This window comes from Caretta caretta, chromosome 10 (genome assembly GCF_965140235.1).
Source record: "Caretta caretta isolate rCarCar2 chromosome 10, rCarCar1.hap1, whole genome shotgun sequence".
Taxonomy (NCBI): domain Eukaryota; kingdom Metazoa; phylum Chordata; order Testudines; family Cheloniidae; genus Caretta; species Caretta caretta.
The window spans coordinates 47,761,073-47,832,383 of NC_134215.1; the positions used below are offsets into that span (position 1 = coordinate 47,761,073).

Consider the following 71,311-nt stretch of genomic DNA (forward strand, 5'->3'; position numbering starts at 1 on the left):
TTCTCAAAATTCATTCCTTCATATACTGGTTTAGAACACAGAAAATTCTTTGTCATTCTTTGATTCTATTTTGAATCTATAAGCCAATGACATTTGTAACTAATTTATCACTATGGAGACCACCTGGGACCACATTTAGCTCTTAATGCTTAGACATTAATCAATACATTACTACTTAATGGTTTGCTGTTATATTGATTATAGAGCACATCAATGTTCCCTCTAACTTTTTTCCATCCATGTAAGGAATGAATTTTGTTATGTGCACCAATGTGGAGGTGATGTGGGGCCAAGGAGTTTGGCGTGTGGGAGGGGGTTTAGGGCTGGGGCAGAGGGTTGGGGTGCAGGGCGTGAGGTTTCTGGGGTGGGGCCAGGGATGAGGGGTGCGGGAGGGGGGCTCAGGGGAGGGGAAAGGATTAGGGTGCGGGGGGTGAGGTCTCCGTCTCGGGGTGTGGGCTCTGGGGTGGGGCCAGGGATGAGAGGTTTGGGGTGCAGGCTGCCCCAGGGCTGCGGCAGGGAAAGAGGACTCCCCCATGGCGCCTCTCCCAGTCTGCGTGACCCTTGATAGCTTGCTGCATGGCAATGTGGCCACGCAGCTTTGAGGGAACTTAAGAGCACATGTGTTGTTAACAAATGTTCCCTGTCTGTTTTATTAATTACTGGTATTGTATCAATTACAGTACACATTTATGACAAAACATCTATTTGGGTAGTTCCTGATAAATTAATAGCATCTCTTGAAGGATTATGACTGATCAATTACAAGTAGTCCCTTTCTGAGCATCTAGACTAGGTCAGCTGGGTTACAGGAAGAGGACACATAATCTATTAACACGCTGAGGTCCAGCTAAAAACTTAGGGCATGTCTACACTGGCAAAGTTACAGTCCCGGCAGTTACAGCACCGCTCAGAGAGCTCAGAAGGAAAACCGCTGTTGTGTGTTCACACTGACAGCTGCCTGAGCAATAGCGTGTTCACACTTTGTAACATTTGTAGCTCTATTCGCCTGTGTGCAGCAATGGTCTTCTTCCCCCCGTGATGACACAGTGGCATGGGAAAGTTACCGTTAATGGGGCAAGAAACCTGCAGCAGCAGATTGCCCAGTATCTCCAGGAGAGTCTCCGGGAGATCTCTGAGGGAGATTCCCATGAAGTGAGGGAGTCAATCAACAGCCTGTTCCGCTGCTCAGACTAGGCACGCGGTGGGGGACAAGCCTGTTTTTTGCAGCCCTCCTGCCCCCAACAACTCGCTTCAGCGATTCTCAAACTCAGATCCACTTACCAGGGGCTTCCTCTCCTGTTTGCACTTCGCCAAGCTCCGACAGCTGTGACTGGCCAGGCTCCTTTGGGGTAGAAAAGAGCTCCTGGCTGCATGCATCTCTGGCCTCCAAGTCATCCTCTGCCTCTGGTTCCCCCTCTTCATCCAAGATTTCCCCCTCCTCACTCAGTCCACTCTCGACTGGCACGCAAGCCAACGAAGTATCCACAGAGGCCTTCGCGGTGGAGGTGGGGTTGCCACTGAGTATCGCGTCCAGCTCTTTGTAGAACCAGCAGCTCGTGGGGGCAGCACCGGAGCAGCGGTTTGCCTCCTGTGCCTTGTGATAGGAGTTCCACAGCTTCTTCACTTTGACCCTGCTCTGCAGTGTGTCCCGGTTATGGCCCCTTTTGGTCATGCATCGTGAAATCTGTCCGTAGGTATCATAATTCCTACGGCTGCAGTGCAGCTGGGACTGGACAGCCTCCTTTCCCCAAATGCCGATGAGGTCCAGCAGCTCGACACGGCTCCAAGCCAGGGATCACCTGGTACGTGGAGCAGGCCTGGCCACCTGGAAAGATGCGCTGAGACCACTGCACGCATCACCGAGCAAACAGGAAGGGGACTGTCAAATTTGCAAAGGAATGTATGGGGTGCGGCTGATGGTTGGTCACCTGAGGGCAGGGCAGTAGAGTTCAAACCGATGACCAGAGAGGCAAGAACAGGCATTGTGGGACACCTTCCAGAGGCCAATCCCAGCGCTGGAATCACCACGGTATCTACATTGGCACCGCGGTGCTGTTGCCCCGGCGCAGAAAGCTCTACGCCTCTCGTCGGGGTGGTGTTTTAGAGCACTGCCTCTGCACCGTCTCTGGGCACTAAGTGGCCTGGCAGCGTGTACACCTCGGGAATTATAGTGCAGGAAGCTGCTTTACTGCGCATAAACTTGCCAGTGTAGATAAGGCCTTAGCTTATGATCAGACACAAAGGTCAGCTAAAGTTCGGTTTAGGTTCAGTTTAAGTACAAAGAATTATAAACACGGAGGCAGAGTGACTTTGGCTCACCTACAAAGAATCAGTCTTTGGTTCATTTACTAAAAACGCTTTGTGAACAACGCATAGTCTGCAAAAAATCAAGATCCCATCAGGAATGATTGGTAAAGAGGGGAAAAAGGGCTGGCTGCGAACTCTTTCATTCTGACCCCTTACTACCTGTGTCGGTCCCAGTATGCTGGAGAGGCAAGGTGGGGGAGGTAATATCTTTTACTGGACCAACTTCTGGGGGTGAGAGAGGCAAGCTTTTGAACCACAGGCACACAGAGCTCTTCTTTATAGCTAGTGTTTTAGCTACGTGACAGATCGCTCTTAAGTCCTGTAGCATTGTGCTTGCTTCCTCATTGGGTGAGGTTTTAAACAGGAGAATAACATGAGGAGCATAATTTCCTTGTTCCCATGCAAATAGTTGATTGTTTAAAGAACAGTCGTTCCCTCCAACAAACATTCAGGCAAACAAAAGCCAAAGATCACACATTGCTAACAATAAGGGCATGAAGGTGGCCTACATCAAAGAGCTGTTCTGAATTCAAACTGAATATTTGTCAACCGGGGCTTTGCAGCATTCAAGGAGCTTTCAGTAATAGCTGTTTCAGTGGGATGTAGTGAGGCATAATTCATGGATAGCTGTAAGAAGTTTTGCAATCCTCTGGTGGGAGGGGCTAAAGAAAAATGGCCCACTAAAAAGCTTGAGAAGCAGATCTTCACCTGGTGCAAAAGCCCCATGCTACATTGATTTACACCAGCTGAGGTTCTGGACCCAAGCCCAAGTGCTCTGCCTTTCCTGCTGCGGGCAGGTCTTTGCAATTCTTCTTTACCTTCCTCTGGGTCCTCCCTCTTCTGTTTTGGAGGCGTCTACAGAACAAAGAGATGACTTCCAGTCCCAGCCCATTCATGCTTTTCACTTCCTTCTCCCTTGTCCTCCTCTGCCCTCTCCCTCACACCTTCCTCTGTTACCAATGCCTGTGGCGTTTACATCATTATCAGAGGCACAGGGGCCAATTAGTCTGGCCCCCTTGGGGAATCAGTGTGAGGTAACTCCCTGCCCTCCAGACTCTCTAACACACACCCTCCAGGTGCCTCATCACCGCATGGTTTTAATTACCAGTTACCGATTCTCGTGAAATGCCATCCCAGCCACTGGAGGTCCAGGCTTCATACCTGTTGTGTATCCATGGGTCAAAGTCATCTGTGGTGTAATGCCACTGAAGTTAATGGAGAAGGGGTGAAATTGGAGCCGGGGTGAAATTGGCCCCAAGTGCCTGGAATGTATGTCCCATTTGTCTTGTTTCTAGCATGATGTCTGGGAGGGTGGCAGGATCCTTGCTCAATGTCTGAGCCTGTTCAAGAGTTCGCTGTGTCTTGAGTGGGGACTTGTGGGCATTTGGCAAGGAAGGAGGTGATAAAGGGCTGCTCTCCTGCCCTGATGAATCGTATTCAGCATCAAGCATCAAGCTGTGTAGTACCTGCTGTAATGTAATACGATGCGGCCCTTCCGGGGGGCCTGGTTCCATGCACACCCACCCAGTTCTGAGAGCTACTCCCCTTGGAAGACTTGCCACCAGGAATTCTTACTCAAGCCTTAAACAGTGAGAGGAGGCCTGTGTTTCCCACTGGCAGGTTCAGTTACCAGACCTCACAGCCTCCCTGGTCGCTGAGCCCTCCCTGCCTTGGGCCTCCATGCTCTGGGCGCTTGTGGGTAGTGTTGCTCGGTTACTCAAGGAAAGCAAAAGATGGCTGCCAAGAACCTGCACCATTTACTGATGCAACAGGAAAGTCCTGTCACGACCCTCGGCAGTGAGAATCACTTTTCACTGCCACGTTGCTATGAGCTGTCCACCAACCAGCAGAAGCCATGCTTCCAGCTTGCCCTAAATCCCCTGCCCCTCCCCAAACTCGCCTTCCAGCCTTTCACAAATAGCAACAGGGACACAGAATGAAAAGGGAAGGAAACCAGAGGGAGATACCTCCAGGTTTCTGATGAACTGTCAGGGTGAAACCAGTGATCAGAAGGCTTTCTATAAGGGCTTGGTGTTGAAGGGTGGGAGCCGGTGCAGGGATGAGCTTGTTGTGTTTTAGTGTGTCCACTGTCCTTGAGGAAACTTGAAATAAATGCTGGAAGCAGGAAGAAATATGTTTCATTTCATTAAACCCTTGTGAGTTCAGGGCGATCAAGGTGCAGTGATAACCATCGGTAACCTCTCCTCCCCACTGTAATCTGGGCATATGCTGACATTAGGGTGACCATATTTCCCAAAGGGAAAATGGGACACCATGCAGGGCTAGCTCGAGCCCGCTCAGCTGATCGGCCGAGGTGTCGTTCCCCCCCGCGAGACTGTTGCTGGTTGCTCAAAGCCTGCCAGCCGCTCGCTCAAGTCTGTTGCTGGTCACTAGAGCCCTGCCTGCCTCCGCATGCTGGAACCCTTCCTGCCACCCTTCTTCCCCAGCCCTGCCTCCCTCCTGCATGGAGCTGGCATTGCCGCTCACCCCTTGCACATTCCTAGGTACTGCATCCCACTGTTCTGGCAAACTGGACAAATGCCCACTTTGGGCAAAAAAGTTGGGACATCCAGGACAGGGCTTAAAAAAGGGACTGTCCCAGACAAAACAGGATGTATGTATGGTCACCCGCGCTGACCTGGACCTGGCAGCAATGTGTGCATCAGCATGATCACAGGGAGGTGGGGGGAAGACTCACCTGTACTGTACAGTACACCAGCCTTTTGACAGCTGGCTGCTGCCTTTATTCCTTTCGTGCAACCACAATGAATCCTTTAAGAGGAAAAGGAGTACTTGTGGCACCTTAGAGACTAACAAATTTATTTGAGCATAAGCTTTCGTGAGCTTTTGCTCAAATAAATTTGTTAGTCTCTAAGGTGCCACAAGTCCTCCTTTTCTTTTTGCGGATACAGACTAACACGGCTGCTACTCTGAAACCAATGAATTCTTTGTAGCTCTAAGGAGAACTCCCCTTCTCGCTCTCTCCTTGCTGGTAACGGTGTCTCACTAAAGGTAGTGAACAAGTACAATCCCTCCAGGAGATGTCTAGGGGGGAGGATCTCAGTCTCCCTCTCTGTATTTGGCTTCCTGCACCACTGCAGACTGGGTGTATCCTCGCCCACTCTCTAAACCAACAGATTCCAAGGGCACCAGGAATCTGCCTGGGTGAGATTTCTGGGCATTCTGTGCAGGTTGGGGCAGGTTACAAAAAATCTGTAGTTTTCTGAAGAATTTATGATGTAAATGAAGGAGGGGGGGAAAGCCCTTCTGCATAGAGACCTTCCAGTATAATATGGGGCTATGCTGACTTGTGGTGTGAGGCCAGGGTCTGGTTTGAACTAGTGTAAATGGTGGATTTTCTGTAATCTGAAGTCTATGAATTGAGATTTGAGGACATCAGTAACTCAGCCAGAAGTTAGGGGTCTATTACAGGAGTGGGTTGGTGAAGTTCTGTGGCCTGTAATGTGCAGGAGCTCAGACTAGATGATTATGATGGTCCCCTTCTGGCCTTGAAGTCCATGATTTAGAGGCTGATTCAGAACCCATTAAAATTCATTGGCTTCAATGATCTTTGGATCAGGCCCTTCCTGAATCTGCAAAGACTGAAGCAGGGACTTTCAAAAAGGGGCCTGTGGGTGTTAGCTACTCCAAGCCCATTGAGCAGGGGTCCCAGACTCAATTTACCTTAGGGCCAGTGCCAGTCCTCAAATCCTCCCAGCGGGCCAATAATGTCACATGCCGCCCAGAACCCACCCCCCACCTGCCTAAGGCTCTGAGAGGGAGTTTGGGTGGGGGAGGAGGTCTGGGGTAGGGGATTGGGGTGCAGGCTCTGGGAGGGAGTTTGGGTGCAGAAGGGGTGAGAGCTTGGGCTCTGGGAGGGAGTTTGGGTGGGGGAGGGGGTCTGGAGTGCAGGCTCTGGGATGGAGTTAGGGTCATGGGTGCAGGCTCTGGGCTGGGGCAGGGGGTGAGGGTGCAGGAGGAGGGGGTGGGATTGCAGGCTCTGGGAAGGAGTTTCGGGCTGGGAGGGGGTGTGTGGGAAGGGGGAGGGGGTTCAGGCTCTGTGAGGGAGTTTGGGGGCTGGGGGTGTGTGGGGAGGGGGTGCAAGCTCTGGGAGGGAGTTTGGAGGTGAGAGGGGGTGTGGGGAGGGGTGCAGACTCTGGGAGGGAGTTTGGGGGAGGGAAGGGGCTGGGGGTGCAGGCTTTGGGAGGGGGTCAGAGGGTGCAGCGCTTACCTGGGGCTCCAAGGCGGGGCGAGCTGGGGGGCCTCCGCATGCTGCTGCCCTCAGGCACCGCCCCCGCAGCTTCCCATTGGCCTCAGGGGCGCTCGGGGTGGGGGCAGCACATGGAGGCACAGCCCAGCCCAGCCCAGCCCTGCCCCGGAGCCACAGGGAGGGGCCGGCAGACACGTGGAGTGAGCAGGCAGGCACCGCTCAGCTCCGCTGTGCTGCCGGGGCTCCGGGCCATTTAAAATCACCTGGAGGGGGAGTGCCCGGGGGTGGCAGGTGGGGCCAAGGCAGACACCCAGCCCCAAAACTGCTGTAGCCCTCAGGCCACACTGGGGAGGTTCACGGGTCACAGATGGCCTGTGAGCCGCGAGTTTCAGACCCCTGCCATTGAGTGTCCGTGGGAAATTGGGCGCATAACTCCGATAGGCCCTGTTGAAAATGCCAGCCTGAAACAATAGCCCTGCACAAGGTGGGCTGTCCCCAATTCCCACCCTGGGATGTTAATGCTAAATTTGAGCAGGTCAGAAACATTTGTGGGGATTTTTTTCCCCTTTTCTCCTCCTCAGAAAATTCGGGAGGAGAAATACCTGTTGTTTCAGCAATGAGTAAACAAATCAAGGTAAGTGAGGCAATATCTCTTACTGGACTGACTTCGGGGAAGGGACAAGCTTTCGAGTTTCACAGGGGACCATCAGAACCACTTGTGGTGGGTTTTGTGATGGGGACACATGTCTATTAGGGACACGACTGCAACTGAAATGCACATCTTAAAAACAGAGTTAGATGGGCCCGAGCCATGGTGTTTGGCTCCAGTTCTCTGAGTGTGTTTGGATCAAGGGATTTTTGGATTGTGGCACCTTTTGTGGGGGGAGAGGGAGGGACAGCACAACTTAGTCATCAAAGGTGACACAGGTTAAATTTTTATTAGTTTTACCAGTCATATTGTCATTTTGTTACTATGACAATGGATGACTGACATGAGCTGTCAAACCCATACTGTGCTCGCATCCACTGCTCCTCCACCGTTCCTGGAGCATCATTAGAAAGGAATCTGAATTATAATTTAATTATTATTACAGTACTGGATAAAGGTACCAACCACAATTGCAGCCCCATTGTGCAAGGCACTGTAGACACTCCCAGAAAGAGGCAGTACTTGCCCCAAAGAGCTTACAATCTAAACAGACAAGACAGACACACAGTGAGAGAAAAGAAATATTATCCCCAGATGGGGAACTGAGGCATAGAGAGATGAAGTGACTTGCCCAAGGTCACAAGGCAGTCTGTGGCAGACCAAGAATTGAACCCAGATCTGCTGAGTCCTGCCAGCCTCTGTATGTGTTTGTTTGTGTAAACATTCTAAATATTTACTCCTTGGGCTCCTCAGTGCATCCTGTCTACGGAGTGTCTGTCTTGCTTGCAATATAAACATCTGGGGGTTGGAACTGTTCATGCTTTGTGTGCTGTGAAGTGCTGAATACATTAGTGTTGAATAAATAATTGAGTAATAATAACCTCTGCTGCCTTTTTTGTACTCTTTATTTGTTTATATATATTTAGTCTGAACCTTTATGATGGAGTTTTTCAATAGTCTCCATGCAGTTTGCAGGCATTTCACCATTGTGACTGTTCCTTTTAATTTCTGTTTAACTAGCTTCCTCATTTTTGTATAATTCCCCTTTTTGAAGTTAAATGCTTCAGTGATGGGTTTCTTTGGCATTGTTCCCCCTACAAGGATGTTAAGTTTAATTACATTAAGGTCACTATTATTGAGTGGTTCAGCTATGTTCACCTCTTGGATTTGATGGTGTGTTCCACTTAGGACTAAATCAAGAATTGCCTCTCTACTTGTGGGTCCCATGACAAGCTGCTTCAAGAAATAGTCATTTATGGTGTCAAGAAATTTTATCTCTGCATCCCATCCTGAGGTGACATGTACCCAGTCAGTATGAGGATAGTTGAAATCACCCATTGTTGTTACATTTTCTGCCTTTGAAGCCTCTCTAATCTTCCTGTGCATTTCACAGTTATTGTCACCATCCTGGTCAGGTGGTTGGTAGCATATTCCTACTGCTACACTCTTACTGTACAAATATGGAATGTCTGTCCTCACAGATTCTATGGTATAGTTTAAGTCTTCTAGGATTTATGCTTTCTGTCACATATAATGCCAGTCTCCCAGCAGCACAACCTACTCTATCATTCCTATATGCTTGGTTCTCTGGTACTATCATGTCCCACTGATTGCCATCAAGTTCCATCAAGTTTCTGCAATGCCTATTATATCAATATCCTCATTTAATGCCAGGCATTCTAGTTCACACATCTTTGTATCTAGACTTTAAGCATTTGTACATGTTATCAATATTCAGTTGCTTGCCTTCATGTATTATATTAAATGAGTCTGTTACATTTGACTGTTCCTCACTAGCTCCTACCTGTACTTTTGCTGACTTCTTTCCTATCCTCTTTAATAAATTCACCCCTAGGGGATATGTCTGCCCACACTGTGTGCGCCTCTGCACCAGTCAGCTTTCCCCCAGCCCCTAACTTACAAAAATCATCTGCAGTCTTTTTACTTTTACAGGCTATCAGTCTGGTTCCATTCTGATTTAGCTGAAGCCCATCCTTCCTGGAGAGCTTCCTCCTTTCCCAGAATGTCCCCCGGTTCCTGATGGCCAATATTATAATCTCATCCATACATTAAGACCCTGCAGTTCTGCCTCTCTTCCTGACCACGTACATGGAACCGGAAGTATTTCAGAAATCTGTATATCTTAGATATGTTTGTAGTAAAAACAAGAAGTTTAACAAAGAGGTTTGCAAACAAGCAAGTAGAAATAATAGAAACAAATGGTTACATATAAAATAAATCATAACAAGCTTTCTGGAGCCTAAACTTAACTAACAAGGCACTATCATGTCATATAGCGCAAAAATTCACTGTGACAGTCTGTGCCCCTGTAGTCACCCCTTGCACACTATTGTAATAATCTTTGTACAAAGTATGCTTTGTGAGGTATCATTTGAATACTCATAATTTGCTGATCATTATTGTCCTGGTAAAATGTGTGGCAATATTGTACGTAAAGTTATAAGATTCCACTGTATGGTGATACTGTCACACTTCTCCTGATTTGGGTCACAGCTGAGAATGCCAAATTCAGGACAGACTCTAGGAAACAGGGCAGACACACTCCAAAACTGGTGGTATATTCTATTCTAAGATTTTACCAAGCCAATAACAAAAGTGAGCTCTTGTAGAACTACACTAGTTCACAGAGAGCCACACAGCAGTCCCCTAGGCACTCCATCCCCTGGTTACCACTCAGACAACTGGACTTAGTGATGGGAGGTTATTAAAACCAACCTCTACCATACATTCCAATCCTAAAGAATTATACACTCACCCCCAGGTCAATATGTACTTTCAGGATATTACCAAATACCACGCTGCAGCCAATCTTTAGTAAACTAACTAAAGATTAATTTTTTTAAAAAAGACAGGGCGTTATTAAATGGTTAAAGGAATCATATACATTACAATAGATTTCAGAGTCTGTAGGTCAGTAAAATAGCAGTGATGGTAATTCTGCTAATTTGCAATAAATGTCTCCGGATCACCCACAAAGATCAGTCCTTTGTTTAAATCTTCCTTCTTGTTTGAAAATCACAGTCCAGAGAAATGGAGCAGGATTGAAGACCAAGAACTAAGTCATAGTCTGCAATTTATACCTCTTAGTCCAGGTGCATGGAAAGTTGCTGGCACAAACGTGGAGTCCTGGGTCACCTGTGCCTTGCTGAGTCATGAGGCATTCATTGCCTATGTGCTGCCTGAAGAGACCTCAGGAGGGGTCCCTGGAAAAGCTGATTATCCTTAATGGGCCATCAAGCAGGCTGGCTAGCCTTGATGTAAATCTGTGTTGGGGGTGTTATCCAGATCATCTAGCAACGTTTCATAACATACAATGATGATACATGCATAGAGAAAGGATAATCCTACTTAGCAGATTATAACTTTTCCAATGATACTTACATGGCATACTTTGTACAAGATTTATCACAACTGTGCAACAGTGTGATGCATCAGTGTCACTTTTCTTTTATACAACCACACAGTTACTAAAACACATTCCAAAGCCGGGGAGTGGTCAAACCAGTTCCTCAGAGACAAAGGATAAACTGATGCCTCAACCAGGTGTGAACAAGGTCAAATGGCCCATCACCTGCAAAGTGGCTATTCATTGGCAGAAAAAGGGACATGGGCAAAAAATCTACCTCTAAGCACAGAAATAGCATGGAGTTTCCAGCCACAGTCTGTCTGTCTCCATGTTCCCAGCTGGAGAGGCTTCTCAAAGAAGGGAGAGGACTATAAAAAGGAGGAGCAGACACCCCAAATGATCCCTCTCTTCTCTCTAAAAGAAAAGGAGTACTTGTGGCACCTTAGAGACTAACCAATTTATTTGAGCATGAGCTTTCGTGAGCTACAGCTCACTTCATCGGATGCATACTGTGGAAACTGCAGCAGACTTTATATACACACAGAGATCATGAAACAACACCTCCTCCCACCCCACTGTCCTGCTGGTAATAGCTTATCTAAAGTGATCATCAAGTTGGGCCATTTCCAGCACAAATCCAGGTAGTCACAACACCTGAGGAACAAAAGAAGCAGCATTCGACTGGAAGGGCGGAATCCTGGCTGAACTTCTTTCCACCAGTAGAATTGCTGAAATGGGGTGAGGGAGACTTTGCTTTCAATTTACCCCAGTGTGTTAAGTTAGGCACTAATTGTGTTTTACTTTTATTTTACATGTAAGCAGTTCTGACATTTAGGCCTCATTACTTGTATTCACTTAAAATCTCTTTGTAGTTAATAAGCTTGTTTTATTGTTTTACCTAACCCAGTGTGTTTGAATTGAAGTGTCCCGGGAAACTCCGCTTGGAATAATGGGAATTATATGCACAAATCTTGTTAATAAAATGATGAACATGATATGAGCTTGTATTGCCCAGGATAAGGCTGGGCAGTGCATGACACACATTTCTGCAGGGAAATGAGGGAGTATGCTGATGTCACCCTGTGGTATATTTCAAGCTGGGAAAAGCGTGAGTGTGACTGGCAGTTTGCAAGTGCACTGACATAGCTGGGAGTAACTTACATGCTAGAGGCTGTTTGTGAGCAATCCAGGAGAAGAAGCAACAACAGCAAAGCAGTGTAAAGATCACCCCAGGAGAGAGGGCAGGGGCCACAGCTACTCACTAGTCTAGATTGTATCCTGTATATGTCACATTCACTCAAAATCCTTCCAGTGCATTACAGCCAGGTTTGACTGTTATCTTCCATTCATGAGACATCACATTATCCTCCTGCCTTATCAGTAGAAAGATCCCCTGTGCCTCTTTGCAATCCTACATATATCACAACAGTCCTTTGATCTTTATTCATAAAGAGGACACGCCCTGTTGATTGATCTTCCCTGTGGCCTCCCTCTCTTCTAATTAGCATCTGACTCCACATGCAGATAGGCTTAAACTGTGAGATGCACAATACACATCTGACTAGACACAGAGAGAAAAGTGTCGCCTATCCCCTGCCTGAACAGAATCCATCCAGGACTGGTCACCTCCTCGTGACTTGCCTTTAACTTCAAGACTTTAAGAACATAATTTCCAGTGTAGATAGATACAGACATTTCACAATGACTAGGATGTGCTGTGCAGTACTGGCTGGTGGTAGAGACCTCACACGCCACCCTTTGGCACGCTATTATGTATACAGGCCCAGGGGATTCCTGTAAACCCCTATGTCCTCCGACCCCCATGCCTTGTGCCATTTGGCACCAAGAGGTTCCTGTGTCACACACAGCTTATGAATATCTTACTCCAAGTAGTAGGGAATTATCTCTAGAGGAAAATTGTTGGTCAGGACTGAAAAAAAAAAGCAGAGTCACAAGTACGATGGAGACTAAGACAGGGCAGCGGTTGAGAAGGAACGGAGGCCAAGTGGCAGAAATCTGAAGCCAGTATGGTTCCTGAATGCTCACAGAAAGCCTAAAGACAGCAAACCACGGATAAAGTCACCCAAGCTGAAGATAGGAGTGATTGCTGCAGTGGCTGAGAAGCCTCAGAAAGAAACATGGAAACCATAGCTCCGGAATTTGACAATCCACACCTCTCCTGCTGCTTTTAGCCCAGTCACACATCAGACACGGTAGGTGGCTTGGCCTGCCTACACTCGGGATTTTTGGATGTAGCTCTCCCAGTGCTATCCCAATGTAGATGCATTGCATTGGTTTAAAGTGGGGTTCACACTGGTTGGACCAAACCTGGTGTCATACTGGGGGAAGCCCCGCTATGCACCTATGCAGAACATCTACGTTGGGGGTGTGTACAGCTACAGTCCCATGAAAAAATCACTAATGCAGACAAACTCTTAGGCTTTGTTTTCTCTGCTAAAAAAAGATGTGTTTTCACCAAGAGCTAGATAACAATCACACATTAACTATCCTGCTGTAAAATCATGGTGGAAACAAAGCTCTGAAGTTGTACCAGGAAGTAAACTAGGTTGAGGTCAACCCAGTACCCTTGCCTAGCTACTGCACTATAAACAGTACAGGTGACTAACACGTCTGTTACTCTGAAACTTATCTTCACTAAGACTTTACAGTGAGATAACAACGCAGTGTCAGTGATCTCTCTGTAACTTCCTTCCCCTGCCCCCATACCTTTTTGGCAGTGATGACATAGCTCTAAAGAAAGAGGGGCAGTTTCTCAGGCCATGTCTAAACTACCAGCTAACTTGGCACTGCTGCGGTCGATGCAGCGGTGTCAATTTAGTGGGTCTAAAGTGAAGACACGTTAAGTTGATGGGAGAGTGCTCTCCTGTCAACCTCTGTACTCCATCTCCCCGAAAGACGGAAGCCATGTTGACAGGATACGCTCTCCCATTGACTTAGCGCAGTGTAGACACCGCTGTAAGTCGATTTAAATTACGTTGACTTCAGTTACCGCGTAATGGATGTAACCAAAGTAGCGTAACTCACATCGACTTACAGCATTAGTGTAGACCAGCCATCAGATAGACCATGGAGGATCTTGAGAAGGAACGGACAAAGTGATTACAGATGGGTATGAACGCTGATTTAGTGAAAGCAGTGCAGATGCCTTTGTGGACAGTCCTATTTAAGAATGGCTTATTTTTGGTTTAAGTTTAAACCTGTGCCTCATCAACTTAAAACTAAACTGAAAACCTGGTTTAAACTGACATAAGATCATCCAAACAGCCTTGAATGTTAACTGTTCACTAAACAATGTAGCTGAAAGTCCATATGTGGAACATTCACGGATAAAGGTGCTGAGCATCTCCTGTGAGATGCTCAGTATCCTCAGACTTGCACTGGAGTCAGGACAGAAGCAGGCTCTTAATCAGTTCAAAAAAATTAGATACAATTTCCAGCTCACTTTACTCTCATTCAAGAATACAAGCTTGTTGCTATAATCATAACTAGAATGAATGGGTGTGGCTGATCCAGATGAGCTAATCAGAGGGGAAGTGATAACTAATCATGGTTCTGAATCAAACTCTCAGGTCCAAATACCTCTGAACTCTGGAGAAGTTTGGATCTGTCGCTATATCAGTCTGCCTCACCGGATCACAGTTACAGGATCAGTGTCTAGGAAGCATGCACTTATCTGGATAAACACTGACAGAAAATAAAAGATGCTTCGGATACTAGAGCGGTGGGTGAGGTACAGGAACTCACGTTCAATTATAATAGGCCTTAATAATTTTATGTCTTGGGAGGAAATTTTATGACAACAAATATTTATTTCAGAAAAAGTCAAAATAAACTGCATCTGTTGTTTAGTACTTCTCTGGAAATCTGGGGAGGCTTTAGGGAGGACCTTTGTCATACCCAGTGGTAATCAAAAATTCTTTATAAGGAAAAATATAATTCAAGAGGTGAAAAATAAACCTACCCAAAGTAAAACTACTAAAAATGAGGAAAAAGCTGACCTATTTAAATAAAGTCTTAATACTGTTATGAAACGGGGTACTACATAAATAGCTGGAAATAAATGTAAATTTGTAACTGGAAATATTCATAAAAATGTACTGCTCCGTGGGCAAATTTTCTAGGGAATCACCAAGAGACAAAAGCATGGACTACACCATAATGCTGTTTTCACACAGTCGCTTCTCACTGCAGAAAGGCACGTTAGGATCTCAACTTAAAAACTGGCTGATAGGTTGAAAATAATACTAACAGCAATAGTTACCAATTGCTCACATAGCTCAGTTTCCCCAGGAATCTGACACAGATGCATAAGAACATAAGAATGGCCACACTGGGTCAGACCAAAGGTCAATCTAGCCCAGTATCCTGTCTTCCAACAGTAGCCAATGCCAGGTGCCCCAGAGGGAATGAACAGAACAGGTAACATCAAGTGATCCATTCCCTGTCGCCCATTCCCAGTTTCTGGCAAACAGAGGCTAGGGACACCATCCCTGCCCATCCTGGCTAATAGCCATTGATGGACCTATCCTCCATGAACTTACCTCGTTCTTTTTTGACACATGTTATAGTCTTGGCCTTCACAACATCCTCTGGCAAGGAGTTCCACAGGGTGACTATCTGTTGTGTGAAAAAATACTTCCTTTTGTTTGTTTTAAATCTGCTGCCTATTAATTTCATTGGGTGACCCCTAGTTCTTGTGTTATGAGAAGGAGTAAATAACACTTCCTTACTTACCTTCTCCACACCACTCATTATTTTATAGACCTCTATCATATCCCCCCTTAGTCATCTCTTTTCCAAGCTGAAAAGTCCCAGTCTTATTAATCTCCCCTCATATGACAGCCGTTCCATACCTCTAATCATTTTTGTTGCCCTTTTCTGAACCTTTTCCAATTCCAATATATCTTTTTTAAGATGGGGTGACCACATCTGCACACACTATTCAAAATATGGGTGTACATGGATTTATATAGAGGCAATATGATATTTTCTGTCTTATTATCTATCCCTTTCTTAATGATTCCCAACATTCTGTTCGCTTTTTTGACTGCCGTTGCACATTGAGTAGATGTTTTCAGAGAACTATCCACAATGACTCCAAGATCATAGAATCATAGAACTGGAAGGGGCCTTGAGAGGTCATGTAATCCAGTCCCCTGCACTTGTGGCAGAACTAAGTATTACCTAGACCATTCCTGACAGGTGTTTGTCTAACCTGCTCTTAAAAACCTCTAATGATGGAGATTCCACAACCTCCCTGGGCAATTTATTCCAGTGCTTAACCACCATGACAGGAAGTTTTTCCTAATGTCCAACCTAAACCTCCCGCTGCAATTTAAGCCCATTGCTTCTTGTCCTATCCTCAAAGGTTAAGAAAAACAGTTCTTCCTCCTCCTCCTTGTAATAACCTTTTACATACTTGAAAATTGTTATCATGTCCTCTGTTAGTCTTCTCTTTTCCAGACTAAAGAAACCCAAAAGAAAGATCTCTTGCTTGAGTGGTAACAGCTAATTTAGACCACATCATTTTATATGTATTGTTGGGATTATGTTTTCCAATGTGCATTACTTTGCATTTATCAACATTGAATTTCATCTGCCATTTTGTTGCCCAGTCACCCATTTTGAGAGATCCTTTTGTAGCTTTTCACAATCTGTCAGGGACTTAACTATCTTGAGTAGTTTTGTATCATCTGCAAATTTTGCCACCTCATTGTTTACCCCCTTTTCCAGATCATTTATGAATATGTTGAATAGGACTGGGGCCAGTACAGATCCCTGGGGGACACCACTATTTACCTCTCTCTCAGAAGAGGCTTTTGAGTGTGTGGAGTGGATCTACAATTCATGGTGGATGTTTTAAAGCGATTTGGTTTGTGAGTACATTTTCTAACTGGCTGAAGAATATTTTATGCTTTCATCTTGTCTAGTGGAGTGCTTTCATAGTGCATTCATAGTTGCAAATAAGCTTAAATGATGTATTATTATACATCTCAAATATAGATAGATTCTCATCTGTCATACTAAATAAAAGTGAAATTTTGTGCGATAATTAAATTACAGTAAACACTGATGATATCAGTACATGCAAATAAGAAACCTTATCACCTTCCTACTTTTTGGTTTTAATGGGTGTGAATCCAAATTGCATATCTGTGTATTAAAAGTCAACGAAGACATCAATGTAAAATTATGTAGTTGACCAATTGCAAGAAGACATAACCGGGTGGTAAAAATTACCTCTGGCATATCTAGGAAGAGCTGAGATTCTATGCAGACTCTTCCAAACTATTCCACTTTCATTATCAGAATCAGACCTTACCGTCAAACATATTAACTAAATTTGTTGAAAAAAAACAAAGTTTAGACAAAGCCCCTGAGTCTGCAAATAGAAGGACTCAACAGTTTTTAGGACCCAATTCAAGAAAGTACTTAAGCACATATTTAACTTTAAGCACATTCTTAAGTTATTTGCTGAAAAGGAGTATAAAAGAGGTTTGAACTGCTTCAATCATCTCAATAGGGTGTTAAATATGAAATGTAGTAGTTAGGAGAATTTAAATGTCAATTTTGTTAACTATTCCACTGATGATAACTTTAGCAGAAACACTCAGCTACTCTGGGATTGTCAGAAGACTTTGGGTTTGAGGGTGGCATTTAGGTACAATATATCCACCTCTTAGTCCCTCCCACATCTGACTCCTGACACACAAGAGGATTTTCAGTACACCTAAGTCGCAGAATTAAATACAAAATCACAAAAGTGGTGGGAATACAGATCAAACACATTAAACTGTCTTCATGAGCAAATGTAAACTTACATTTGCATTAAGTAACAACTAGCCCTTTACTTGACACCTTTGTGTACACACTGTTCTCCTCTCCTTCCTCATTACTGATCTATAACAACAGCAATATCCTTAATAAAAATTGATGGGCCACAATTCGACTCATCGAAAAAGGTAAGTATATTCTGTGAAAAAGTTTGAATGAGATAAAAATTCATTTTATCTGAAGTTTTTCATGGAATTTTTGAATAAAACAAAATATGTCATTTAATTTCCAGTCACACTTTTTGTTTCATTGAAGTTTTGAGTTTTTTAGAAAAAATTCTCCCACTGAAAAGTGAGGAAAAATAATTTAAAGAAACACACACAATGAAAACTTTCTAGACTTATCAAAACATTTTGTTTGGTTGAAAAAATTCCAAAATAAATGGAATCGCCTCCCTCCCCCAAAAAAGCTCTTGAATTCCTTCAAAAAGCCAGTTTTCATAATTTTTTATTTTTAAAAAAAAAACACAATAATTTTTAGCCACAATAATGCTATATTGAATCAGGAGCCAAAAAATAATATAAACCTTGAAAACAACATATTTTTCATATAATCCCCATTTAGAGGTTGGTAATTTAGCTAGTGTCAGCCACTTTTCTTCTTTCCCTCACTTCTCTTGGACCCCACGGGAAGTGGAAAGGGAATGGGGGAGCTAGAGAAATGAGACACTACTGAGTTTCTCTGCCTAGAACAGATATAAAAATAGGTCTGAAAGAAGTGTGAACTGATCTCATTCATCACAATGGAGTGTTAACTCAGAAGCCTGGTACTGGACGGGTGAATGCCAACATGGCTAATTTCTTCATTGCTGATTGTTTTATGGTTGGTCTACACATAGAAATTGCAGATTCAACTAAATCAGTTACTAAATCAATGTAATTAAATCTCTTAATTTAAGGCACTTAAATTAAGTAAATTGCATCAATTTTAGCCACACCTAAACTGATTTAACAGTGTTCCCACATGGGGGTGACACCAGTTTAACACTAGTCTGTGTAACCAATCAATTGCAATACACCTGTTTTGTTGTACTCAGCCGATCTCCGGTTGAGCAGGGGTTGGACATGCAACAAACCATGGCTCCTGCCCCCTCCTCCAATTTAAGGAAGAGCTACCACTGCTGCTTAACTGCTAATGGCCTTCTTTTCTTTGTGCTTTGTCACTCTACAGAAGTAGAGCTCAACTCCTGCAATATATAGGAGAGGAGGAGCCAGGAGGCAGCACATAAAAAGAAGGAGCTGACTGATAGGCAGCTCTCCTTCAATGCTGTTCTAGACCTGACTTAGTGGCAGCTGATGGAGCTTAAACAGAAGGTAGGTGAAATGAAGTAAGACCCTGGGGGAGTGTGGCAGTATTACCATCTAGCAATGAAATGTTGTCCCATGATAATTCACCATCAGCTCTTTAGTGTTCTATATAATGAGAAAGACACAGCATGGCTGAGTGGCAGCTGTGAGTTCTAATCCTGCCTTTCCACTAGCTTAAAGTGTGGGACAAGTCACTTAACCTCTTAATGTCTCCTCCTGTAACACTGACAATACTTCCTGGAGTCTAGTGAGGGTTAATTGTTGGTTAGCTAATGTTTGCACAGCCCTTTGCAGAAGTAAGGGCTAAATATCAATGGCAAGAAATGCACTTAGGGCCTGATGCTCCACAGCCTTGCACTTTGTGTAGTCAACTTTTCTTGTGCAAAGTGCATGTAAATAGCTGCCAGATCAGGTTGGGAGTTCTGTGTGTCCTCTGTATGGAGGTGAATGAAGCAAGGCAGTGAAGAATCAGGCCTTTAATGTCTGTTTGAAAAGTGATGTTGCCCTGACTTCCCCTGGTTTAACCGCAGAGTTTAAAGGCCTGATTTGCAGGGGCACTGAGAGCCCCATTAACTTCAATATGAGCTGTGGGCACTCAGCACTTCCGAAAAACAGGCCCTTGTCCTAATATATAATCATCTGCACAACTGTAAAAATGTTTGGGGGTGGGGGGGGAAGAGTTTATTCTGAGCTCCCTCTTAATAAATATTGCAGGCTACTTAGGACTTCAAAAGAAAAGTCCTAGATTTCATGGGTATGCCCACTTAGGTCAGCTACAAGTCCTCAGTTTATTTAGGGCTCCCCCACAGTGCCAGCACATGACCTCTTGGCTCCTACTAGGATGTTGCACCACTAGGCAAAGACCAGACCTTTTCATGGACTGATGCAATGTCAGGAAGTAGCATCACAGTGACGCAACTCTTTCCTCCCACTGACTAAAGACAAAATAAGTAGTCTCATGTCTGGGAGTATTTAAAAATACAAATATTTCCTTGGGGGTGGGGGGAGAGGGGAGAATGATCTTTGGCCTCTACTTGGTTATCTTTCCATTTATAGCTCCACTTGTGGAGCGGGAAGGATTGTTTTCCTGTGTGTGACTACATTGCTGTACTTATCAGAAATAAACCACATTAGTTCCTGCTGTCGTGTAAGCTCGTGCCCAGAAATCAATTTGGCGGGGTTGGACAGAGTGAAAGTGTGTGTTTTGTTCTAATTGAGCTCTTTCCAAAATCAACAAACTCTCTATGCAGTCCCAGAGTAGCTGGATGTTTCTCCTAATATATGACATGAAATAGTTACACAAGAAGTAGGCTCCAGAGTCAACACATGACTGAGATGAACAGAAAATAGATCTAAGCAATATACAACTCAAATGATAATTCAATCTGCCGATTCAGGAAGACACACTGTATAGTTCACATTCAGAAGGGTTTTTTTTGAGTGAAAGTTTAAATTCTCAGAAACTGATGCCCCCTGCTCAGCCCACTTCCTGCTGATGTTCTAGGGTCATTCCTGTATGTGCCCCAAGAGAAAAGTTAGTTAGCTCTACAGTGAGATCACTCTTCAAAAGAAAAACAATCCTAGCCCAACCCCAGCCTCCACCAACTCTTACTAGCATAGAAGGGAGGTTTCCTCATTTCAGGGTGGTTCTACAGCTTGTCTTCACTGCAGTGTTTTGTTCCAGATACAACTCAAGTGTTGTCCTTCATCTGACTCCTGTCCACAACCACAAATCTCCAGCTGAAGTTAAATGGTGCTTTAAACCTGAGCTAGATATCCGGTCATTAGTGGGTTGAAGCTCTAGTACTATTTGTAGTACTTGGGCAGGTGGGTCTAGGCCTACTCCCTTAAGCCACACCACAAATGATTTCTGGGGACAACAAATGGAAAAAAAACACCCCACTCATGGGAGTGAGGTCAAAGGTAAAAAATCAGGGATCCAGAGGAGGACACTAAGCAGAGATCCCTCGACAACACCCACTGCTCCTCAAAAGTGTCTAAGGCATACATGGACGCTGCCTACAGAAACTCTGCTTGGAGACCTGACCAAACAAGGGAATGGAAATAAACCCTACAGTCACCAAGCACTCCCCCATTCAGCTTCCTTCTCCTGGTATGATGGATGCCATCTTGGCCAGCACCAGGAGGAGGTTGATGAGGAGGTCCTGTGACTTTGTGACGGATGTCGTGTGTGTAGATCAGGAGATGTGGGGAGAAATGCAGCAAGGATCTCAGTAATAGGTTTTGGAGGAGCCGGAAGAGGGGCTGTAACCTAAAGCATTCTACAAAGACGTGCACCAGGATCTACCTCTCATCACAAAAAGGACAGGAGTCAGAGGTCTTCGTGGACTGTGCCAGGCTACATGCCTATGCTCATAGCCCTGTGGAGGAGCCACCAACAAATATCCCCAGTAGGCTGTGGAACCAGAGTGGAATACAGGCTGGTCCACTAGGTTCCTCACTCGCCGTAAGTAGCAGAACCTGCTGTCAGGGCAGGACATAAGGGCAAGGAAATGGAATGTGTGAAGCATGTGCATGCACAGATATTCTCTGGGTGTGGTTTGGAGGTAGATGGGCTGGATATTGTGCAGCCAGCTCAGATGGTGTGCTGCGGGCCTCATGGGGCATGGGCCTGATGGAATGTTCTGGAGGGTGAGGGGTGGGCAGTGAGCACCCTCCTGCAGGACCTGTGTGAGGAAAGCAAGAGAAGCATGAGTCAAGTCTGCCTTTGCCTCCTGGATCACATGATGGGATGCGTGGGGTGGAGAACCTCATGCACTGGCCAAATGCTGCGGGGTCCACCCAGCCCCTCTGAGCGTAGTTCAGAATGTCTCAGTCTGGGGGTGCCAGTCAGGACCAACCTCCGGCACACCCAGGGGGACTCCATCACTTGCACACGTAGATGGAGGGTTGTGTAGCAGAGGTTTGGTATGGAGATCTTCCCCCTTGACGGTTGATATGGACCTGGGTGCTGACACTAGCTTCCAGCTCCTGAGGAGGTCCTGGTGAAGAAGATCTCAGGGGAGGTGTCTCAGGTAGAGATAAAAGAGCTGCTGGTCTCTGAGGTGGCTGAGGAAGGCATGTGCCCGCACACTCCACCTGCACTGCTGAGGAGTCTCTGCAGGGCCTGAAGGTGGAAGGTGTAGACCTGGCTGTGGATGCAGACTAGGCCCTGTCTGCTTTCCCCACAGGGAAGACTCAGGACATCCGCAGAGACCCAGTGTAGCCCATTCCAGAAAAATTCCTTCTGGAGGCGGGCCAGGGAGCATGGGGTGGGCTCGGCTGCTGAACCACTGCCAGAGCACGGGCAGGACCAACTTGTTGAGCACCAGCACCCTCCGCTGAAGGGAAAGACACCAAATCAGCCTCATCCACCACTGCAACCAGTCAGACACCCTGGCCTCTAGATTGATTCAATTCTCCAGTGGGGAGGAACTGGTGGCAGAAGGGTACACAGACAGATGGAAACCCACCAAGGGCCCCAGGCACGAGCGGGAGGTAGGACCTTTCAGTGCCACCCCACTGATGCTCCACTGAGTTGGCCAGGCTCATGGGCTGCTAATGCCATGGCTTTGCCCCGCTCATCATCCACTCATGCTCTGTAGCTTTGGCTTGAGCCTGGCCAGCTCCTTCAGCGTAGTGGCCCTCACAGTGAGCGGAGGCAAAGTCTCCATGTGGCCGCTTGTGACTGTGAAACCCTTCGCGAGTCTCTTCAATCCCACGCCCAGGCTGGGTCACAATCTCAGCCCATGCAGCCTGCCCTCACCCTGAGTCCCGGCTCACGCCTGCCAGCACTTCTTTCCCTTTCAACTCCTCCCTCTTCCCCACCCTCTCCCTAGGGCCCCCCTTATCCTCCCACCCCCCTTCCCCTTCCTCCCACTGACTAACTTCCTCTTCACATTCACAATGCAGCGGGTTCTCAGCTCTGGCCGGCAGCTGCTCCAAACCCGTTCCTGCGGTGGGGTGTTTTTCTTCCCCTCTTGATCCGGAGCAGCCCGGGAGGAAAAGCCTGTCAGGCTGAATTTACAGCCCTGGATGCCTGCCTGCCCCGATCGCTCTCACGGGGACGGAGTGGGGCTGGGACCAGCGCTCCCTCGCTCGGAGGTGGATGCGGCGTGGCCGGGAGCGCACGGCGGGCTTTGGGAAGAGAGGTACCCAGACGTGGCTGCTGAGCGCCCGGCTTCACCGCCCTGCCCAGCGCAGAGAGCCCCTTCCTCCGCCGGAGCCCCCCGCTGGCTCTGGACCATGCGCCTGGGGAGGGCCAGTTTACCTGCGGGGAGCAGCCGGTCCCGGCACCAGCAGCCACAGGTTAGCCCAGCCGCCCCCCACTCACAGCAGCCAGCCGGCTACGTCAGGACAACGTGCTGGGGGCGAGGCGAGACGGTTCAGTCTCTTGTTTGGCCATCGCTGGCTGTCCCCGTGCTCAGAGGAGAGGGGCACTGCCAGACCCTGGGCTGGGGGGCAGAACAAGTCACTCTGCCAAATTGCTTCGTCTCTCCATTCCCCAGCACCCCCCTTAAAAAGCACCGCGTAGTCTGTCGTGTGAGGCAGGGAGCGGAGAGGAACTGAAAGATCTGTTATTGCATCAGATTACTGGAGGCTGGGGGAATAGAAACCGGAGAGGTGAATGTGGTTCCTCCCTCTGTGTGGGAGACTCAGCATCGGCTGTGCAGAGGCCTGGGTGGGGATCTGAGATGGAGAATTCTTGACCATCCCCCCCTTTCTTGGGTATTACCAAGGCTTTTAGCTAGTTGTTTAGTCTACTTGGTGGATTTGGGCTAATGCCAAAAATGTGCTTCACAGAATGATTCTATAATGTCTCTTGGCAAGTTCCTTCTTTTTCTTACGGTTTGGAACCATTTGTTTTTAAGAAAACTCTCCATTTTAAAAAATAACCCTCGTCTTTTATTTTAAAAATGCCTTTTCTATCGTTCTGAGGTGCCCCAGCATGTGTGCAAGCACAACTTCTGGAGAGGAAGAGTTCGCAAATTAAATTTTTCTGTGTATAGATTCTTCTATAGTCTGTTAAACCTGGTTCACTAGTGGTATTTATTGTTTCTCATTTCCCTTCAGTTTTATCACTCCTTAACAGTGATAAAATGACTGGACTGGAGCCTGGCCTGTGACCATGAGAATAACTTTCAGCAACTGGCAATATAATCTTTTGTAAAAGGGGCTGGTTATAATCCGCCTCTCTGACACAACAGTTATATGTTTTATATAGAGTTTTCCCCAAGGTCGTCCCCCCCCCCCCCCCCCACTGCACTGAGTTTTTATTAATTCCCACAGATCATCTGTTTCTTGTTGGATGGTTAAGAGCATAATGGGCTTCAGGCTTCAGTTACAGCTTCTTACCCATTTATGGAGAGTTTAGGTTCCTGTGGTTTATGTACAATGTGTATGTTGGGCCAAATGCTGCTTTCAGGGACGTATTCAACTCTCATTTAAATCAACAGGCATTGATGAACAGTAAGTAAGGTTTATTTTTTTTTGGTAACTATAGTACTTGCATCAACAAAGGGGCTCAGTGGGCAGAACTTAGGAAATACCATTTGTGTGAATGTGTGTATTGAATAAAGGACATTTGACAATAGTACATCCACACATACATGAGCTTTTGGTTAAGTTTCGGTTTCAGCTTTTCTTAATTCTTTAATAGATCATTAGAGCAAGTATAGTTAGACTTAAATAGTTAGTGCTTTGTTGTTTTGTGACTGCCTGTAAGTGGCCACCAGCTCTAAAATGCATATGTCTCGGCTTGTTATATTTTAAATTAAACTGGTATGTTTGAACCAGATCTGTGCATACGGTATTCATTTGCAGGTGTTGTCCTATCTTTATAGCTTATTTGCTACAAGCATTCAGATAATGTTATCTGTTTCTGGAATCAAAGGACGCTTAATTGTTCTCCTGCCTTACTGGACCAGCTCCACATCCAGGCATAGAGCATTCTTCCTTACTTATGGTACTCTTCAAGTGCTCTTAGAAATAATTCTCCTATTTCCAATAAAAATGATGCACTCCCCTGCAGGTAGGGGAGTGAGTGAGTGAGTACACAACTTCATAAACATCAACTTAAAACAAATGAATTTGGTTAAAGGGAAAACTTGGCTTTGCCTCACCATTTGAAAGATCCAATAGTGAAGTGCTTCTTCAGGAGAATAAGCTGTGCAATGTGAGTAAGGGCTTGAACCCTGACATCTTCCATACCTCATCCTGCCACTGACCTCAATGCAGGCTCGAACCCTAAGTCAAAGACTGCTGGAGAGGTTACTGGAAGGCGATTTCCTTTGCAGGGGCACAGGGTCTCTGAGATCATGAAACCAGCATTGCAACTGTGCAGAAACTCTCATAATTGTAGAGAGAATTCCAGTAGCTTTTGGGCAACATTTTAAAAATATTTACACTTTAAGACTTTGACCCTGCCTTTACAGGCTGCTTGTTTCATATGGTGTCAGTTTTGTTTTTACGTGATAGCTGCCACCAGTGTTCTCCAAAATGGTGCCCACTGTCTTATAAAATGTGTATTTGCAGGTTATAAATGGATCCAGGAACTGGCAATAGGATCAAGTGTCTCCCACCTCTTTTGGCTGCCAGTTCAAATCTGGCCTGTGGTGCTAGCTAAAGCTGTTACCATCTAGTCACCAATGTGGGCTGTAGAGAGTTGTGTGAGCTGTCAGTCCAGCACCATTTGCATGCATTAAAAGCAGCTTTTAACAGTGTATTTTCAGTGAGAGGGGCTTCTAACAACAAGGTGCTTTTTGTCTTTTTGAACTATCAGTGTTGAGCTGAGCAAAATGCTGGCCCAAAGAAGAGCTCTATGGAGCTCAAAGGCTTGCCTCTTTCACCAGCAAAGTTGGTCCAGTAAAAGATATGGCCTCGCCCACCTTGTCTCTCTCAAAAGGGGTACAGATCTTTTGAGGCTGGAGTTCTCCCCCATTTCCCACCCTTTGGCACCCCTTCCTCTATCTTGCCATCCATGCCTCGTCTCTGCCCCGGAATCTTTTGTGTCCTTTCCCATATGCTTGATGGGACCCAACAGCACAGATGGAGCTTCAAAGGAGGCTCTGCAGTAGTTGGCAAAGCTGCTTATAAGGAGTCTAGAAACTGAGGAGGACCTGGCTGGGAGGGACTGAATAAATCTCTTTGAATGAATGGTGAGAGACAAGGAATGAGAATGTAATTCTGATTCACCTAATTCCCTGGCCAACTACTGATACCTTCATGGGAGCTGTACGCTTTAGTGTGAGGGCAGCTGCTTCACGGGGCTGCTACAGGAGCACAAGTGTGGTAGGACTGTAGGACTCCTGCCCTTAGATCTGGACAACTGGCGCGTGGATGGGAGTTTAAAAAGGTGGCTGGAAATCTCTTGGCTTGTTGCTACCTGTCTCTTTTGGATTGGCTGGTAGTTGATGATTACCTCCTCATACCACATGGGGGTAGGAGGAGAGAGGCTGAAATGAGAGACTTACACTTGTTGTTGTTTTTCCTGAGTTGTTGGGCACCTAATCATGTGGAGGAAGGGCAGGGCGGGCTGTATTGTGTGGTGTGGCGGCCGCGTGATGGCTTGGCCCCTGAGGGTGAAATGATCGACACAGTTGTACTTGTTCTGAGTTGTCAAAACAAAAACAAATGTATGAAACCTCCAGAGCAGGCTCTGTGGCTGGGGGTGGCAGCCCCAGTAGACATGTGCTGGATGGTTTCATTTAATTCCTTTCATTGGGGGGAGGCGGTGGGGTGGGAACCTCACCAGCACCCTTTTAAAAACCTCAGAAATGTGCCGGATAAAGCAGATTGTGACCAATCAGTTCTTATAATGAATATGATTTTCTTCACATTTCCCCACTTTAAAAAAAGAGAGCATTTCTTTTCTTCTCAGCCCCCCCCACCCCCCCACAGCTTCTGGGAAAAACCCATCTGAAAACAGGAATAAATCTATTTAATCCGCCCACCTTTCCCCCCCCCCAGTCATTATCTGTGAATGGTTTCAAAATCGCTCACAAAGGACTCTGCACGTGCTGAAATTCATTCAGGCATTTCCCTTGCCTCCGCTTCCTACACGGATGGTAGGATGAGACAATAGCCTTTGTTTTTGTAGCTTTATCTGTGCCAGGTGCTTATCAGTCTTGTAACTGTTAAGACCACAAGCTTATAAACCTTTCTCATGAAAGTAGTTCCATTGGTTTTGTTGGCACTACTTGTATGTGTAAGGCAGGATCTGGGCCTAAAGGTATAGTCCCAGTGGAGGCAGCTGAACTGTATACACGGAAAAGAAAAAGGGCTTCTCCCCTGTCCCCCCCACCTCAAATAGCTGTGTGTTCATATATTGCTTATTGTGCACGCAAACTGCTTTTAACAACACTTAGCGCTTATTTAGCTTTTTCATCCTGGAGTGCTTTATAAATAATGGAAATGGACAAGTAGCCTGAGCAATAGATTACAAAGTTCAAACACAGATTAAATATCAAATGGGCTGTTTATTTGGGATTTGTTCTTAAATGAAAAATATTTACCCACAATGCTATTCAGGAATCTGGCCTAGTGGCGTGGGATGGCAGGAATGATGTCCTCTTAATGCTCCTCAGGAAGGTGGGGAGGGAGAAACGTCTTGCAGTTCAAGCTTCAAGAATATTGTTTCAAAGTCTCCTCATAATGACAGATTTCAGAGTAGCAGCTGTGTTAGTCTGTATCCGCAAAAAGAACAGGAGGACTTGTGGCACCTTAGAGGCTAACAAATTTATTTGAGCATGAGCTTTCGTGAGCTAGAGGTTCAGCATCCGATGAAGTGAGCTGTAGCTCACGAAAGCTTATGCTCAAATAAATTTGTTAGTCTCTAAGGAGCCACAAGTCCTCCTGTTCTTTTTCCTCATAATGAGTTAGACACTGTTAGTTCAGTGACTGTTAAGAACTGCTAAATTTGCAACAGCCTTAAAGTAAATGTAACCAAATGAAAATACTTTGATAATTCAGTCTACCAAAAAACCCTGTATGCTGGAACACAAATTCATTAGGAATTGGGGAGAGGAAAACATCCTTTGTGCATGTCAATTAATAAATTTACTGTTGCAGTAATGTAGTATTTTGCACTTAATTTATTGTGGGGTTAGGGTTTGGTTTTTTCAGTTAAAGAAATTTGTTGTGCTTAGTCTGATCACTTTAAATATAGTATTTAGCATTAGAATAGTTTAGGTTTTGACATTCATACCTCCATCAAGGAGAAGGGGGGGGGGAGGGGGAGGGGGAGGGGGAGGGGGAAGGGTATGTTTTCCCTTCTGTTAGTTTTCTGCAAGGCTGGGTTAATCCCAGCAGCCAGCCTGTCTTCATTGTGAAGATTACCTATGTGAGTTGGGCCCTGCCTACTAAAATTACCGCCGTGTTGTCAGGATCTTATTGTGCTTCTGGGCTTCTGTGTGGTTTGGAGACGGGGTGATGCTCTTGTGCTCGCTACAAAGTTGAATTGTGTTTGCTGCTTGGTTGTATAATTTTCTTTTTAATTAAAAAAGTTTGGAGTTTCCAAAAAACAGAGTTGTAGGAAAAACCCATAGGAAGGCCCTAAAATCTTAGGATCCACACACTCTCTTCACCTCAATTTTCCAGAAGGTGCATCATGACCATGTGAAAATCAGAAAGGAAAGATAAATGGGAATCTCTCTACAACCTCAGCTACAGAATTCACTCCTGAGTGGTCACTATAGATGGATTTCAACATAAACTCCTCTCGAAACACATGCCGAAACACCCTCTCTGTCCAGAACTTGGACATTCCAACTGAGTACATTCAGATGAGGGTCTGCATTTTGAAATTTGAGTCTCTTAACCACCACTTGGGCAACAAGGTGGCATCCAATACTCGCAAATTCAGAAAAGCTGCTGTGTCCTGTCAGACCTGCTAATCCATGAAGTAGTGGTTAGGGGGCATCACTTGGGTCTAATCTCAGCTCTGCCTAGTAACTCCATTGTGACTTCAGGCCATTCACTTCCTATTTTTCAATGACTTAGTTTCTCCATCAGCACACAAGGTCTGATAACAGGGGTGTTGTGAAGCTGAACTGATGTTTGAAAAGACCTTGCAGACCCTCTGATAAGAGCGGCAACATGTTTATCTAACTGACATCTGACTTTATTAGCGTCTCCTCCCTCAGGGGCAGTAGAAGACTTCCAGGGAATGGGGGTGTGGAAGGTATCATAGGTCATCTGGCAGTCAGGTATTCTTTCGTTGAGGACTTTAGCACTGTAAACAGCCAACATTGTTAAGGTGTATTCTAATTAAAGGAGGTTAAAGGTAAATTGCCAAGGAGCCTCCTGATCACATTATCTCAACCAATCCTCAAGTACTGGCTTCCAGTGAGAGCACCTCTGTAACAGAGGGGAAAGGTGAGGTAAACAAACCTGTCAGAAACAAGAAGGGCGAGGAGACACCCAGGTGACTATGCTGTCAGAGTCACTCCATGTTACTGAACTCGTGAACTACATGAGGGCAGGTGCATGAGTCTTCTTGCCGCATGCCATGTAAATGCCACCTGGCAACCGTAGAGAGTCTCTCCTGCCTGTCCTGCTTCCATGTGCTCAGAGCAGAGACTTGCTCCCAAATACAGTCTCTGTCCCCTTGCCACGTGCTCAGCTGGAAAACTCCAGCTGCCTCTCTCTCCGGTTTCTCACCACCTATGGACCCCTGTAAAGAAAACCCATTTTTCCCTTGGGGGTGGGCCAGCCATATAGCCATTCAAAGTCAGTGGCTCCAAATCGCTCTGTGCTGGCTTCTCAGTGATGGCCCTTCACGAGGTGTCAAGCACCTTTCCTGGCAGTGCCACTGTCTGGAACTCAGTACAGCTGGCTGCCTGGGGCAAGTTTTAGGCATGTGTTTAGCACAGAAAACACAAAAGGAGTTCATAATCTGATACAGATGTGGCCCACTTTCTCGCACTGGGGACTGGCTTTTGAGGATGTTTCAACTTTAAAACCGGATGGAAACTTAGCCCCCGAATCCATAGAGAGTGCGACCCTGGCGTTTCAGAGCATAAACTATGTCCATAGCAGTCACAGTCTTTTGCTTGGCATGTTCGGTGTAAGTGACAGCATCACGGATCACGTTCTCTAAAAACACTTTCAGCACTCCTCAGGTTTCTTCATAGATCAAGCCAGAAATACGCTTTACGCCACCACGGCGCGCCAAATGACGAATAGCCGGCTTCGTGATACCCTGAATGTTATCACGGAGCACCTTGCGATGGCGCTTAGCACCCCCCTTTCCCAAGCCCTTACCACCTTTGCCGCGACCAGACATAATGCTACGACCTTGGAACCACCGCTCTCAGAAAACCAGAACTCGGACTAACAATCACCTATTATTCTCCTGAGGAAGCGGGTGCTGCACACAGCTTCCTAGCAAAAGGAAGAAACCGAACCATAAAGCCCATGCTCATGCTGTGGCAGTTCCTGCTGCCTTTGCTATGAGAGAGAGGTTTTATCACCCTCTTTCTTCCTCTTTTCTCCACCTTCCCCCTCACCCCCCCAACTCTTTTAGCTTTTAAATCCTGTGGACTTGTGTCCTGCTCCAGGGTATGTGTGTGTGGGGGGGAATAGTGATCATGTGCAACAGTGGCGTGCGCGTCCAACTGCTTCAGAGTGAGGCAATGGGCCAAATGAATTCCTGACTTCAGTGGAGTTACCCCATGGATGAATCTGCCCCCCTGAGATCCCACCACATAGAATCATAGAATCATAGAATATGAGGGTTGGAAGGGACCCCTGAAGGTCATCTAGTCCAACCCCCTGCTCGAAGCAGGACCAATTCCCAGTTAAATCATCCCAGCCAGGGCTTTGTCAAGCCTGACCTTAAAAACCTCTAAGGAAGGAGATTCTACCACCTCCCTAGGTAACGCATTCCAGTGTTTCACCACCCTCTTAGTGAAAAAGTTTTTCCTAATATCCAATCTAAACCTCCCCCACTGCAACTTGAGACCATTACTCCTCGTTCTGTCATCTGCTACCATTGAGAACAGTCTAGAGCCATCCTCTTTGGAACCCCCTTTCAGGTAGTTGAAAGCAGCTATCAAATCCCCCCTCATTCTTCTCTTCTGCAGGCTAAACAATCCCAGCTCCCTCAGCCTCTCCTCATAAGTCATGTGTTCCAGACCCCTAATCATTTTTGTTGCCCTTCGCTGGACTCTCTCCAATTTATCCACATCCTTCTTGTAGTGTGGGGCCCAGAACTGGACACAGTACTCCAGATGAGGCCTCACCAATGTCGAATAGAGGGGAACGATCACGTCCCTCGATCTGCTCACTATGCCCCTACTTATACAGCCCAAAATGCCATTGGCCTTCTTGGCAACAAGGGCACACTGCTGACTCATATCCAGCTTCTCGTCCACTGTCACCCCTAGGTCCTTTTCCGCAGAACTGCTGCCTAGCCATTCGGTCCCTAGTCTGTAGCGGTGCATTGGATTCTTCCGTCCTAAGTGCAGGACCCTGCACTTATCCTTATTGAACCTCATCAGATTTCTTTTGGCCCAATCCTCCAATTTGTCTAGGTCCCTCTGTATCCTATCCCTCCCCTCCAGCGTATCTACCACTCCTCCCAGTTTAGTATCATCCGCAAATTTGCTGAGAGTGCAATCCACACCATCCTCCAGATCATTTATGAAGATATTGAACAAAACCGGCCCCAGGACCGACCCTTGGGGCACTCCACTTGACACCGGCTGCCAACTAGACATGGAGCCATTGATCACTACCCGTTGAGCCCGACAATCTAGCCAGCTTTCTACCCACCTTATAGTGCATTCATCCAGCCCATACTTCCTTAACTTGCTGACAAGAATACTGTGGGAGACCGTGTCAAAAGCTTTGCTAAAGTCAAGAAACAATACATCCACTGCTTTCCCTTCATCCACAGAACCAGTAATCTCATCATAAAAGGCGATTAGATTAGTCAGGCATGACCTTCCCTTGGTGAATCCATGCTGGCTGTTCCTGATCACTTTCCTCTCATGCAAGTGCATCAGGATTGATTCTTTGAGGACCTGCTCCATGATTTTTCCGGGGACTGAGGTGAGGCTGACTGGCCTGTAGTTCCCAGGATCCTCCTTCTTCCCTTTTTTAAAGATTGGCACTACATTAGCCTTTTTCCAGTCATCCGGGACTTCCCCGGTTCGCCACGAGTTTTCAAAGATAATGGCCAATGGCTCTGCAATCACAGCCGCCAATTCCTTCAGCACTCTCGGATGCAACTCATCCGGCCCCATGGACTTGTGCACGTCCAGCTTTTCTAAATAGTCCCTAACCACCTCTATCTCCACAGAGGGCTGGCCATCTCTTCCCCATTTTGTGATGCCCAGCGCAGCAGTCTGGGAGCTGACCTTGTTAGTGAAGACAGAGGCAAAAAAAGCATTGAGTACATTAGCTTTTTCCACATCCTCTGTCACTAGGTTGCCTCCCTCATTCAGTAAGGGGCCCACACTTTCCTTGGCTTGCTTCAAGGGGAGATGGAGAATCTGCTCAGTTTAAAGACCCATATGTCTGACAGGGTGGTGGTATTCCAGTTCTACATGGCTCTAAATAAACCAGTTGTTGTACAGGAAGGCGTTTCATAGACTTTAAGACCAGAAGAGATCATTAGATCATGTTGTCTGACCTCTTATATAACACAGGCCTGAGGATTTCGGCTCGTTGCCCTGTAATTGGGCCCAATACATTGTTTGGCGAAAGCGCATCTTCCTGGAAAGGCATCTAGTCTTCATCTGAAGACATCAAGAGGTGGAGAATCCACTGTTTCCCTTGATACGTTCCAGTGGACGTAAAGGGGGGAACCTTGATTCTCAAACGTGAGGGGAAAAGTTAAATAATTGCAGGGAAAAAAGGGGGGGGCTCCCCAATCTCAAGTACAGATGGTGACTTGGGGAAATAGTTTCCCTCCCAAAAAGGAAAAGTTGCTGAAATTAAATAGGGGGAGAAACAAATTGGAGAGGATTTTATATCCATAGTTAACTACCAAACTCTTATTCTCAATATAAATCTTACTTATAATCCATTTGCTCAGGAAAACAAACTACAGAGTTTTGGGGTGAGAACTGATATATCTTAGAGCAGCAGACTACTTGAAGGGCAAGTAAATCAGTTGACCAGCTGAGTAAGGGAGGAGCTGTCATTCCAGTTTCGGCTAACCAATTCGGGTTCAGAATTTATCTTTGCAGGTTCTGTGTAGGGAAACCACCTTTCCACTTCTAAATCTCCACAGTCAATGTGACTCTGGTGGGGATATTGCAAAGAAACAGCCTTTTCTCTCTTTGATGGAAGAATCCTATGTGGTATTGAAAACTGAATGTTACTCTGGGAGAAGAGGGAAATGCAGTGGAGGGGGAAAATCAGACTCAAAGCTTTTAAATGAAGGTTGGATGTCTTATGAGAAGATTGGCTCTAGTTTGACTATGATCTGTTAGGCTAGATGCAGGGATCACAGGGTGAAATTTCTGTGGCCTGGGTTATGCAAGAGTTCAGATCATAATGGCCCCTTAAAGTGTTTTGCTTTTTTTAATCTTGTAAAGTGGGGTTTAAAAAAAAATCGCTTGGGCCTCTTTATTAAATCATTAAAAACTTGACCTTTCATGTGGGTTTTGTTTAATCCTTTGCAGGTCATCCTTTTAAATGCTCCATGGGCGTGCCTCCACAGGAAAATTGACCAGAATAACTATTCTTCAGTAGCTCCCTGTGTGGATGCTCTAGTCTGAAGTAAAAGTGACTTTATTTGGAATAAGTATTCCACTCATAAAGCAGACTGTTTGGAATATCATGTCCAGAGGGGGGAGTTATGCCAGAATAGCTATGCTGGTCAATTTCTTCTGTGTAGACAAGACCTTTATTTCATCCCCACTTTCTATTTCCTCCATGTTTCCCTCCCAGTCACATTCTGTGAGCACTAGATCTTGCCAAGAAAAAAACTCAGTCCCAGATAATAAATGGAAAGAAATTCATCAGTATGGTCTTGACCAGGGGTGGGCAAACTTTTTGGGCCGAGGGCCACATCTGAGTGGGGAAATTGTACGCAGGGCCGGGGCAGGGGGTTGGGGTGCGGGAGGGAGTGCAGGGTGTGGGAGGGAATGCGGTGTGCAGGAACGGGCTCAGAGCAAGGGATTGGGGCAGAGGAGGGGTGCGGAGTGTATGAGGGGGCTCGGGGAAGGGGGTTGGGGTGTAGGAGGGGTGTGGGTGCGGTGGGGGCTCAGGGCAGGGAGTTGGGGTGCACAGGGGTGCAGGCAGGCGGCTTAGGGCAGGAAGTTGGGGTGCACGGTGCAGGCAGGGGGCTCAGGGCAGGGAATTGGGGTGCAGCAGGGGTTCAGGGTGCAGGCAGGGGGCTTAGGGCAGGGAGTTGGGCGGGGTGTAGCAGGAGTGCAGGGTGCAGGCAGGGGGCTTAGGGCAGGGAGTTGGGGAGCAGGAGGGGTTCAGGCTCCGGCCCGGTGCCGCTTACCTAAAGTGGCTCCGGGGTGGCAGCGGCGCACACCAGGGCCAGGGCAGGCTCCCTGCCTGCCTGCCTGCCCGCCCTGGCCCCATGCGGCGCTGCTCCTGGAAGTGGCCGGCACCATGTCCCTGCGTGGCTCCTGGCGGTGGGGGGGGTGGGGCCACAGGGCTCCACGCGCTGCCCTTGCCACGCCTCCAGGTATCTCCCCCGAAGCTCCCACTGGCTGTGGTTCTCTGTTCCTGGCCCATGGGAGCTGCGGGGGGCATTGCACGGAGCCCTCTCCCCCCCCGCCCCACCACAGCCGCAGGGACATGGTGCCGGTCACTTCTGAGAGCGGTGCAGGGCCTGCCGCACAACGAGGGGCAATCCTGCAAGCCGGATCCAAAGCCCTGACAGGCCGGATTCAGCCCGCGGGCCGTAGTTTGCTCACCCCTGGTCTTGATATTGAGTGGCATTTCCAGATGTCCTGCAATCATTACTGTGATGGTCCTATAGCTCCCTCTGCTGGAATGATAACCCATCGTAACAACTGAATACATTGAGCCATATGAAAGGCATTAACTGACATTGCTGAACACTAACACAAGAAGTCCACAGTTGTGGGGGGGAGAGTGAGAGAGAGACAGTGTGTGTTGGGGGAGAGTGTGTGTGTCAGCATGCTGTCTCTTTAAGTTGAGAGCTGCCGGAAGCAACCAATCTGAGGCAGAAGCTGATGCATAGACAGCTGATGTCCTCCTCACCCCATCTCAGCAGAGACCGGTACATGACTGGGTGGAGGGGGACACCCCAACATCAGCCTCTGCCTCACTCCCTGGTTCTGCACAGCAGGAGTCTCTTCCCACCCCTCCCAGCAGCAGCCTGCCCTGCCTGCCTGCCGCTGTGGTCCTAGGGCCAGAGGGAGCAGGATTCTGCGCTAATTTGATTCCCTCAGAGTTCTCCCACAGCCTCCTCTCCCCACAGACCCAGGAGATCTATCTTCTCCCCTGTAGTTCAGGTAGGAGTGTATTTGCTGCTGGCATCTTCAGCTGGGCAGCAGCTATGTAAGCTCTCCATGTGGAGCAGTTTCAAAACTTCCTGGGGCTTTGAAAGGGGAGGAGCACATGCCTGTGTAGCTGGATTCAAGGCAGTGCAGTTCAAAACGGTGAGCTGAGCAGTCACAGTGGGCATTGTAGGATACCTCCTGGAGGCCAGTTAAGGTGACATAAAGAACACAGCGTCTACACTGGCACTTTGTTGATCTAATTTTGCCACAAAAAGCTCTATGCCTCTTGTCGAGGTGGTTTTATTTTGTTGGCAAAACAGGAGCATTTTTGTTCGCAGGAGGAGCATTGTAGTCTGCACACCTCCACTGTTTTGTCGACAAAAGCTGCCTTTTGCTGACAACATTGTCTAGTATAGACAAGGCCTTAGTTGAATGTAGGGTCTTGGTTTGCTCTCAGCCAGTAAACCGTGATAGCACAATAACACTGTCAGCACCTCAGACACTAGCTCAAAATAAGAAATTGAGGCTGGTCATATTAAAGAATATCTGGTTGTTTCTAACATTTGGTTTAAAATGAGTATAGTAAACTTTAAGACTAATTAACCCAATTATCTGTGGTTACACTTAACTGAATTCTAGGAGTAATATATGCAAATGTACAAACACAATACAGTTGCAGAATATAAATTCCCCAAAATGTTTGGAGGATTAAGAAAGATTGGCCTAGAAATACTTTTGAGAAAACATTTGAAATCATTAAAAGAAATGGCTCAACTATCTACACGTTTCCCACACCCCCGAACGTTCAATTGAATCATGACAGAACCATCGCACGCTGCTATTGCGTGTTTGCATTTAAAAGAGGTGATGGCAAATAACTAACTCAGCGAAAGTTTTATTTAAGACAATTGATCGGTACTGAATACAGCACTGTGCAGACTACAGATTGAAAAACATACATTACCAATGTGAGAGCGGAGAAGTTTGTAGCTCACTTTGCTTCCAACTAACATCCCCAAATTCATTCCTTATATATTGGTTTAGGTTAGGAGACAGAAAATCCTTTGAGGAGGGAAAAGCTACTTTCCCATAATGTATCCTAGTGTTTCTTCTCTCTTCAGTATCTCAATTTACCTCAGTACTTGATGGAATTTCTTTTATGGTATCCCAGTTTATATGATTGATAAGCGAAAGGAATTTCTAATCCCAGTTTTTATTATTAACAGCTGTGGTAACAGGCAATTTCTAATGAGTTACAAACATCTTTCAATGGGTCATGTTTTCATAAATCACAGAAAACATCTGCAATAACAAATACATCTTATCAATCACAGAACTTAATTGTATTATAAATAAGGCCCTACTTAATTTGTGATATTGTGGCTTCTGCAATATTAGGCTTCCTCTGCAATTTTGGTTTTAATTAGCTTACTTTGCATAGTCCACAATTTTGCGTACAGTAGAACCCATTTATCCAAGCTGATAGCGGTGGGGGCTCAGGCTGTCAGTTGCAGCAAAATGTCTGGTTATCCAAAAACAACCCTGCTTCCCACCACCCCCACCACCACCTCCCAGGCATAACATAATACTTGAGTGTTTATATTGTTCCAGCAAATTTTTCTTAATCAAATAGGTCTACTCTATTCCAAATCACTGCAATTAATAGAGGTCCATTATTACTTTTCTGCGATTTTCCATGTCTGGTCTGCAACGCAGCTGCAATTATTTGACAATCATCCCGCAATTCAAGTAGGGCCTTAACAGAGTAATTGATGATGGATGCTTAAAATTATGTTCATTCTAGCACACTTCTATAGTATGAGGCATCCTTTGTTATTGCCAGGGGTCCCTTCTTGGACATCTAGATTAGATCAAGGGAGTTAAAAGATCCATACACATTTCCTTATGAGTACATGCCTTTCCTTCATTTTGTCAATGAGGTTCAAGTTAACTACAGAGAACTTTTCAGTTGAATAGGTACAGAGACTAAATCATACAAATGCACAACATAAAAAGGATTGTGGTTAACATACAAAAGAACTATAGTGGATATTAAAACCCCTAACACTGCCAAGCCTCACAAGTTTATCAAAGGTTTTATGATATTTGGTGTTTGCTCATAAAACCCCAGTTTTTGGAATCATGGGATTACATGAAAATCTCAGTTTTCATTTAAACAGTTTATAGTCCTCATGGTTGCAGAGAAAAGCATGAAAAAAGTGACCCTTAAAGGTTTATGAAGTAGAAGGCAAATAAACCTAAAATGTACTCTCTACATTTTACACCCCTGGTTCTCCCCAGTTGTTACCAAAATAACATGGCAAGACAATTTTGCGTGGCAAGTTTCTGTGTGACTTGGTTTTGGCCCCTTTTGCTTAAATCACTGTCTTCCTTTTTCTTCTCTTTCAGGCAAGTCGGAGTGAATCCCCTATTGTGCATTCAGGACACAAGGTGGAGACTGACTTATAATGGCTGGGAAACGACACTCAGAGGACCTGGACCCTGTGACCTACAACAAGTTACCTCGGCTGGAGACAGAGCCAAATTGTGTCCTCCCCACGGGCTTGTGTAAATCGAGCCCCTTGCCTAGTCATGGCTCTGAAAACCATTTCAGCTACAAGGGAACCTACTTTGCTTACCCACTGCAAAGCCCCGATGGGACTGAGTCTCTGACACACTGGAGTCCAGCTGCATCTTACATACAATATCCAGGTAATGCTGTCAGCCAGCACCTGAGGAGAGATGGTGCGCTGATGAACTGCCTGCTGTATGGACGAGAAGCTGAGAGCCTGGGGGTAAGACTACAGAGCTCTGGTGCTGACAAAGGGAAGGACAGCATGGTCCGAGACCACCTGGTTGTTCAGGAGAAGTGGGCAAATCATATGCAGCAGGCTCAGGGCCACGCTTTCCCAGTGCAAAAACCTGCGCTCATAAACAAAACAGTTGCTCAGGCACCTACAGGCTATGCTACCTTGGCAGTGCCCAAGCCAGTTTATAGAAGCCCTGTTTGCTATGTGGACCCCAGGGCTTCTGTGTCCTTACAAACTCAGATGGAGAGCATGCAGAAGAGGCCGCTGGAAGTGGAATGGACTGTACCAACCCCAGTATCCTCAGGGCACCATATCCATGTAAAAGACCAGCCATGTGGGACTGCTTTACCCAAGAGAGCCCATCACCCTGATCCCAGGTTCCTGCAGTTACACCAAGGCACAGGGGTTCCCACTAAAGAGATGGTAGCAGCCTCTGTAGGCTTTCCACCTTACCATACAGCATTTGAGAAATACAGAGCACATCAAAGCACCTCCTTCCTTGAAGCAAACTACCCTGCCGTGTACAACAACCAGAAAAGGGTCAAAGATGTACATGGGAGCAGCTTATCCCAACATACATGGTCCAAGCTACAGCCTTCCGCTGACAGCCCACTGGCCCATTCCCAAACAGCAGCCTATCGGGATAGATCTCCAGCTTGCTACTCGGTGTCTCACTACCCACTGACCTCACACAAGCAGATGTTCCTTTATAAGGAGACCCCTCATGCTGAGGAACAGAATGGCACTCTGTCGACCTTGCCAATTGCAGGTGGCTACAAAGGAACCAACTTTCCAGGAAGTGGGGAACCTCAGCCCTTTTGTAGCACTGACTTGAGGCATCATTCCCCGAGAGGCTATTACACCAGCCCTCTGGAGAGCTATGTGTGTAGCCCAGCTGGTCCAATTCCAGTGGCCTCTCCAGCTTTGAAGCCTGGAGTTTCTTCTAGAGAACCTGAGCTCCAGCAGAATTCCAGCTGCAAAGTGGACTATCTGCAGCAGAACCCCAGTTTTGTTTTTGCCCCTTCTGACATGGCTTTGTACAATGCCTCCGTAGCTAATACGGATGCTGGTCATGATCGACACATTGATAGCAGAGTAGCTACTTCTCATGGGACTCAACCGGTGAGGGAGAACCCCAGAAGCAAAGAGGTTGCTAGCCAGCACAGTGCTTTCCAACCGATTGGTGCTCCAGATAGGCTACCCAACAGCTTCGAAAGGCTCACTGAAGCGCTACCTAAAGGAGAGCCAGGCTATGGGTTGGGCCTGTGTCAGACGGAACAACCCAGCCTCCATAGAAAGGAACAATCCCACTCAGAGAGAAGGTCCACTTTATCCATGAAAGAGCCTATGCACAGAAACACAGGGATTCATGAAGCTCAGTTAGGAGCTCCCATTGTCATTACTGATAGTCCAGTTCCGTACCACCACCACCACAAAAAAGGAGAAGCCCTCAAGGTCAAAGACAGGCTTGTTTCCTCACCCCAGATCATTTCTTCTGAGGAGAGACGGAAAAGCCTGAAAGATGCAGAGAATTCTCCTCCCTCCTCCCCACCTATGCCAGTTATCAACAACGTCTTTAGCCTGGCACCATACCGGGACTACATAGAAGGGTCTAAAGGGTCGGCAGAGATTCCCTTCTCAAAAGATCACCAAGAGGAAGAGTCCCCCTTCCGAAACAGCCTGGCAAGTGGAGACTGTAAGGCTATCTCAGAGTCACCTTCTGCCAAAGATTCATCAGAAAAGCCCATTGGGAAAGAAGCAACCCAGGCCCTAAAAGGAGAGATGGGGATGGGTGAAAACCTCAGTGCAAAACTGCAGGAGGGAAGCTGTGAGAGCTACAAGCCAAAGATTCTGTCATGCAGCCTGCCAGTGAGAAGTGAGCCACGGAACGGCAGCATCAGCGCTCCAGCTGCCACTGGGAACAGGGAACTTACTCAAGATGATGTAGTGCTAGACCTCAGCTTGAAAAAACTGCTAGTGAAGGCCAATGATCCTCTGAGCCCAGCTGGACAGACTGAGGTGACTCCTAAAGGAGAATGTGGAGAGGAAGAGGCGAAAGAGGGACCACTCAAAAAGCAGAGGGTGTTCGAGGGTTCCAAGACCCAGGCCTTGCCTTTGACTGTGGAAAATAGCTCTGGGGACAAGAGCAACTTCCAGAGCTCGGCAGCCTTCATGTTCAAAAAATACAAAATCTCGAAATCTATCCCGGCACGTGCAGTGCCCCCAATACAAGCCAACAGCCCCCCGGCAGCCGCCCAGGCCAACAGCCCCCCGACAGCCACGCAGGGTCCCCCGGCAGCCGCCCAGGCCAACAGCCCTCCGACAGTGACTCAGGGCCCCGCGGAGGCCACTGAAGCCAACAGCCCACTGAAAGTGACGCAGGGTCCCTCGGCAGCCACCCAGGCCAGCAGTTCCCCAGCACCCAACCAGGGCCCCCTAGCAGCAACGCAGGGCCCCCCAGCACCCATCCAGGCCAACAGCCCCCTGGCAGTGACACAGGGCCCCCTAGCAGCCACCCAGGCCAATATCCAACCCTTGCAGATGACGTGCCTTTATCTGAAACTGCCCGACATTTCAAAGTCCCTGCCCCCCAGTGCCCCAGAGGCCTCCCCGGCACTGGGAGAGACCAACGTCTCGCTGCCCAGCAACTGTGAATCCCCTGCCCAGCAGACTTCATCCAGCCAATATTTCACTGCATTGCACATGTCTCTCTGCAACAGGATTTCATATTTTGTGTCCGGAACATCTCCAGAGCTCCTCAAACAGTGGCTGAGGAGGGTGGAGCTGGACGGGGAACAGAAAGAGAGCTCAAAATCTCCCCTCAAACCCAAGAATGGTTCCCGGATCCTGGAAGCCCAGAAACCCTCCAAAGGCAAGGAGATCTGGCTGGGTTTCCAGGATGTCAGTGTGCTCCTCAGCAAGCTGCTGTCTCAGTTGGAGACCTTCATGTTCACTCGCAAGTGCCCTTTTCCACATGTGGTTCGAGCAGGTGCCATCTTCATTCCCATTCATGTGGTGAAGGAGAAACTGTTCCCCAATATTTCTGGAGCATCTGTGGACCACGTGCTGCAGGAGCACAAGGTGGAGCTGCGCCCCACCACCCTGTCTGAGGAGAAGCTTTTGAGGGACTTAGAGCTTAAGTGCTGTACTTCCAGGATGCTGAAACTGCTCGCCCTGAAACAGCTGCCTGACGTCTATCCAGACCTTCTGAATCTCCACTGGCATGACTGTATCAAACACTATCTTGGTAAGTGGTGCTAACTCTCCAGTAAGCCCTTTCCCATCCCTTAGATTGTTCTGCCAATGGGACATTTTCCATATATTAGTAGCTCTCCAAGAAAGGGGTCAGCTGTACGTGTCCAGTAATGGGCATTTTATTGCGTAGCTGAAAATCTGATGTGCTGAAAAGAACATTGATCCTGTCTCTCTTCTGCATTCCCTTTCCCATCACTGCTAACTAGCTGACTAAGGTCAACTGATGCATCCTCCTTGCCAAGCAGCCTGCCTCCCCCTCCATCTGACTCATCCAATGGTGTTGGGTCACTGGCCGGTGTTTGTAACGTAATACATTCCCCCGGAAACTATCAATCTCGCAGTTCCTGAATTGCAAAATTTCCCACTTGGCCAACACATCCGGGTGCAGGTGGATTAGAATGGAGACCAGTTTCTGTTGATACAGGGATAAGTTGGAACTGTGGGAAAAGAAATAAGGAAATGCAGCTTTCTGGGAGAGATACAAGGTTCTTTATAGAAACTGACCTAAATGTTGTAGTGGCTCTGTAACGCCCAGGCTTTCCAAAATGACCAGTGACTTCGTGTGTCACCATTTTGTGTACCTGCCTTGGCATGCCATAAAGGGGATTGACCTTTAGAGGGCACTTCTTCTGAAAATCGGGTCTCAGGGTGGGTACTCAAAAAGAAAAAGACACCCAGAATCATTAGTCACTCTTGAAAGCCTTCACCTCAGTTTACAGTGGACAACTTGCAGGTGTGATTAAGTGTTCCCTGTGTGGGCTTGCAAAGTACAGTAACATATACAGCTAGGTAAAGATCCAGCTACTGGGTCCGAGAGGCCCCCCAGATGCTAATGCAAGGGCGCATTGCATAATGTCTTGGCACCAGGCTCTTGTGGCCTCGCCTGTTGGCAGAAGTGAAACTCATGTCGGGAATTCGTAACTGCCTGGAGTGACGTCAGGAAACGATTGTTCTGTACCGAGCTGCAGTGTTCCATTGTATGCAGTGGCATGTGCAATGCATCTGAGACCGAGCACTGCACTCTGCTACTGGGTGCTCTCTGAAGCACGGAGTGGCTAGTTTAATACCATTTTGTGTTCCTTAAGGAGACCACAGAAGTTGGATAATCACTGGCAGCAACTGGAGGGGCAGGGGGAGACTTTTCCTTCCTCTTCCACTCCCTGTGTCTTGTCCATTTTGGAGACATGAGTTAATAAGCATTAAAATGTTTACAAGCATATTGAAAAGAGCAGTAAGTGGAGAGGAAGAGGAGAAGGATAGATGAGAGGGGAGTGGAAGAAAAGGATAGCAAGGGATGGGGAGGGCAGATAGAAAAGGGAATGATGTGAGGTAGGAAAAAGAGAGAGGGTGAGATTTCCAAAAGCTTTCCACACTGAGTTAGGGCCGTGCAGAGTCCTCATGGAAATGGACACATACAATTTCTTAAAGGTTTTAAGCCACCAAAAAAATTGACAGATGGGAACTTTCAGCAGGTTTTTTGGGTCTATTTTATCTTCTTCTGTAAGGCCCCATCTAAGCCCACCTTCAACCATAGCATGAATGAGGCTGAGAAAACTCTAAATGGGAAGTTTTTTAGAGTTCCCTCTTAAACCTTTAAAAATTTAAATTGTGTGGGAGGCAATGGGGCCGGACGAGTTGCATCCGAGAGTGCTAAAGGAATTGGCGGCTGTGATTGCAGAGCCATTGGCCATTATCTTTGAAAACTCGTGGCGAACGAGGGAAGTCCCAGATGACTGGAAAAAGGCTAATGTAGTGCCAATCTTTAAAAAAGGGAAGAAGGAGGATCCTGGGAACTAGAGTTTCCTCTTAAACCTTTTAAAATTTAAATTGTGTGGGAGGCAATGGGGCCGGACGAGTTGCATCCGAGAGTGCTAAAGGAATTGGCAGCTGTGATTGCAGAGCCATTGGCCGTTATCTTTGAAAACTCGTGGCGAACGAGGGAAGTCCCAGATGACTGGAAAAAGGCTAATGTAGTGCCAATCTTTAAAAAAGGGAAGAAGGAGGATCCTGGGAACTAGAGTTCCCTCTTAAACCTTTTAAAATTTAAATTGTGTGGGAGGCAATGGGGCCGGACGAGTTGCATCCGAGAGTGCTAAAGGAATTGGCGGCTGTGATTGCAGAGCCATTGGCCGTTATCTTTGAAAACTTGTGGCGAATGGGGGAAGTCCCAGATGACTGGAAAAAGGCTAATGTAGTGCCAATCTTTAAAAAAGGGAAGAAGGAGGATCCTGGGAACTAGAGGCCAGTCAGCCTCACCTCAGTCCCCGGAAAAATCATGGAGCAGGTCCTCAAAGAATCAATCCTGAAGCACTTACATGAGAGGAAAGTGATCAGGAACAGTCAGCATGGATTCACCAAGGGACGGTCATGCCTGACTAATCTAATCGCCTTCTATGATGAGATTACTGGTTCTGTGGATGAAGGGAAAGCAGTGGATGTATTGTTTCTTGACTTTAGCAAAGCTTTTGACACGGTCTCCCACAGTATTCTTGTCAGCAAGTTAAAGAAGTATGGGCTGGATGAATGCACTACAAGGTGGGTAGAAAGTTGGCTAGATTGTCGGGCTCAACGGGTAGTGATCAATGGCTCCATGTCTAGCTGGCAGCCGGTGTCAAGTGGAGTGCCCCAGGGGTCGGTCCTGGGGCCGGTTTTGTTCAATATCTTCATAAATGATCTGGAGGATGGTGTGGATTGCACTCTCAGCAAATTTGCGGATGATACTAAACTAGGAGGAGTGGTAGATACACTGGAGGGCAGGAATAGGATACAGAGAGACCTAGACAAATTGGAGGATTGGGCCAAAAGAAATCTGATGAGGTTCAATAAGGATAAGTGCAGGGCTACAGACTAGGGACCGAATGGCTAGGCAGCAGTTCTACGGAAAAGGACCTGGGGTGATAGTGGACGAGAAGCTGGATATGAGTCAGCAGTGTGCCCTTGTTGCCAAGAAGGCCAATGGCATTTTGGAATGTATAAGTAGGGGCATAGTGAGCAGATTGAGGGACGTGATCGTCCCCCTCTATTCGACATTGGTGAGGCCTCATCTGGAGTACTGTGTCCAGTTTTGGGCCCCACACTACAAGAAGGATGTGGATAAATTGGAGAGAGTCCAGCGAAGGGCAACAAAAATGATTAGGGGTCTGGAACACATGACTTATGAGGAGAGACTGAGGGCACTGGGATTGTTTAGTCTGCAGAAGAGAAGAATGAGGGGGGATTTGATAGCTGCTTTCAACTACCTGAGAGATGGTTCCAGAGAGGATGGTTCTAGACAATTCTGAGTGGTAGAAGAGGACAGGACAAGGAGTAATGGTCTCAAGTTGCAGTGGGGGAGGTTTAGGTTGGATATTAGGAAAAAACTTTTCCACTAGGAGGGTGGTGAAACACTGGAATGCATTACCTAGGGAGGTGGTAGAATCTCCTTCCTTAGAAGTTTTTAAGGTCAGGCTTGACAAATCCCTGGCTGGGATGATTTAATTGGGGATTGGTCCTACTTTGAGCAGGGGGTTGGACTAGATGACCTCCTGAGTCCTTTCCAACCCTGATATTCTATGATTCTATGATTCAATCATGGCTTTTCTGTAGTATTCAGCCATGACCAGCTACGCCCCATATTTTAACATTTAAATGGGTGGAGGGTCCAAAACTGCAATTTCAGGAGGCCGAACAATATTAATGAGGTCTGATTCTCCTTGTAGTTGACACATGCTATCATTAGTGACAGTCTTTGGGCATGCCATGCTGCCACTCGACGAGATGGATGGGTCTGGAATGGCTGTGGGTCAGATTCTGATCCCACCCTCTAATGATTTACCTCAGTTGATCAAGTGTTGGGTGTCTCCTGTGATGCTTATGAATGTGGCCATCCCCTCACGTCTGCCCTCAGGCCTGTTTGGAATGTCATGCATCATGCCAGGCAGGATTCCATTGCCGGTTCTGCTCTTGACCCTACCCAGGGGCTGTTGTGCCAGAGGAATTGAAGGCAGCCAGCCAGTTTTCCCGCCTGGTTCCAAACCTGCATGGAAGATGTTGCAGCCAGCTGCTCCAGTGTCCTGCTAGCAAGGGAGGGAAGGGAGCTGAGAATGGAAGGGGATCAGGGTGTATGGCAAAGGCAGAAAGGGGACAGAGCAGGCAGGGGTATATTTGGTGGATAAACTAGTCCATTCTATAACATGTTGAATTGTGCGCACACAGCCTGGCCAGAAGGGCCTATGAGTGCCTGGCCTTACCCTCTGATTTTTCTCTGGACATGGTGACATGCCTCAAGAGAACAGCTCTTTTGCTGTCAGAAATGTCATAGGATTGGCAGGATGGTAGAAATTGAAGGGCGTGGCAGATGCCTCATGGGAAGGTGGAGTGATCTTTGCAGTGGAATCTCTCTAAAAAGAAATATCAAGCCTGCGGCTGTCCGATCCTTGCCACAGAGCTCTATGAACTCTCTCCTGTACTGCAGTATGTGACGGTCTGATCAGGGCTCAGGGGTGCAATCCAGACCAGTGAGGGGTTATCACCCTTGGCCTGTAACCCTGGATTCCTCACAATGTTTTGTAGCTCCCAGCCTGGGCCAGTCACAACCAGCCTGCCACCATGTAGGTCACACCTTGAGTGTCTGTGTGCTTAGATGGCCCTTGTTCAGCAACTCTGACCCCAGCAGCCAGTCTACAGCCACCAGCCTGGGTTACAACCAGCAAGATGATCCCAACACACTCCCAATCCCAAATTTCCCCCAAACCGTGTGCTCTGCAATGTTCAGACCTCTCCTGGATGGTTCAGAAGAATAATATGGTTCGTTTGTTCCTCTAAAGACAAACACATCACAACTTATTAACTTAACTTGGGGGCAAGTACACCCTTCTGTTCAAACACATCAAAGAGCTGGTTTATGGTCAGAATAAAATCTACTTATTAACAATAGGACATAAGTGATGCCAAGTAAAAAGAATAAAGCTAGAAAAGGTTACAAGTAAAACAAAAGTGAAAACACGCATCTAAAAGTCTAAACTTAATCTAGCAAGATACCGGCTTTGTTCAAGATGGTTTTTCACCTGTCATTCTTTTTCCTATTCATGGTTGACTTTCCGTCAGGACCTTCCACAAAAGTACAAGGTTCTGGCTTCCCTTGTCATCTTAGGTGAAAGATCTTTGCATAAGCAAGTTTCTGTCCTACATTCAGTTCTAGAGATTTCAACCTCCCCTTTGGTTGAAGGACCCATCCTTCTCAGCTTGCAAGGGGTCTGTTCCCTTGTCTGTCTAGCAGTGGATGCCAAAGATGGCTTCAAGTCTTTGCTTATATCTTCCAAAGTTCCAATGACTTTTTGTTTCAAGGGACAGGAAGACCTCCTGCTATTTCCCCTTCCTGTGAGCTTCCCACCCCATGGCTGGTTTCTATATAAATGTGGCTTCCATTATTTTTAGTCACACCTTGCTTAATCTCTTTGGAGACAAATAGCTGGCTGTGACATTCCCACCTGTCTGGGCAGACTGTACAGCCTAATATCAATGAGCATCCATGATTCCCTATGTAGTGTTAATACATACCGATGATATGGGTTTTAGCCCATGAAAGCGAATGCTCAAATAAATTTGTTAGCCTCTAAGGTGCCACAAGTACTCCTCGTTCTTTTTACAATTCATAATGATATTGGTCACCATGTGTCCTTAGTTTTCAGAAGAGACCTAGCTTGATATGTTATAACACAGTAATATTGTAAACAATTGCTTGATTCAATTGCTTATCACTTGAGGTTCAGTGCCCCCCAACCTGTCTTTATAGACCAGTAAAGCTTTGCAATGTATTCTTTGAAAAGTAAAACCCAACCAAGTGTCTGTTTCCTGCTGGGTGTAGACGTCTTCTCCCTCACCTGTTAGTGTGAGATTTGCCTCCACCTCTTGTTAGCTTGATGGGTCTGGTTCTGTGATGCATAAATACATTCTCATTGACTTCCAAAGTACTTGAGAAGTAACTCCCAGGTGGGGAAAACACATTCCTTTTGTCTAGGGCAGACCTGTTTACCGACTCTTCCTGGCATAACTGGTTTACATACACTTGAGTCATAATTTCACTCTTAATACACACCACATATTGCAGAAGGATACTAATGATCAGTGTGTTAGTTTTCAAATAATACCTCACAAGGCATATTTTGTACAAAGATTATGACAACAGTGTGCAGGGTGTGAATACAGGGGTGCTTAGTGTCACAGCGGGTAAATGTGTGTAGCTTGGAGTGCCCTTAATCCTACCTCTGGCATTTAACACTCTTCTGTCCCTACCCCATGAAACAAGGTACCCTGCCCCTGAGCTCTATCAGTCTAACCAGTCATTCATGTTCTTGCTCACTGCTACCAGATACCATGGTGATGGGTAGTCTTTCAGACAGCAAATAGATAGATCAGAGCTGCAGAGCAGGTGTGAGAATTCTAGGTCAAGGCACTGCTTGGCATTCAGTTCAGAAGCCCCTTTTCCCCAGTGCAGATCATGCAGGGAATAGTCTGCTGTATTTCAGTCAGCACTCGCTCCAGGCTAAGAAACTAACTGAATTTTAAAACCAAACAGCACCCGAAGCAGAATGTTTGTTTGTTCTAATGCAAACAAAGTAGCTTTACCTTTTGGGTCCAAGCAGTTATTTAGCATGGGGTAGAGTGGGCCAAGTTGGGCAATGTATGCTCACAGCACTTTTTGGTTTTCTTCAGCATCTTCTATCACTGCTTGGATATGCGCCCTGTGTTGTGATGACAGAGACTTGCTGTGATCTGGAGAGGGACAGCTGGTCACAGCTCAGGGCATAGGGAAGTAGCAAACTGCTCCAATTTTACCTTAGCAGACTGTACAAGTGAGATATATTGTCCTGATCTGCCTATGTGCTGTAGATGGCTGTGTTCCCTTACTGTATTTTTTTTATCTTAAGCAGATGGTTACATTCTTGGGATGTCCCTTAATTTTAAAGGGATGTATTCTGTCCCTGTGGGAGGGATACCTGCTCCAGCTGAATTCTCAGTGGCTGCATTTCTTTTGCATACTCTGGCTGTGAATGGCACCCAAAACCAGCCCTTTAAATAGATGCTCCAAGCTACTAACTGTCCACATATGAACCTGTAACAGCAGAGATTTGGAATAAAAAACAGGGCAAAGGAGCCTAAAAAATCTTGACCTCTAACTGCTGTGACTGTATAAACACCTGCTTTTATGGCAGTTAAAATGTCTTTCTAGTCATTAGGGCCCTGTTCAGCAAAGCAATTAAACACATGTTTAACGTGAAGCATGTATAGTCCATCAATGTGCTTTGCTGAATAGGGGCTTTGGTCATCTCTAGGTTCCGTTATGAGAGGGATGGAGGTCTTTGCTGTTATCCCTCTATTCTGTACATTTAGGTGTCTTTGAAGGTGTCTTCACTGGCATTAGCATCTCTTTTCGAGTGTTAAAGATAAATCTCCAACAGAAGGTTTGCGCTTGCCCCTATGATGTCGCAAGGCAGTAACTGGAGGAGCACTGCATCATTAGAGGCCCTAGTGTTGGGATGAGGTGTTGAGGTCTGTCCTTCCCATTCCCCCCATGGAAAAAGTCAATGGAAAAGTTACTGAGTGTGTTATTCAGGTCAACCCTTGCTGACACTTCTTTGGGAACTTTGGTTTGCTTTGTCTTGTGTAGGCAGAGCCAGTTGGCCAACTTTGACCAGAAACAAAGGGTCTGATCCCTATATGGAACATGTAGATGGGATTCTGTGCAGAGCTAACTGGACTTATTTCCACTGAAAGCCTTAATTACCAGAAAGATGGTGTGTTCCCAGCATGTGCACCCAGACCCAGCCTGTGTTTCTGCAAGGGAAGTACCTCTTGCAATTTTTTTGGAGTGACCCACACAGAAGGTATATTAAACCAGGCCCCTGGCACAATGAGATTACAATTCCCATTTTATTCTCAATGGAATCACCATGATTTAGAGCCTGGCCCTGGAAGGTGCTGAGTGCTTTTGGTTTGGAGGTGCCCTGTCCCTTGTGGAATCAAACCCTCAATTCCATATCAGTCGCAATGCAAATCAACCAAGATTTTCCTAGGAAGTCCCAGCTCCTCTGGCCTGGTGAAATCCCTCTGCAACCTTAGCAATAGGTTGTGCAGAGCTCTAAGTGATTAGGGGAAAAGAGATTACTCTGATTTCCCCAGGGGATCAGTTTGTACCCTGAAAAAACCAAGCATAAGTCTCTCTTTGTTTCAAAGTAGAGACTGTGATCCTACCATAACTAGTTCCAACTGCCCCTTCCAAGTAGCCTTTGAATAGTGTCATCTTTGCTGCGCTTCAGATGATTACCAATAACTTTATTTCTTACAGGTCCAAGTTCACAAGCTGGCCAGCATGCCTCCAAGTAGGTATTTGTTCTTTGTGTGTGTTTTTAATATATTAAAAACAGTTGAAACCGTGCTGTTGGGGAGAACCCCCCAGTTATTTATGGGGCACACAGGTGAAGTGGCACTGGTGTCTGAGCTACTGGCCTTCCATCACAATACTGGACAACAGATTACCATCTGCCCATGTGTATGTAACAGTCTGTCTGGAGGAGACAAGAGAGGGAATGGCTGGCCTAGAGTGTGTTGGCAAAACTGGAATAATTCTTGAAAAATTATTCCTGCCTATTCCTCCTCCCAATATGCCTTTAAAATCCCTTCCAGAACAAATCACTCTCAAAGGAGCTGAAGGGAGTTAGGTGCCCAAATCCTTTAGACTCCTTGGAAAATCCCACCCCAAATAATTGGACACTATTTGGTCATTAGGTACAACATAGTTTTGAACACTTACTAAGAGAACATTGACTATCTTTGCTAATTCTGTTTTTAAATTGCATAGGGGTAAAAGCCCCTACTCCAAGAATAATTCTCAATGGTTCATTGTTCAACTGGGAGGATGCACCTAGTGAGGTATTTAAAGGGTATGTCTTGGGTCTAGTACTACTCAGTATTTTCATTTGCAACATAACTGATGGAGTGGAGGCTCCACTTACAAAATTTGTGGATGACACTATGCTGGGAGGGGTTGCTAGCACTTTGGAGGACAGGATTAGAATTCAGAAAGGTCTTGACAAATTGACAAATTTGGTCTGAAATCAACAGGATGAAATGCAATGAAGACAAGTGCAAAGTACTAGACTTAAGAAGGAAAAATAAAATAACAAATACAAAACGGGGAATAACTGTCTAGGCATTAGTGCTGCTGAAAAGGATCTGGGGGTTATAGTGTATCTCAAATTGAATGAGTCAACAGTGTGATGCTGCAGTGAAAAATGCAATTGTGATTCTAGGATGAATTAAGAGTGTTCTATGTAAGACACAAGAGGTAATTGTTCCACTTTACTCAGCAGTGGTGAGGCCTCAGCTCCAGTCTGGAGCACTGCACTTTGAGAAAGATGTGAACAAATTGGAGAGACTCCAGAGGAGAGCAACAAAAATTTATGACGTTTAGAAAACGTAGCCTATGAGTAAGCCCCTTCGTTTTCAGTTTAAACCGATTTTTACTGAAAAAATCTTGGATTTTATAAAACGTGTTTGTTTTTTCCAATTTTCGCCCTACTTTTGTAGCATTCAAATATATAAAAAAAGTACTTGTTTTATTAGGAAAATACAAGACATTGCATGAGATATATGTCCGATAATACATTAGTGTGTGTGTGTGTGTGTGTGTGTGTGTGTGTATATGCAAAGCTGCCTGTTGATGCAAGGCTATGTATTCGTTTAGAAGAGACACCCAATAAACAAACACGCACACGTGCAAGCTCTGAAGCGGGTGCGCATCTGAACGTACTGATGAATCTCACTCTCACCACGTACACATTTCAAGCTGTTAGCAGATAAGTTTAAAGATCTGACACGCTCAAATGGGAAGGAAACAAAAACCTGTATCCGTATGTGTTTCAGAACACAAGGAAATATTCAAAAGTTTAAAAAAAACAAAAACAGGAGAAAAGGATGAAGTTGAGTGTATGCGCTGCAAATGGTGTGGCCCAATTATTACATGTAAATATTTATAGGCTAACAGTTCTAAGTCTGCAACAGTAAACTGTTTGTTCAAATTAAAAGTTTTATTTGGAGATTAGAGAGATACTGTTTTCTTAAAATCAGAGGTGGCATTGTGTATTAAGTTCTGTTTTTAGTTCTGCAGCAAATCACATTGAATTCCATTCATCAAAGCATTAATCTACTGAATACTTCCCCCTCACCCCCATCCTTCTGTCCACCAAAATAAAACCCGATACTTATCCAGAAAAATTATTAATAGTTTTTTCCACCAGTTTTCACCTGTTTTGTTGTTGTAGCAATAAACACCGATAAATTCATGGAAAAATTAAATAAAATAAAACCTGAAAATGAAGGGCCCTACCTATGAGGAAAGGCTGAAAGATGGGGGCATGTTTAGTCTAGAGAAGAGAAGACTGGGGGAGATCTGATAAGTATGTTTTAAAGAGGATGGTGATCAATTGTTTTCCATAGCTGGACAAGAAGTAATCAGTTTAGTTTACAACAAGAGAAATTTAGTTTGGATTGTGTGGGGAAATCTTTCTAACCACAAGACCATCAAGCACTGGACGAGGTTACCAATGGAATCCCCAGCACTAGAAGTTTTTAAGAACAGTTTAGACAAACGGGGATGGTCAAGGCATACTTACTCCTGTTCCAGTGTGGGCAAATGGACTAGATGACCCCTTGAGGTCCCTTCCAGCCCTACATTTCTGTGATATTCTAGATCAGATCTCATCAGTGCATGATGGCTTCCATTTCCTCATGCTCTAGGCAAAAGCAGGGTCTAGAACAAGGAGAAGCAGTGCAGAAGTGGCCTCCTATCCGAGCTCTGAAGGTTACCCTGTTCTTTTAACTTGATGGTAATTGACTCAGAGCAACTGGAGAGTTGTAGAATAAGCTGATCTTGTTTAAATCGTGAGGGTGGGGCGTGGGCAGGAGCTAATGAAACCCAGTTTTTTGACAGTAGAACATCATTGCCAGAAACACTATAATCTGGAGGTAGCACTTCCATGACAGCCGTTTAAAACCCATGGCAGAGCCTCCACTGGTAGCTAATGGCATAGGTTCAAATTCCTCATCCTAGTCATAGGCTGGTGGGTAACCACAGTGCCACGGTATACTCTCTTCTCCCTCATAAGCGTAATGGAATTCTCCTAGGCACTGCTGTCAGAGGAATACAGCAGGGAGTGGTCCATCTCTACAGGTGCTGGATCTGAAGGGACCTTTTTACCAGGCTCCCTTTCAGATCACTGGAAGTAAGCCCTAAAGAAGGAGGAAATGGAGCCCATTGCATTTTGGCTAGTGACTAGGGTTGAAATTATATGGTGTGCCTATGGCTTCAGTTCTTACAGATGTCGGTCCACACAGTGCAATGAGGGCTTTATTTTAAGCAGGTGAAGGCGCTAACTTAACTGACCGTGTTCTCTCTTCCTCACCTAGGTGAACCTGGTGCAGGGACTCTGACAGATGAAGGCAAAGCAGTAGCAGTGGATTATGTGAAGAAGAAAGCAACTGGAGGCCTGATGGGTTCAAGAGCTGGAACATTGGCCAACTTGTTCAAGGGAAAGCACAGCAAAGGAAAGTTTCTGATCTCATCTAAGCAGGCGTCTTCTTTCCAGGAGGTGGCTGCTGCACTGGGACCAGAGAAAACCCAGCCGCTTGACGAGAAGCCTCAGGGAAACTGCTCCCCTCCTGATGGAGGGGATAGTTTGCTCAAGGATGAGAGATCATCTTCCCAAGTTGTTCCCAGCTCCCTGGATTCAAAACCAAATGGACTCCCACTGCCCTCTGGTGCCAAGAGGCAACTTCTCCAAACCCACAAGTCTTGTAGGACCCTTCAGCTGAAGCTGACCAGTAAGTCATCCAGGAAGACCAGGAGTACCTCAAGGGTTCTGCACCTCCGGAACTCAATGGTCCGGATCAAATTCCAGAGGGTCCTTCAGGGAGCACAGAGGACTCCTCGCCATGATACTAGGGGGATGAGGGGGAGGGGTCCAGCTTCAAGGCGAGGCTGCTCCCTCCTCACCAAGACCTTCAGGCACGATGCAGAGAGTCCGACCTCCCCATCCAGGTACCCGGAACTGGTGGGCAAGCGGATCAGACATCTGTATGAGGAGAATGACAAGACAGAGGCCTGGTACCAGGGAGTGGTGCTGAGGATCCACAAGCGTCACAAGGACCCCCTCAAGACCGTGTATGAGGTGAAGTATGACAGCGAGCCCGAGTGGCAGTACTACCTGGAGATCCTGCAGGACTACAAGAAAGGCTGGCTGAAAGTGGATGAATGAAAGTGAACCTTGGCCATTGCTGGTGGCTTGCAGCACTAGTGGCTCCAACTCAGTAAGAGTAAAAAGCTCTAGGGCTTGTTTATTGTCTTCCGCACCATGGTCCCATCTCTATCAATGGACTAAATGCACCCAGGTGTCGATGGAGAGAAATGCCACATAACTAAATGAGTTAATTCCTTCCTCCTCCGCCACTCACTCTGCACCTTCTGAATGGACACCAAAGCACTGCTGTGCCTTGTGCCTGTAGTGGGAAGTCCAGAAGATAAATTTCACATGGAAGGTCACTGGGCTTGGTTCAGTGGGAGAGGAAAATTGCATCTATTCAAAGCAATATTTCCCTCAGGCTGACCATTCTCCCCTAGTCCATAACCTCCCATCGTTCCTTACTGGCACAGATATCCCCCACCGGGGAGAGCAGTCTCCTTCCTGGAGGCTGGGCTCTCCCATGGAGGCCACCTTCAGTGTTCAAAGGGGACAGGCCCTCCACGTGCACAACCCCAGCAGCCTATAGAGGGCACCACACCAAGCACATGTAGCTCAGGAATAGGAGCAGGGAAGTGGTGTCCCTCTGTTTTTCCACTAGGCACCTTTTCTTTTCATCTCTCTTTACACAACCTCCCAGCCATGCTCATCCCTCGGTTTTCAGATGGAATGTATTTCTGCTCTTATGCTCCCTTGACTGACAGTTTGTGTGGGTTTCTGTTAAAAATGCACCCTATGAGCAATCCCCCCTGGGTCTAGCTGGTGACTGCTGGAGATACAACATCCTTGAAACTGAGGTGCAATTGGACGTGTGGGGCTTGATTCTGCTGCCAAGGGAGTCATGGCTTTCCGTGGAGCAGGATCTGTCTCTTAGTCAAATTTTGTGATTTCCTGCACTCTATGCAATCCCCTTGGCAATGGTTTGATCTTGCACAGGATCTAAACTGGTCCTGAATTTGGTCCTTATACATCTCCCCCTGTCCGCCAACACACACAGCTTCTTAATTTTTTTAATATTCCTTTTTAGTTTAATATTCTATGGGGGATTTTGAAAGTGCATTTTCTGTGGAGCTGGAAGCTTTACAAGAGACAGACTGAGCCCACTCACGTTAGCTGCCTCATTGCTTCCAGAGCAGCTTGCGTGGTCTTGCTTATGGGTGCTTTTTAAGAACACTTCAGAATGTACAGCACTGATTGGCTGGGACAAGGGCAGTAACTGTCTCTGTTTTCCATTGCTAATCTTGTAAACCTTTCCACTTTCAACCAAGACTGGCTGATCTGTATCTGATCTGCTTTGCAGAATAACCATGTGTTTTGTTTTGTTTTTTTATGGGGAAGGGGTTCTTTGGTTCAATGTGGTTTTTTTGAGGGGAGGGGGGGATGGGGAACTTCACTTTCTGCCGCTAAAGGAAGAAAAGCTAACTATGAGGGAAGCTGCTCTAAGAACTACCATCTACATCTTCATTGCAGTGCTCCCCATCACTCAACCAACTTTTGCTTCTCCCTCCTTCTTTACACATACTTTATTCATTAAATATAGCTTCTTGCTTTAATACTCTGCCCTTTTTAATCATGAAGGGCTACAGAGATTAAACAGAACATTGGGATTATGACTTCCATAGTTACAGGACTGATTTTGTTTTGAATGAAAACATTTTAAAAATGTTATGAACTTACCTTTGTAAGGAGCTGCTGCCTTGAGGTTTTTGTTTGTTTTATTTAAACTTTTGGCTTCACTTGTTAACTTTGCTGAATCAAGGTGGAGTGAGATAGTGTCACCGGTTAGGAGCTCGCTTCTTAGCTGAGAGACATTCTGAGTGGGTTTTAAAGACTGATTTATTTTTATTTTTTTAAACCTGATTACAATGCAAGTCCTGGATGCTCACTCCTGGGTGTCTTTTTTAAGGAGCTCTTAGGGAATGCACATGCTGGTGAAAATCCTTTATACTTGACAAGGAAATGGGGACGATCCTAATGTAACAATAAAATGGGGGTGAGGAGAGAGACCTCAGATATGTCTTCAGAACAGCTATAATTTCATTTCCTATAACACTGTCATGATTCCAGACACAATACTGAAGTCTCCCTCTCATCAGCTGAAGTGAATGGCTAAGAACTGACACATCTATGCTCCACCAGGCAACCAAACGGGACTGGCTATTGTGCGGTGGAGAAGTATAAAAGCAGACTCTACACACAGGTATTTTCAGCTGGTCGGGGGAGCAGGCGAACAAGTTAAGAGAAATTTTTTTTTTTCACTACAGGAAGTATTTATTTTCAATCTACAAAACTAAAACCAGTGGACTAGTCTTTCCAAAATGGTGTTTTCCTGCTTCTGGAGGCAGTTGCTGCTGCTGCATTGAGTACCATTTTATTTTTAAAATGCTTGTACTGAACACGCAGGCGACTTGGAAAGAGGGGTTCTCTGTGCCGTTCATGCACTCTCTTGCCATGCGCAGTCTGTGAGTAGCATTGTAAAGTGATTCGGAGACCAGTGTTTGTAAATAATATTGTAATTTTTTTGTATAGAGTTGAAGTGGGAGAAAGACCTTCACGTTATTTAATATTTTGTAAGAATATCACCATAAGAGGTGCCTCGCCCTGATTAAAGTGTTTGTTTGTTTTTGAATACTCTGGATTTCTCATTATCCATGTTATTACAGTAGCACCCAATCTGTTACTGGCCCTGTTGTGTAAGGCACTGTATGTACCCAGAGTATGAAATGATCCTTGCCCTGATGAGCCTGCAATCTAAATAGATGTGACAGATGAAGAGTGGGAGGGGAAACAGGAACAGGCAGGAGAAACAACTTGCCAAAAATCTGTCCATGACAAAGCCAGGAATAATACCCAGATCCCCAGAAGCCCAGTTCAGTGCTTTTATAAATCAGACTATGTGGCATAGGCTAAATCCTGTTTTGCTTCAGTGGGACTGCTCCTGTGATCAAATGAGCAGGATTTGACCCTGTGTCTGATATTTGTCTGTCTTACATACACAAACAAAGCTGCCTGTAGAGTTTTATCCTGTTTCCATTGAAGCAGAAGGGTGTTCTATTGTTGATTGCAGTGGGAACAGGGGAAGATCTATGCTATGCTGTTCTGCCTTTCAGTATTGACTGGGTCTTATATTTGCACTTTGCCTTCACCCACTTTGGAAAAATTTGTTGCACAGAATCAAACTGCACTTAGTCCTGCTGGACCTCAACCATTGCTACTCCACAGCTGTTGACCCTCATCTCTGTGTTCTTAGGGGAGGTCTGGGGAGGAGGTGACCATATCACGGGACTCTATGTGCAGCCCCCAGCTATGTGCTGCTCCAGTGGTACAGAGGGGATGTAAAAGTGCTACAAGGGGCCAGGGGACAATTCCCCTGACACAGGAACAGCGCAAGGCCACTGTTGATTAAGTGTATAGTCAATTGCTTGACCACGCTTTGGTTTGATATGAAATCAATTCAAGAGACCAAATAACCAATATCAGTCAGCGTTATGGCTAAAAACCAATAATGCAGTCCAGGACAAAGGTTCAATACGATACCAGTCTGCGGGAAGCCATCTCATGCAACGTTCTTCCCTTCACCTTCCATAGAGGGTATGCTCCCAAAGTTACATGTTTCAGCTTAGAGCATTGACAGGATGATTTTACAAGTTACAAAACTCCACGTCACTAAAATCCAACCCATCAGTTCATCCCAGTCACTTAAGGAAGGTAAAGGTACAGAATAACATGTTATCTGTGTTTTGAGTATTAGCATTCCAGCTATTGGTCCATGAAGGTACCTCCCTAGTTCATATTAAGATGTAGAACAAATCAATCTTGATTTTTGGCAAGTTTCCTATCTTTTTATGCCAGATACTGAGTTGTACTTTGCAGGTTAGTGTGGGAAGTAACTTAGCCTGAGTGAACAGAACTCTGCGAAAAACACACGCCAATTCAGCTCTTAGTACGTTGTACAAGGTAGTATATACTCACCTAACACCACTGTGCCGGGCCCTCCACCGCTCCCTCACTGCCTTCAGTGTTGGCGGGTGCTAAGGTTGGGAGGAGAAGCATGAGAACAGCCCATATGCGCCTGGGTAAAGCCTTTGCCCCGCCCTTTGAGCTGAACCCTCTGTATGGTGCCTCCCAGAATGTGCAGCATAGAATCTGTCCCCTCACAGCTGAATAAAGAGCTAGTTCTTCCTGCCAGAATTCTTCTGTTCCCTCCCTTGGCCTATTCCATAGAGGAGGAGTAGACCCAGCTCCTTGCATACATCATTCTTCATCTCTGAGGTGTTGATGTGCAGTCCTCTTTTTCTTCCTATGAGAAAGAGACAGACACACACGCCCGCCTGCACCTACATGTACCAGCTGCACTCGTCAATACTGGCCTCTAAAAATCAAGACTTCACTGCCAGTGTTGAAGGAAAGTAGTAGCCCTGTGTTCTCTGAGCTCCACACTGTTCAAAGAAGCAAGGATAAAAGAGGCCCTGGCAGGAGTGCTCAGGGTTTGTTGACACAAACTATTAGACCAGAGCGAGCTGTGGTGTGAAGCTACCATATTCTAGCCTGCCATCAGTATGCACCTCGCTGACCAGCACTAATGGTTGGAGGTAGTCCTATTTCAAAGAGGACTAGATCAAAACACTCGAATAAACTTAAGATGCAGTGACATGGTCCCTCACCAAAGGCTCTTAAACAAAGTAGGCACTAATGGGATAAGAGGGAAGGTCCTCTCATGGATCAATAACCAGCTATGATAGGAAACAAAGGCCTGGTCTACACTACAGAGTTAGGTCAACATAAACTCTCTTATGTCAAGCTAACTCAAAGCGTATACACTAAAATGTAGCTCCCAATGATGTAACTTGCCCACTACACCAACTTAATTTCACCTGCATGAGAGGTGTAGCACTTAAATCGATGTAGCTAGGTCAACGCAGTGTCAGTGAAGATACTGCATTGCTTACATTGACTTGCTGCCTTTCAGAAAGTTCTTCACACAACGCACCATCAACCTGTGGAATTTGTTGGCAGGGGATGTTGTGAAGGTCAGAAGTATAATGAGGTTTAAAAAAAGATTTAATCAGTTCATGGAGGATAGGTCCATCAATGGTTATTAGCCAAAATGGGCAGGGATGCAACCCCAGGCTCTGACTGCCAGAAGCTGGGACTGGGCAACGGGATGGATCTGTGGATAAATTGCACTGTTCTGTATGTTCCCTCTGAAGCATCTGACACCATCCAGTGTTGGAAGACAGGATACTGGACTAGATGGACCATTGGTCTGACCCAGTATGGCCGTTCCTATGCTCTGATCAGCAGAGTGTGCCAACATGTACAGACAGTTGGACCATGGCAGGCTACTGCGGGGTTGATTCACACCCCAGCTCACCATGGTCTAATTCATGTAGACCAGTGTTTTTCAACTTTTTTTTTTCATTTGCGGACCCCTAAAAAATTTCAAATGGAGGTGTCAAAGGTTTCCCTTTGGAAACCTTAGACATAGTCTAAGGTTGAAAACTACTGTTCTATGGTAACGCCAACCTTTTGTGGACCCCTTAGACATTGGCTGCAGACCACAGATGTAGACCAGGCGTTCTCAACCTTTTTCTCTCTGAGGACCCCCCTCTACATGCTATAAAAACTCCACGGCCCGGGGGGCCTTGGGGCCGGGGCCTTGGGCATAGGCATAGTTTGACTTCAATTTTTGGGGGGCAGGGGCTAGCAGGGCTCAAGCCACCTCTGCATGGCAGGGTCCGGGGGAGGGAGCGCCACCTCCACCTCCTGACTCACCTCAGCAGGCCACCCAGCCTGTCTGGGTTGGGCGGGGGGACGCAACCAAAAATTACAACTCAAAGGTGGGTAGCTTAGCTCAAAAAGTTTGTAAACAGCTTAGTGTGCAGGGAGGGGGTACCTGGGGCTGTGTGCACGTGGGGTGGTTGTGGGTGCAGGGAGGGGGTAGCTGGGGCCATGTGCAGGCAGGGGGAGTAGCTCAGGGTGCCGGGAGGGGTGAAGCTGGGGCTATGTGCGGGCAGGGGGGTAGCTCAGTGCAGGAAGGGGAGTAGCTGGGGCTGTGTGCAGGGAGGGAGTAGCTCAGGGTACAGGGAGGGGTGAAGCGGGGCTGTGTGCAGGCAGGGGGGTAGCTCAGGGTGCAGGGAGGAGGATAAAGGGCTGTGTGCGGGAAGGGGCTAGCTAAGGGTGCAGAGAGGGTGTATGGAGAGGGGTATTAGGGGCAGTGTACTGGGAGGACTCCCCTGTGGTCCCTGCTCCCAGAGAGGTCTGCCAGCCACGGAGCCAGGTCTCCCAACAGGGGGCTCTTACCTGCTGCCTCTGTGGGAGCACAGAGGGCTGGGAGCTGAGGAGCAGCTTCAACCCGGGGCACCAGCAGGAGAGGAGGGAACGCTGCCACTGCCTGCTCCATGGCACCAGCCAGAGCAGCAGCTGCCCTGCACTGCCCGGCTCCTGCTTCCCGCTGCAGTTTGTGGGGCGGGCAATGCGCTCCATGTCCCCAACTCTGCCCATGGGCTCAGGGCTTCTGCCCCACAGAGAGCACCAGGCTCGGGGCTCCGGGATTCAGCCCCGCACCTCCCGGCTTCAGCCTCGCGGGGGGGCGCCAGGGTTCAGGCCTTCAACCACAGGGCCCTGCGGACCCGTTGAAAGGGCTTGCCGACCCCCCGGGGGCTGCAGACCCCAGCTTGAGAACTGCTAATGTAGACAAGCCCTTAAATGACCCTCTGCAATGAGTGTCTGAGGAGGGAGGATGTCGTCTGACTCCAGATGAAACAGAGCTAGGGCATCTGAAATAAAGGCTTGCCTTCACCTTCTGCTTTAAGAAGAAATGGCATAAGCTAGCCATAGCTTTGAACCATCAGTATGGAGATAGACAAGCAGTTCATACTGATTTGACTTACCCCTAAAAACTGCTTGGTATTCCATGTTCAAGAAATCTCTCTCTTGTGTATCTGTCACTAAGACGCAGACGTGACTGAATGGTGGGACTGGGACAAAAATTGTTTTGTTCTCTCCTTGTGGCATCCAATGGTGTTGCATTAGGGGTCAGCCTTGCTTGGGCCAATATCACTCCCACAGAAAACAGGTAGAATGAAAGAAACTGTCCTTTCAAATTCTGCAAGGCTTGTGGGAGGCTTCAGTACGTGACCAGGGCCCTTCATTTGAGTTCTTGTTCTAAAAGACTGCAGTTCCCCCTGGAGCAATTTATGGTTTCCTTCCAAATTTCAGCGGTCAGCCATCAGGCAGCGTGTAATACAAAGGAGAATGGTTGAAATGAGGTAGTGCTGAAATGGGAAAGGAGGCGATGAAGTGTTTTTGAAGTGTCTGAGGTGTTCTGGATGAAAGTGTATTATCAAAGCTGGGTGTGAATCACTGAGCTTATTTTAGATCAACCCTTTTCCTGCATTCAGGGTGACTGCAGTCTGAAATAGATACTTTGGAAAAGATGAACCTGGACCAGTGTATGTTGCTGCCATAAAAGGCATCAAAGCCAATGCCAAGTGGAAAAGGGTGGTATCCAACTGTGGCATTTTCACGTTGGCTCCTCACTGGAAGCTACAGCAACCCCCACTGAGTTTGATGTCTTTTTCTTGATGATGTTCAGACAGATGGGCATGCATACTAACCATCACCTGCGTAGGAGCAGAAGTAAAGTCCCAAGGTATCCTGCTGAGGTTTTATCTTACAACATACAGAGCATGGCCAGCAGGGGGCCTGATGCAAAATGTCCGTCTGTTGCCACTTCTTTCTCCATTGACCAATTTAATCCAGTTTAATCCATCCCATCCATTGCATCGTTCAACAGCTAATGGCCCAGTTCTTTAAAATACTGTCAGCCAAATACCCTGAGTGAAATATTTCAACAAAAGTTCTTTGTAACAGCTGGAAGCAGCTTTAAAAAAACCAAGGTGCTGGGAGAGGGGGCTAGGCCCAGGGGAAATTAGGGTGACTCGATCCAGCACTGTCTGTGAGGAAATAGCCATGAATCAATAATATTAGCACTATTGCTGAGCAACAGGGACTGTCCAGTCTGACATTCATATTTTTTTCTGCAGGCAGTTTTAGCCCCTTCACGGGAGCTGCTGTTTTGTGCTTACTTGAGGGGAACCTCAGCATTCTGTTACGATCAGGACCAAAGTCTTTGTCTTGTCTTGTCTGAAGCTCTGGTGTTACAGCGGGGCCAGAAAAAGGAATCCAGGAGGGTCACATGAGTTGCGAATCAGTTATTTTTATTCTGGCTGATGTCCCTGTAGATAGCTGAAGAGCAACACCCCCTCCCCAGCCAAGATAACAATGCTCACTGTTATTCAAGCCTGGGGTCCCCAAGTAATTCCACTTATACAATTCAGCCCTGACCCCCTCCTACATGACGAATTGGAGCCACATCTACCTCTGCCATGATACCTTGTTTTGTAGCTAGGTTATCCCCTAGCTATTTCCCTATTGGGCCCTAACACAGATTAGCCCACCATGCCCCTTAACCTCTATGTTTCAAGATTTCTGCCCTGCCCTTCCTAACATATAGTAGGTTTTAAGACCATGCTTCTATGCAGCCTTCTGATAACTAATTGAAGAGTTCACCTTCCTTAGCCATGAGAGCCTGCCCCAGCAACATGGTCATTCATGAGAGGAAAACCTGCCCGATATGGCAGGAAATCCCAAGATTTGTGGAGGAAGTAGCAGCCTGAGCCAGCCTCATCCCTAGACCAAAGAAAATCCTTCTTCAGCTCCCCAGTAGCCAGTGTGGCAGAGAGAAGCAGTACCTTGAATATCCTGGGGTCAATTAAAGAGCCTAATGTCAGCCTACCAAACCCCGCCAGGCAATGGAAAACCCTTTTGTAAATGACAGGTTTCAGAGTAGCAGCCGTGTTAGTCTGTATTCGCAAAAAGAAAAGGAGGACTTGTGGCACCTTAGAGACTAACCAATTTATTTGAGCATAAGCTTTCATGAGCTACAGCTCACTTCATCGGATGCATTCAGTAGAAAATACAATCTCCCCATTGTATTTTCCACTGAATGCACCCGCTGAAGTGAGCTGTAGCTCACAAAAGCTTATGCTTAAATAAATTGGTTAGTCTCTAAGGTGCCACAAGTCCTCCTTTCCCTCTGTAAATGGTTCTGAGTCCTCCAATCTTCACGGAGAAAGAACAATTTGAGGGCCAGAAGGCAACCACATTTTTCTGGCAGGAGCAAGGGCCTGGGCAAGCTGAGTCTATAAAGTTTTGTCCCCCACTAGCAGATTTGTTTCAAATGTCCCACTTTTGCAGTCCCTCCAGTGGTAGCATTGGTGGGAGCCCTAACGTAGCCACTGGCATTTTAACTACCATGTCCTCTAGACCTTTCTGAGCAAGTGTAACTCAGTGGGGAGTGTGTGATACAGGTCTCCCCGTGCTGATTCACAGAGGACATGAGTTATTAAAGCTGGAGTGGCATGTGCCTTTTAGCTCTGGAAGTGCCTTGTTCGAGCCTTGGCATGTTGGCCAAGGTGGCTGTAAATGAGGGCTCAGCTGGGATTCAGACTGCTGTGGGTGTCAAATGCTTGGGACGTGCTTCCTTGGAGTAGCAGAAGCATGCAATATAACTCCCTGGCCAGCGCGTGGTAAAAGTCCATCTCTCGGCCAGTCTGCAGAGGGTATGAGTTGTTGCAGCTCCTGGCTTTGGAGCCTTGACTGTAGCTGTTAGCGGTATTCACGCACACTGCCTTGGCCAAGAAGGTGGCGGACACGTAAGCATTTCTTCCATCACCTTTGTTGTTGCAGGCATGAGTCCCACGTACACTTCTGCTTATTGATGAATGGCAGCCCCGTGCTGTTTCAGATCTGATCTCCTACACATCTTTTCTGCTGCATCTCAGCCTTGACCTGCAGCGCTCCCTGCTAGTCCAGTCCTGGGCCTGTCTTAAACGGAGACTAAAAATCACAATCATTATGGCAACATTTTCTGCCTGTGACCCCATACATGTGCACACATCTGGCACCTGACTTCAACTAAAAGTCATTGTTTCCTAGCAGATGGGTCTTTTGAGGTTGAAGGTTTGCCACAAAGAGAGAGACACAAAAAATACTTTGAGCATGGAAAGAGTTTAGGAAGGAACATGCCCAGAACACATTCCCCTGGCTTAGACAGGCACAGTCTTCAAGCCAGAAGCATACAGGTGTGCATGAATCTACTCTGCCTGACCCAGAACCTGGACTTTAGACTGTGGTTATTTCTCTGTTCCTCCACCCTAAGGATGCTTTCCTCCCCCTCCAGGTGAAACCAACACAGCTATGTGTAGAAGCACTGTAATAAAGCCCTAGCTGTTACACATATGCACCCCAGATAAACCGTAGCATGGGGAACATCCTCAGGACCTTCCACTTCAAGCCCCTGCTGTTGGAGCTAAAGCAGAGCTGCCAAGTGCTTGGTGTTTCACATGGCGCTCACAGATTGGGCAGCTCCATCACATCAGCTTGCTTCCCAGCTGTTTTATGGGCCATCTAACAGAGGATCCCGTACAACTGTTTTCTCTGGGCCCTCAAGTGCTGCTACGGGGGTTGTGTTGGCTGCCTTTCTTCCTCTGCTCTCTATGCTTCCCTGCTGGAGCCCAGGCAGAGACGTATAAGGTGCAATTATAGTGAAGGGCGATGGTGGATTAGTGGGGGAGGGGAGACAGGACAAAGGTACAGAGGGGAGCAGGATTGTAGAAATAAAAAGCAAACTAAGGGGCAGGATAGGAGGGTAAAATGGGGGGACAAAGGGCAAAATGGAGACCCAGGCCAGGTGGTGAGAAAGGGCATTTTTGCAAGGTGTGACAGGCAGCTTAGTTTGACAACCAGCCAGACAATTTTGACTGTTAGGGTTGGATTTGCAGCAGCACCTAACAAGTTAGGCACCTAACCCCTGGGAATTTAGATGCCAAATTCCTTTTGAAAGGCCCATCTTTAACGCTGTGAGAGTGCTGAGATTAAAACAGCAGTTTGTTGTTGTTGACTAAAGCCTCACAAATCCGGGTAGGAACCCTGGGCTCCTGTAATCTGAGTGTGAAACGCCAGTTGCAGGGCTGATGGTGTTCCCCAGTAGGGGGAGAGGCTGTTAACAACAGCAGCAGGGGCCAGCACGAGGGGTGGGGGTGGATGTAAGATGGCTGCTTGTCTGAGTCTGCTTCTGTCGCTCCAGAAAGACTTTTAATCTGTAACCATCCATTGCTCCTTTCCTCAGCGAAAGGCCCAATGTCGTTGGAGAACTGTCAGCTAGTTATGCTGAGTGAAATATTTCAACCAGCATTTCTTTATGACAGCGGGAAACAGCCATTAAAACCTGAGATGGCAGAGAAAGAGGGAGATGGGCCTAGGTCCAGGGTAGGGAGCTGACTCTATCCAAATCCATCTGTGTGATTTTAACAATGAATCCACTATATTAATGGAGTAATTGGTCAGCAGAGATTTCCTAGTACCCAACACAACCTTTATTTGAGTGATATAATTTTATTTCCTCATAGCATTGGCAGTTTCACTGCAACCCTGAGGAAGTCAGTCCCAAAGTTTTGACTGTTGCATTCTTTGTAGCTGGTGGAGTTATGGTAGGAACCCAGGAAAGTCCAATAAATTGAAAAGCAGTGATTTTTATTCTGGCTGTTTATCCTCCCAGAGTTAGCTGCAGAGCAAACCATATCGCCTCATGCCTCCTGTACCCCATCTGAGGCAGGGCCATCAATAGGCTTGACAGTGCTACAGAGCTGGCTAGAAGATTTAAAAGAAGCTAAGAGGAGCAAGTCTGTTGGCCCACCGAGGCTCTCATGCCTCATAACCAGAAAGTGGGGCTATTTAGAGTCCCCAACCCTCCACACCTGCTTTAATAATGACATAATCAGCAGAACAGCATTACCATGTAATATATAAAGATCACATTAATGGTTAACTAGCAAATTAATGTTTCTGTTTGCCAAAGCAATATAATCCAAGTTACAGTTTCGGACATTGGGCTCTGAAATTGTGAGTATGCAGCAGCGTCACACTAAGGCCCTGTGATACCCACCAGTCAGGAAAGACACAAATCCACTTTCATTTCAAATTTCGTGCAACATAGACACCTAGAAAGAAGTGGGGCTTATAATAACGCCTTGCATAGCTATAGTGCCATCGACCTCAAATGTGTTTGGCAAACGTTAATGAATTAGGCCTCATAAAACCCCTGCATTGTTATTCTCCCCGGTACAGATTGAGTGACTTATTCAGGGTGGTACCAGAAAATTGGGGTCAGCCAGGAGCAGGACGCTGATAGCGCTGGTTTATGCTTTAGATAGCAGCTTGTATACTCAGCCATTTAGGAAACTGACCTGTGATTTGCTGTAAAGTACTGAAAATATATTTTAGAGTAGCAGCCTTGTTAGTCTGTATCAGCAAAAAGAACAGGAGTTCTTGTAGCATTTTAGAGACTAACAAATTTATTAGAGCATAAGCTTTCGTGGGCTACAGCCCACTTCATCGGACGCATAGAATGGAACATATAGTAATGTTGAAGTGATGAAGTGTTGAACTGATGAAGTGAGCTGTAGCTCACGAAAGCTCATGCTCAAATAAATTGGTTAGTCTCTAAGGTGCCACAAGTACTCCTTTTCTTTTTGCGAATACAGACTAACACGGCTGTTCCTCTGAAACCAGAGGTTGAAGTGTTCTCCTACTGGTTTTTGAATGTTATGATTCCTGATGTCAGATTTGTGTCCCGTTTATTCCTTTGCGTGGAGACTGTCCAGTTTGGCCAATGCACATGACAGAGGAGCATTGCTGGCACATGATGGCATATATCACATTGGTAGATGTGCAGGTGAACAAGCCCCTGATGGTGTGGCTAATGTGATTAGGTCCTGTGATGGTGTCCCCTGAATAGATATGTGGACAGAGTTGGCATCGGACTTTGTTGCAAGGATAGGTTCCTGGGTTAGTGTTTTTGTTGTATGGTGTGTGGTTGCTGGTGAGTATTTGCTTCAGGTTGGGGGGCTGTCTGTAAGCGAGGACTGGTCTGTCTCCCAAGATCTGTGAGAGTGAGCGATCATCTTTCAGGATAGGTTGTAGATCTTTGATGATGCGCTGGAGGGGTTTTAGTTGGGGGCTGAAGGTGACGGCTAGTGGCGTTCTGTTATTTTCTTTGTTGGGCCTGTCCTGTAGTACGTGACTTCTGGGTACTCTTCTGGCTCTGTCAATCTGTTTTTTCACTTCAGCAGGTGGATATTGTAGATGGGAGCAGTGCAAATGTAATCCACTGGGGAGTGTGCATTACAAGTCCCCCTTTTTAGTGCTCCACAAAGGATGTGAGTCTGCTACAGCTGGGGGATGGGAGGAGTTGGCTGTAGTAGCTTGTGCTTTTTATTTTTTTAGCTCTGCAGGTCCCAGGTTCAATCCCTGGTGTGTTGGCCAAGAGGGCACCTGTCGCCCAAACTTCCCCCACCAATCTACTGTAACCTTTGGAGCAACCACCTCTAGGGTTGAGTGGGTAACTCACTGGCCATTCGGTCCTGGGTTTTCCTCCAAAAATTGCCAAGAATGGAGTCAGTTAGAATGGCAGTTGTGTTGTTAACTTGGTCACCTGTCCAGTCGGAGCCAGACCCATTTCACATGAGCGTCTGAACAGCTGTTAACCATCCTGAGTTTAATCTGATGTCTTAATGAAATTTTTACCCTGTTGCTTCAATTTTCTTTTATTCTTACAACATCCTACTAATTTTTCAAACACTGACAGGTATACACCTTGGTCTCATAACTAACCCACTCTGGGCACACACTTGTTACCTACTAATGCAAAACTGTAAGAGCTAGTACCAGTCCCCTGAGCCATACAATCAGCTTCCTTTAGCCTAACTCTTTTAATCCCACACTAGACTTATTTCCCTGTTCCCAGCAGCCCTGAATCGTGTTCCCAATTCTATCTTTACTTTCCAGCTCTTCAAGCAATAAATAGTGAGGATGGGTTTCAGAGGAACAGCCGTGTTAGTCTGTATTCGCAAAAAGAAAAGGAGGACTTGTGGCACCTTAGCGACTAACCAATTAGTGAGGAAGCAGCGGTATGTTGCTGCCTTCAAACTCCAGGCACCCCCTCCCTTTTGTAGTTAGAGAGGCCAGCTGGTGTTTCCCTCCTACCCATACTCCAGGGCAGTAACATATAGAGGGCCTGTCTAGACAAACGTGGCATTTTGAGGAGCATGTGTTGTGTTTTGGGGTCAATGGGCTGGAGGAATGTAACACACACACACATTCAGAACCAGCAAAAGCTGACTACGCACTTCCCAATTCCAGTAGCCAAAGCATCACAGGAAAACTTGCATTCCTCCTCCCTCTCGTTCTGGTGGGGAGAGGTTTCACATGGTGAGGTGCAAAGTGGATTAATGAGGAACCTGGCCATCTGGGACTCAGCAGGTACTTCCTGCCTTGCATTCCCATCCCCCATGCCAATGAAATAAAAGAGCAGGCCTATGGTCTGCTGCTTTGTACCCTTCCCCTTTGTGTGGGTGACTGGTCAGTAGCCCTAAGGTAAGACTAGGTAGGGGCTTGTTGAAAATCAGTGCCCTTGGTTAAGGGGATTGGGTGAATAGTTGCTTAGACTATGGCTCTCACTTTGAAAGTATTATTGCCTTCTTGCAAAGAAATTCTTCTGGTTCTGCTGTGGGTGTCTAGCTATATGTACTTCCTTAATAGTGAAATTAGTCCCTTAAGAGGGGTTGCTTTAATGTCAGCCTGGAGTGACTTGCAGGGCTTGACTGGCCTACAGGGTTCTGGGGTGCTCATTTCACAGCATGATTCCTATGCCAAATGGGTATAATAGCTAGTGGTTACCTTGCAGAGAAAATGAGGGGATCTAGTAAATAATTGTCATACTAGCATTGTCTTAGGCAGCTAGCCTAACTAATTGGCTGTATGTAGAAGGCTTGTTGAGGAGACCTGGGATAAGAAGAAGTTTAGGGTGGCAAGGCCTGCTTTTGAGAAGTGAAAGTTAATTGACAAACCTCTCTCTGATCTTGATTTCTCTTTCCCCCTGCTGCCCCCACCCCCCGGGCCTGTATTCATGATCTGCTTGCTACTAGTGCATCTGAAAGTGGTGAGGGGAAGAAGCCATAAAAGCTGTCCTGGGAAAACAAGCTAAAGTCCTGCAACTGCTGTAGAAAACAGCTGAGTAACTGAGAAGAAGCAGCTAGGTATTGGGAATCCTTAGACTTTATCTTTCTCTTCTGTGCATGCCTCTTCTGGTGGCCCTGGCCCTTGCATGTACTAGCCTGCCCTCGCTTTGGAGGGGGCAGCTTTATCTTGCTTAGGACTGTGCATGGCAAGCTAAGTGTAGGCTTCCTCATACTGGTCCACTAGCTAACTCATGCCTAGTGTCCATGTCTAGAATGCTGTCCTATTGCGTGATCATGAGTTGCCTATGGCTGTAGCTAGGGATGGTTGACTCTCACCAGTGCTCGCCACCTAACTTTTTAGTAAAGCTTCATCACAGTTAGCCCCACAGCAAGTGTAGCATTAACTTGCCTAGAATGTCTTCCACTAGCTGTAGATGCTGTTTCAGCTCTAGCCTTGCTGTGCCTACAAGACACACTTTCACTTCTGCATTAGACTCCCATCACAAACCTCCAAGACAAAAATGCTGAGCCTGAGGTTGTTATGGGAGCTGTACTTATATACCTGCTGTAGACCTAGGAGCTGGTGGGTGCGTAGCATACTAAAGTAATTGTGCCTACAAAAAAACGAAGGGCACGTATCCCGGTGTGCATACACCACTGTTATGCACAAGTTTGTGTAGGTGTGGTAGAGTGGGCAGTGGCACCACGGCTTAGCCATGTTGAGTAGTAACTGGCCTGACCCCTGTGGGTGGGTAGCTAGCACAAGTATGTGTATGTGAGCTGGGAGGCTGTTGTGTGGATGTAGCCTAAAGGGTCTCTAATCTGGGCTCTGCCTCAGGCTTTGGAATGGGCACCCACTCGCCCTTCCTCAGCCCCTCTAGTGACTCTGCAGAGTGTTTACCTTGTGATGGTTCCACCACTGGAAGGTGGGTAGAAGCTGCTAAAGCTCTTAAAGTGGCTACTTGGCATAGACTCTTCTTCAGGGCTCCTCGATTTGACTTCCCTATCAAGCCTACATATTAACTGTAGCTGACAAGTTCTGATCTGCTAGCTGGGGTGCAGTGATATACTTGGCAAACTGTCCCACATACCTCTCCATAAGAATAAGGTGTCCATTCCTCCCAGTTTCTGTAACTGTGGGGAGGAATGCATATAGTATTTTTGGGGGTGCTTTTCTTTTCTTTTTTTTTTTTGGACACTTCCTTCCTCTTTCATCCCCTCCAGAGCAGAGCTCTGTGAAATAGGTGATCTGGAGTAATGGAGGGCTGGAAAAAGAAGGCATCTCTCCACTCCTTGGGGTTTCTAATCTAACCCAGTACTTGCAGTCTGCACTGTTGCATCTTCTGAGGTCCCATCTAAACATGGCTTTAAGTAGTTGAGCGAACCCATTTAAAACAGGAACACACCTATTTAAGAGCTGGTATGTTAATACTCAACAAAAGACCATTGCCGCATCAATAAGCGTGTGGTGGGAGACTGAGGCTCTGGCCCTGGCTCTTGATTGATGTCAGAACTGACTAGTTAGAAGAAAACAAGCTCTTGGCTAGAATAGTATCTATCCAATCTTCTTCTTCTCTCCCCCCATGCCCCCTTGTTAAACAGGCTGTAGCTGAGATTAATTTGAAGAACTGCTTGATTTGAAACCAGCATAGGAAGGTCCTGGTTTAAAGTCCTAGTTGGAGAAGACTGTATGTGGTTATTTTTTCTTTAAGGGAGCAGGTATCTATGGAAAACATTGCATAGCTTGACTAATAAACAGCAAGGACTAAATTGGCTCAACCTCTGGAGTGTCAGCCTTGCACAGGTTATTTAAGGTATTAGTTTAGTCTTCCATTAGCAGTTGGGCTAGTGGATCCCATGGGGACGTGGGCTACCAAAGTAGCTGCTACCTTAATTAGGGAGGACTGTAGACTAAAGCAACTACTGTATCTCCTAATTCTTCACAGCTGAGCTGCCATGATGAGATTGCCCATGATAAATCATGGAGCAGGACCGCCACATATGGATAAGTCTTCAGGGCAAGACACTACAATGGCTTCCCCAAGAAGGAGAAAAAGCACCATGAGAGTAACCCCATGCCCTGCCACTGCCTTAGTGACTGTTGCCAAAAGGCATAGATGGCAAATCATATTGGCTACAGTGACCTGCTTTCTCGCTTCTACCATTGCATGTAATGAAGGGTCTTCAGCTACTCCTTGTCAGAACCCTCTTGGCACTGTGGCTACAACTTTACCCTTGCAGCCTGACTTATTGCTATCCCAGAACGCTACTGGTGGCATCTTGATGAAACCCAACAAGTACTTACTGAACCACATTGTAAAAGGGCAAACTGACTTGCATGCTGCTGGGGAAAAGCAACGTGCTAGAAGCTTACGGGCAGACTCTGTAGGCACCACAGACCAGCTAAGCCTCCCAGAAGCCAAATGGAGTGACTTAAGCCAGATCTCTGCACTTGCATTCAAGCTTGATGGAAAAGGGAGCCTGCATTATAAATTGAGAGCTGCCAAGAAAGATAAGAATGGCATTGACTCTAAGACTCTGAGACTTGAAACTTCTCTGACTCTTGATGCGCTAGCCAAAATGACAGGGGAAAGCTTAGAAGAGAAGCCTAAGGGGCTACAGGCATCCTCTAAGGAGGACCTGACGTTCTCTCCACATGCATCTAAAGCTGTGGAAGTTGGCACAATGGACTCTAATTACCCTGCAATGGTACCTGGTACTCTGTCCCAAGCACAATCCCTTCTGATAGATGCAGAC

The 71,311-nt window shown here is 46.5% G+C and overlaps 2 protein-coding genes and 1 pseudogene across 5 annotated transcripts in view; 2 read left to right on the forward strand and 1 right to left on the reverse strand.

The window, feature by feature from the left end:
- The first annotated feature begins 22,584 nt into the window (after positions 1-22,584).
- On the forward strand, positions 22,585-56,100 carry C10H15orf39 (chromosome 10 C15orf39 homolog). 4 transcript variants are annotated; one of them, XM_048867161.2, is made up of 4 exons: positions 22,585-23,003; positions 37,541-41,188; positions 49,523-49,556; positions 52,642-52,774. In XM_048867161.2, exons 2-4 carry the CDS (start codon positions 37,600-37,602, stop codon positions 52,643-52,645), a joined length of 3,627 nt encoding a protein of 1,208 aa, XP_048723118.2. In that variant the 5' UTR covers positions 22,585-23,003; positions 37,541-37,599; the 3' UTR covers positions 52,646-52,774. The 4 variants fall into 4 exon arrangements, with proteins under 4 accessions (XP_048723118.2, XP_048723115.2, XP_048723117.2 ...); XM_048867158.2 differs by lacking the exon at positions 49,523-49,556 and having other exon boundaries at positions 52,642-56,100; XM_048867160.2 differs by lacking the exon at positions 49,523-49,556 and having other exon boundaries at positions 22,585-22,846; positions 52,642-56,100.
- LOC125643905 (histone H4-like) lies at positions 29,668-30,012 on the reverse strand (annotated as a pseudogene).
- A 14,262-nt stretch (positions 56,101-70,362) lies between the features above and the next one.
- LOC125644197 (uncharacterized) overlaps positions 70,363-71,311 on the forward strand; it is an 8,509-nt gene continuing 7,560 nt past the window's right edge. The window contains exon 1 of the mRNA XM_075132967.1: positions 70,363-71,311. This exon is cut by the window's right edge and continues 3,318 nt beyond it. Coding sequence (XP_074989068.1) covers positions 70,511-71,311 — 801 coding nt within the window. The 5' untranslated portion in view covers positions 70,363-70,510.

Bases quoted from the DNA above. Each gene is read 5' to 3' on its own strand.
- C10H15orf39 (XM_048867158.2), top strand. From the start codon at position 37,600: ATGGCTGGGAAACGACACTCAGAGGACCTGGACCCTGTGACCTACAAC. The intron at 41,189-52,641 runs GTAAGTGGTGCT...TTCCTCACCTAG, and splicing joins CTGTATCAAACACTATCTTG to GTGAACCTGGTGCAGGGACT.